This window comes from Staurois parvus, unplaced genomic scaffold (assembly GCF_062004578.1).
Source record: "Staurois parvus isolate SC_StPar_1 unplaced genomic scaffold, SC_StPar_1.0 ptg000087l, whole genome shotgun sequence".
In the NCBI taxonomy this organism is placed as follows: Eukaryota; Metazoa; Chordata; class Amphibia; order Anura; family Ranidae; genus Staurois; species Staurois parvus.
In genome coordinates this window covers 4,289,486-4,361,574 of record NW_028317883.1, presented here as the reverse complement: position 1 = coordinate 4,361,574, position 72,089 = coordinate 4,289,486, and positions in this window count along the sequence as shown.

The following is a 72,089-nucleotide window of genomic DNA, read 5'->3' as shown; positions in this document are numbered from 1 at the left end:
CACTTTGTCAAGCATGCATGGGGGTTGATTTACTAAACCTAGAGCGTGCAAAATCTGGTGCAGCGGTGCATGATGTCAGGCCTGGGCTCCTACTACTTAACAAGCAGCTCTTTTCTTTCAGTGCTCAGAAGCTTCTCAGCTGTCGGTTATTTACCAGCCATTCATTGTCTCCACAGTGACTCACCTATATACCATTACCTGCCTCATTAGTCCAGCCTACAGCCAACCCTTTTTGTTTTTTTAGCAGCTTAGCTCATTTCCTCCTTGCCCTTATGTGGGATATGATCTCCAGTGTGTTCCTGCCTATGTTCCTGTGTACAGCTTAGTCTGGCTGACTTCTCTTCTGATTTCTTTTCCTGGTTTTTGGCTCCTGACTGTGCTGACTTCTGGTTTCCTGACTCTGGCACATCTGATAAACTGCTCTGGCATCCAAACCTTGGATTCTGTTTTGACTACATTCCTGATATATGTTATATTTGCTGTTTCATTAAAGGTGTGACTTTAACTGCACTTTCTGTCTCTGCCTGGTTCATGGTTCCTAACAAATGGTAGCCAATCAGCTTCTAACTTCAGCTTGTTCAATTAAGCTTTGACAAATAAAAAAAATGGAAGCTGTTTGGTTTCTACGCAGAACTGCACCAGATTTTGCACTCTCCAGTTTTAATAAATCAACCTCAGAGTACTTGCTGAAGGGAATATACTGTAGTGTATATAATGGCCACAGAATGACTGGGCAGCACTGCAGTTCATAAACATGGTATGAATTACAGCAAAGGATAGAAAGGAAAGTACAAAAAGTGATCACATAAAATGACAATACAAAAAAGGTTAAATGAAAGTTTAAAAGAGGACCATGTAATTTAATGCTTCTATCTTAAATATGTCCTTCTGAAAAAGAATATAAGATTAAAAAGTGATAATAATACTACAAATATATCTTTAGAATATTCAAGGAATATGTACTATAAATTACACTAAATGTTCTCCATAGCCAATGAAGAAGAACACGTTTTATATACCCAATGATTTTAATCAAATGGTCTTCTTTTATGTATACTGTATACACTACTTTAATGTACTATTAATTTTAAGTATCTTCATGAAATGGCTTATTCTAAAGTATCTTTTATAAAATTGTTCATCTTGTATAACTCAGGAAGCTCAACTACTGTGCTTTGTTGTCAATGAATAACCCAGTTAATTCTTGCAAAAACGCCCATTTTATATTGGTTTTGTGGTAAAAATGTTCATTTATCCCCTTTTTGTAAATTCTCTGTACTAATTTCTTACTCTCTTTGTATCCCCTGGTTTTTTTATACAGCTCCAATGAATTGTGGTATAATGGCCATTGTATATATTCCTTTTAACAAGTAAGACTACAAGCAATCAGCAGCACTAACGCAACAAAAGATGAAAAAAAAGATGAATATGGTATTTTTATAACAAATGATCATTGGTTATTTTATTCAATGGTTTCAAAAATTAAAAGCTATGTACTTCAAAGCCCAACCCAAGCAATTAAAATAATAATAAATAAATGAGAGGGTCCCAGCCAGTGTACAGAATAAAAAAGCAGGTCAGGATGCAATACTCTTCTTAAATCTAGAGCTGTCCCCCACAGGACTTTTTTTTTGCCACAAAATACCCTCAGTCTTTGGGGTTGAATGATGACCAGTTTCATTAAACTCAGAATACTGAGGACATGCTATGAATGCAGCAACCCTGCCCACTGAGAGGGCATCAACATGGCTCCCTACATCCATAGTATGCTGATACAGAGTGGCAATGATGACATTCTGTCAGTACCACTGTCTGCATATCTGAGGACTGACCACTGCTTGTGCAGAAACCACTAAGCCCAGATTTGGGCAGTAAATTTTAAAGGTTTTTGTACAAACATACAGTATGTTATGCATGCTGATCACTACATTGATATCTAGGCAATGCCACAAGATAGTCTTCATAAATACCATTTTTTGTCTATCCACATGACTTCTCTGGCCAGTTTTCTGTTTTTCTTCCCAGCATTTTTGTGGTAAAAATGTTAATTTATCCCCTTTTTGTAAATTCTCTGTATTAATTTCTTACTCTCCTTTGTATCCCCTGGCTTTTTTTATAGAGCTCCAATGAATTGTGGTATAACGGTCATTGTATATATTCCTTTTAACAAGTAAGACTACAAGCAAGTAGACTTACAAGTTTTTCTTCCCAGCAGTGGGCGGGTGGTGAATACTATTGGGTGCCCTCGTGTCATTTGCCCCTCCAGTCCTGGGCAACATTTTCCAGCATGCAATGCCGAGCTTTACAAGGTGGCAACTCTGCTGGAATTTTAGCAGTGAGCTTGCAGTGTTGCCCTCTCCTAAAAATTATGTTAATTTGTGAAAGCTGTCAGAATCAACAGGTAAGGGAATTAAACAGATGCATAATTTATCATTTAAATTGCTGCAATAACAGAGCAAAGCACATTGTTTGCATAGAAAAAAAAAATTGAATAAGCTGTGATTTAATTCAGTAGGTGGTGAAAAGGTAATATGAAATAAGAGCTCAGGAGTAAAAAAAACAATAGTATAACAAATCGGAAATATAGAATATGTTCTAGTATCCAGCTATAGGCAGCAGACCACATGACTGTATAAATGCTTAGCAGCACAGGAGTTCAGGGCTGCCTAGCAGTAAATTAAGTTGTCAAGGCAGCACTAATGTTTGTCATAAAATATGTAACAAAATGACTGATATACAATTCAGGCACATCTATTAGATTAGAATGAATGCATCTAGTAAATTTGTAAAAGTGATGCTTATTTATAGTAGTTGTTTTAGAAAAACAAAGCTCAGATTATTGTGTTTTCTTCAATCTGTCATGATAAAAAAAAAACTACTGAAGGTATAAAGTGAAGGCACCTGCTAAATATGAATGAATTGGTTTATAAACAACTCAGTGATACATAGCCATTGGATAAAAAAAAAAAAACTGTTCCAATCTGTCCCAAGATATCTAGTTATTTCCCCCATTGGACATCGCCATCTTGCACAGCATAAAGAAGGTGAAGCCAGGCTGTCAATCACAGCCCACGTGTCAGAGCACCACCAACTTTTCCTGCAATAGTCACTTATCACAGCAAAAAGCAGTGATAAGTGCTTTTTAAAATACATCAGTTGTCAGGTGGAGTGTTGGGGATGGAGATAACAACTTAGCTGCTGACTTTTGACAAAAAACAACAACATTTACATATGAGTAACAGCAGTGTTTTGTACATTTGAAACAGATGATTAAAGTACCACTATGTTTACATGATCTGGGAAAAGAAGTTTACTTCAGAATACCAATAAATGTATCAAAATGTTTGCCTGTTTAAATTCTTATTAATAATTTTTTCAGATGTTCAGAGCTGAAGATTTTTGAGACAAAGTTGAAAGTTAATATTGATTAATATATTTTCCTATATCATATTTCAAATAAAGTAAAATGTTTTTTTAACTAATATTTTTTTTTTAAGTTTATGAGTTTCTAAACTATAAATACATTATAATATTTATTTTAAATATTTCTTTTACTGTTTGCATACAAGTATACGAGGCACACTACTGTCAAAACTGAAAATTAAATCCGAACACCAGCTAGATATAAAATATACAAAAAAAAGCTTCTTATTCATTAATACATACTTAAATGCATTTTAATGTAAGCAGTGCAAGCCCCTGAGTTTAGCATGGAATTAGTCTATTGCAGGTCCTGTACAGAAGAGCTCAGGCTGGGAAGAGATAAGCAGCGCAAAGAGTCAACCAGTTCTGCTGTGGTACAAGCAGCTGTGACACTTAGTCTGATGACCAGGTATGGTAATATAGGTAACAAATATTTCTTTCATCTACAGTATAGCAGCCCTTGTTCTTTTAAGGCAGGCAGGCCTACTGGAACTTGGTTTCCCCCAGGTCATGGTACACAATGCTACAGTTCCTGGTCAAACAACACTGGGACTGAGAGAAAGTAAAATAAATGAGTCTAGAAACTGATCAAGCAGAGTTCATGGTACAACAGGAGAACATCTGTGTGACAGTCCAAGGGCAGGGCAGGCTGCTGGCAAGTGTGATCCAGTAAGCAGTTTTGAGGTCAAGGCTGGCAGCAGATAAGCATAATCAAGTAAACATTTCAAGGTCAAAGCAGAATAGTGAATAATATGAGCAGGGGTCAGTAACATAGAATCCAAGGCACATAGATAGGTCAGAGACTAGCAGGAGTACAGGTAGGGATCCAGGAAACAGGAATACTATCACAAACCCATGAGCTTGTGATGCTTAAAAGGAGCACTGCAACAGCATAACCAGGTGGGAGGAGACAGGACAGCTATTCTTACTGGCTATGAAGCTGCTGAGAGTGATAGGCAAATGATAGGGAAAGACAGGTACCAACAAGAGAGCAGAATGCTTCCTGCAGTGATCCATATAACCATGTGCCCATTTCAGGAATAAGCAACCTGAAAGCTTGGACCTAGAGGATCTGGAATAGCACAGGTCTCACAGGCTGTAACAAAAGCATGGATGTCCCTGTCGAGGGTAGGTCACCAGAGGTTATGAGAAACTAAAGCAAGGGTTTAACTGATAAATATATGTACAGCCAACTTGGTGTCATGATTCTCATGAACCTTTGATAGCACCTCAAGCCTGCGGTGGAGGGGAACAAATAGTTTGCTTTAGGTGGGGTTTGTCACAAGGTTGTCTACAAAGGCAGATCCTGACTTTTCTAGATTCCTGCATTTCCAAGCTTGTAGGGGGCACTTGGTGGTACCACAGTACAAATAGAGTCCCAGGGACTTTCCTCTGTTTTTTTCCTTGGGAGACAACTGGGTGGCCCCAATTTTCATGGGTTCCTCCTGACACTGAGCAGGGGGTCCAGGCACCACCTGTGGAGGAGGGGCGTTAGGGCACTTAGAGGCTTAAATGTAATTTTCTGCTCTGAATGTCGTTCTCGCAAACACCTTTTTATCATAATAGCTAACTACATGGCCTCTTCCAAGGTCTTAAGTTCAGGATAGTAGACCAAGGAGCCCTTACTGGAATTAGCCAACAAAAACCCCAAATGACTCCTCAAGGCTCAGTCATTACATCCTGACTGTGGTGTCCACCTGTGGATTTATGATCTGCACTACCCCACAGTAGAGGAAAGAGGATTCGGCTGATTGAGTGTGATTGGGATCACCATAAAGGGGCCCAAGGGCTTTAAGAAAAGTTATTTACTGAGGTCAGAGAAGGGATTTCTGAAATAGGATCAAAGCCCAGGACTGAGGGTCTCTTTGCATAACGGAAATAGTTGTGTGTACCTGCTGGGCTTTAGAGTCAGTGGAGCGAGGCTTAAGCTTGAAGTATAATTTGCAACTGTGAAAATAACAAGTGACAATCTTTAGAAAAGCGGTCAGGCAGGGTCACCTTATGTTTACAATCTGGCAGTGCAGGTGGAGGAACCACAGCTTGTTCATGCAGGTTCAGGGATAACTCCTAGATTTGGCCAATCAATTTTCACTGCTGTTCAGCAAACAAACATTCCTGCAAATTAACCATGACTCCATTGGTGGTAAATTTAGGCTTGTGCTAACATGACAGCCTGATAATGTGACTAGCAACATAAGCTGTAGCTAGAAAGCATTTCTATCACCTATAGCAGCTCCCATGCCCTTAAAGAAAGCAGGCCAAATGGTTCTTGGCTGCCCCTGGGTGTTAGTACACAATGCAATAGTTCCTGGCCAAATGACACCAGGACTGAGTGAAGGTAAAGAAAAGAGGTACCTGTAGTCTAGAGGCTCGTCAGGCACAGCCCATGGTACTGAACGAGTGTGCCTGTTCGAGAGTCCAAGGTCAAGGCAAGCTGCTGGCAAGCATGATCCAGAAATCAGGTTCAAAGTAAGAGCTGGCAGCAGCCAAGCTGTTACAATACTATCACAAGCCCAGAGCCCTAGGACTGCAATTCTTAAAATAGAGTACAAGAGCAGCGTGGACAATTAGGAAGGAGGAGGCAAGGCAGCTTTTCTTAACCAACATTGGTCCATCTGGGAGAAGAAATCAGCCAGCCACAAAGGAGTGTGACTTATGCTCTGAGCACGTGTACAATCCAAACGCACACGTTCCACGTAAAAAATGACTGTGTGTATAAGTGGATGCTGCAGTGACCATCGGCTGGAACATAACAGAATCAGCAAGGGAGAATGTCACCAGCACACCGAGGATCACCAATATGGGTCCAAAAGTTTTAATGAACGATCACATAGTTACAGCAAGGCAATGTTTCAGAGTCTTGCAGGACCCCTTCTTCAGGCATGTGACAAAACCTGGAGAACTAATTAAGAAAACCCTCCACCAATCAGAGTGAAGTGAAATATGCCTGGCCCCGCCCCACGATGTTATGTTTCATCCAAAAATATATTCAAATCAATGTAAACCGAGACATTATAAAGTGCAAAAATAAATAAACCATAAAACAATAATCAGATGTGTATAAACTGCATTCCCGGGGTTATAAACATTGTGGTCACATGTGTATCATACTCCCCAGATTGTAATAAAGTGTCAGCTGAAAGCAATGCTATATTATGGAAACAACGACCAGCAGCATGTATATCCCTGACAGAAGCTAAAAGCTGTTGCCTAGAAATGTGGAGGGGGGGTGTCTCCTATTGTCAAGTGAGCTGCAATGAGGACAAACCTAAAGTGGTCCTATTGTTGCAGCAGCCGACAGTGTCATGGCGGCGCATGTCACCTGAACATTCACCATGCGAGTTTACTGAAGGGAAATGTATGTTCATCGCCCTCCATTTTCTCATCTTATATTGTTTAGATAATTAAATGTATAGTTGTGTGTCAGTTATGTGCTATAGGCCTGCACTCATGTATTCTTTTAAATCTAGTTCTGCTCAAGGCATGAAAACTAACCAATTATTTTTTTGTACTAACAGCACCTGTTTCTGCTATGATATAGTTAAAAGTCAAATACTTCTGTCCCATGGGAAAATAACTGTTGGTTACTTGTAACTGATTTCAAGGTCTGAGAAATCTCACGTTCACAGCCTTGACAAGTATCCAGCGAAATCCTACTGTATGGTTTTCTTTGTTACAATATAAAAAGAAGAATCTACAAATAAAGATTTAGATTGTCTTCTGGAAACCTGTGTGTGCATGCTAATTTCTTCCTTCCAGAACACAGTCTCTTAGGCCTAATGGGGAACCGGAACCTACCAGTGATCATTAGAAGCACAAATCCCTTTCAGTTTGGGGGCTCATCCCAGGATCGGAGAGTCATCCTATCCGGTAAGTATTTGATTTATATTTTCTGATATTTACCATGACTAGGCTCTGGCTGAGTTCCGATGCCCACAATCTTTGGAAGTATGTTTTAATGAAAGGGTATAGTGTAAAAGATTGCCGGCCAGAATAAGTCTATATGTACTTTTGGAAAGTACTTTGAAGGACATTGGATGTCCAGAAAATAGACACATATATATGTATGTACTTTTGGTAAGTACTTTAAAGGACATTGGATGTCCAGAAAATACATATATGCATGTACTTTTGGAAAGTACTTAAAAGGACATTGGATGTCCAGGAAATATTGATATTGCCGGCAGATATATACTTTTGGAAAGTATTTAAAGGACATTGGATGTCCAGGGACATTGGATGTCCAGGAAATAAGAAAATATTGACACTGGTAGTTTTGGGCTGCCAAAATTCTGTTGCTTATCTTTCTGTCGCATAAAGTATAAGATAATTTGTTGTGTGACACCGATGTCCAGGTGGTAAGTGTATGGACCGGTAGTTACGGATTACATGTTTTGCAAATGATTTGTCCTGAATGTGTATGCGGACTATTTTTTAAGCATCGTATTCCTGGAGGTTACCTTGTGAATAAGGTAGAAAATGGATATAAATATAAGTTAGGAAAAAGACTTTCCTTTAATCAAGGTACTCCGAAGATACAGATAGAAATGGTAAATTTACATTGTCCAGTAGAATTTCAAGAGGGACTTACAGTGGAAAAAGTTAAAAGACAGGTTAGAGACAAAGGATATTATTATATAGAGTGTCCTCTGCAGGGTATAGAGTAGGAAAAGTTGTACATTCTTTCTCTGTCTCTCTATATTTTTTGTGATAAGAGTGATTGGTCACAGATCACTTGACCCGAGAAGGTATACAAGTGACTAGATTTATGTTTTAGGAAGACGCATCTGAGGGAAACTCAGTTGGCAGTCAAGCACTGTGAATCACTTTCACTTTCCTTTTTCCATTTTTTTTTCTTTTTTTTTTGAATCTATACATTTTTTCTGAATAGATAAAATAGAACAAAATAAGAGTAAAAATACACCTTGTCCGGAACAGGGGGAGTTATGTAAAGACTTCATAGCCCGGATTTGTGGGACTGATTATTACCTAATAAATCCGTGGATAGACAATCTAGCAGGGTGGACTGAAGCAATGGGAAGTTCAAGTCCGTTCCCGAGAACAAGGGATAATGACACTTTTCATATGAATATGATAAAAGGCCCTAGTCCCGGACCGGCAGATAGAACCAGACACAAGGTGGCGACAGAGACCAAGTAACAGTAGGGGACACATTGATAATTAAATGTTTAGAAGTAGAGGATATTGACCATATCACTAAACACTGTCCCAAGCCCACTATTACACCGGGAAAAATATTAGCAGATCTAAAGAAGGCATGTAAAGACAGGAATTTCACACAGGAAGACATTAGACTGATTATTGACTCACTGGTTGATACCACCCGGAGATGTCTGATATGCCATCTCTTCTTACAGCCATATCGTCTGATGCTGAATGTTTTTCAGTAATTGACTTAGCAAATGCATTTTTTAGTGTCCCTGTTGACGCAGAGACACAGCCCATTTTTGGTTTTTGTTTCCACGGCCGCCAGATGACCTGGTGTAAAATATCTCAGGGTTTTTTTGTGGATTTTTCTGTAGTCTACTCAATAGTCCTCCAGGCCACTCTGAGGAGGTGGAAACCGGCCCATGGGTCAGTCCTGACCATGGCATCTGTTTCTGCAGTTTCATTAAGGGGGCCGGCCTGAGGGATGGGGAGAGTTTGTTGAAATGTTTTTTTTTGAAGGTGGACACAAAGGCCCTGATTTACTATTGTGCCTGGGAGCATTTCCGTGGCCGAATGTCTAATTTTTATAAGTGACCGTCTACTTTTACCCTGCAACGAGATTTACTATTGAGCAGCGTCCATAAGTAGACGCCCAATCGAATTTACTAACGAGACACACGCCCAGAATCAGACTCACATGCTAAGAGGCATGTCTAACACCATGAAAACTCACTGCAGAGACATGTTCACTTTGAAATTTGCTTTGCCAAATATCAGGACTTCACTTTAAACCATATCTGCCATTTCAAAAAAAATTAAGAATGTGTTAAAAATAGTTTTTTTAAAGCAAATCAACACAGTAAAAAAGTAGACGCTCGTGCAGTGTCTTTGGCCGATATAAATGCGCATGTGCAGAACACATTTTAGACGTCCTCTGTGGGCGTTTGCTTTTTAGCCACTGCTCAATAGTAAATCTCAGTGTGGATTCCTCTGACAGCCGACACTCGGTCGCGTCTACTGTGTTTAACAAACAGCACTAAGCATATCTTTATGTAATCTAATTTGATTTCCTTAGTTCTAGTGATTTTATTTTTGTTTCTTATCCTTTATAATTATTTCTGTAATGATTTTACTTATTTCAAAGGTCTAGATCAGGGGTCTGCAACCTTTAAGACATAAAGAGCCACTTGGACCCGTTTCCGAGAGGGAAAAAAAGACTGGGAGCCGCAAAACCATTGCAACATTTAAAACAAATCCGACACTGCATATATTGCAAAAAGCGCTCTGGTCATGAAGGGGGTTTAAGGGCCCAGTAAGCAAAGGGTTAATCAGGGCCACAGTGTATCGTCATAATCACAATCATAGCCTTAGGTCAGTGGTGGGCAACCTTTTTTTTCAACTAAGCCAAATCTCGCCAAAACCACGATTGAAATTTATTTTGAGAGCCACATTTTTAAAACTGAAAATACATCCCCCATATAGTAATTCATCCCCCATAGTAATTCATCCCCCATATAGTAATTCATCCCCCATATAGTAATTCATCCCCCATATAGTAATTCATCCCCCATAGTAATTCATCCCCCATATAGTAATTAATCCCCCATAGTAATTCATCCCCCATATAGTAATTCATCCCCCCTATAGTAATTCACCCCCCATATTAATTCATCCCCCATATTAAGTCCCCAAGTCCCCCCTGTGTCAATTCACTTACCTTTGCTCCATGCGTTCCTCTCGCCGTGTTCCCGCGCCGTTCCGGTGTAGCATGAAAATCTGTCTCCTATGAGGATCTGTCCCCCTCGACGTATCTGCGCATGTGCCAGTTTCAGGCATTAGCAGCCGATCGGCGATCTCCGGCACATGCGCAGATACGTCGAGGGGGACAGATCCTCATAGGAGACAGATTTTCATGCTACACCGGTCTTCAGGGCGGACTGTGAGAGGAGCCTAGCGGGAGCCTAGCTCCGCGGGCCGGATTAAAAGGTCCGCCGGGCCGTAGTTTGCCCATTGCTGCCCTATTGCCTGTCACCTGGTGGGCAGTGTGCTCCGGAGCCGCAGCCAAGGTGAAAAAGAGCCGCATGCGGCTCTGGAGACGCGGGTTGCCGACACACGGTCTAGATAATATTTATTTTGACAGTTGAATGTAAAAATAAAGGTCCGCAATAAAAAAACAAACAAACAGCATGTGTCCCCCTTGTCATCCATACCAAGCCCTTCAGGTCTGGTATTGATATTAAGGGGGAACTCCACGCTGAAATTAAAAAAAAAAAAAACCAGCGTGGGTCCCCCTCAATATCCATACCAGACCCTTATCTGAGCATGCAGCCCGGCAGGTCAGGAAAGGGGGGGGGCGAGCGAGCGCCCCCCCCCTCCTGAACCATACCAGGCCACATGCCCTCAACATGGGGGGATGCTTTGGGGCAGGGAGGGCTCCCCCCCCAAAGCACCTTGTCCCCATGTCGATGGGGACAAGGGCCTCTTCCCCACAACCATGGCCGGTGGTTGTGGGGGTCTGCGGGCGGGGGGCTTATCAGAATCTGGAAACCCCCTTTAACAAGGGGGCCCCCCCCCCACGTGAATGAGTCTGCGGTACATGGTACCGCGACTCATTCACAAAAAAACAGTGTGGTGTAAAAAAAACACAGTACAGGGTCTTTGACAAGTCCTTTATTAAAACAATGTCCCCCAAAGTAGATCCAACATCAATCACGGCGGCGGCAGAGCGGCGACCCAAAAAAGAAAAAAAAAAGTTTCGCTCCCGTCGGAGGCTTCCAGCCTTGTGAAAAAAAGGCTAGCTGACAGTTCTTAAATAGGTTAGGGGCGGGGCCAGCTGGGGACATCATCCCCGCCCCCTTACCTATTTAAGAACTGTCACCCTGTCTCTCCACTGAGGCTAACTAGCTGAATGCAGGAGACAGTCTGACAGTTCTTATATAGGTATGGGGCAGGGCCAGGTAGGGAACATCATCCGAGTGACCCCGCCCCATGTCACATGCTTGCTGTTCCCACCCCTTACCTATATAAGAACTGTCAGACTGTAGGGATCAGAACACTTGTCAGTCTTTATTGCTGTCTGTGTTCCCGTTAAGGAGATTCACCCTCTCTATTTGTCCTGTTTACCATTATCATTGAGAATGAAAGTAAAAAAAAAATTCCAAATTTCGGGTTGTCCCCAGAAAAGTAATAGAGGGGAAATCTTCCAATGGGGACACTAGTTCTGGTGACCTGGGGGTCCCCAAGGAATTTCCTTAATTTGCAGGCATTTCCTGTTCGGCTATGGGACAGAAAGTGAAGAGAAATTTCAGCAATGGGACATAAATTGCGGGAAAAAAATCTTACAGGGATTATAACCTTCCCTTACTCTATCCAAAATACGCATTTTTCCTATAGTTCTACTATAACATGTTTCTGCCTGCTATCTGAACTGACCTTATGCCTGTTTCTTGACCATGTCTCTTCCTGGTGCCTATACTGACCCTTCTGCACATCCCACTGACCATGTTTCTGCTTAAGCACCGGTCCTAGACATCTTCTGTGGGAATCTGTACTCTAGCACCACAGGGATCTTTTACCCAGTATCCTGTGCTTCCTGTACAGTGAGCATAGCATTGTATGTATGTCCTGGGGAAACCAAATATCAGTAAACCTGCCTTAAGGGAATGGGGGCTGCTATAGGTGAAGCTACAATACATTAGCTTTATTCCCTGACCACACATTCATGGTCAAGAATTACAGCAATCAGCATGCACCTTGTACTTTAAAATAACACTTCATAGTTTTCAATATGAAATTTTGAATAATCACATGCAGTTGAGTATTTTAGTTGTTATCATGGCACTTAATACACATTAAGAAGGGAAGTAATTTTACACCTATATTACTCATCAAAAGACGTTGTTACAGTTTCTATACATTCAATATTAGGCTATTGTGTCAAAAGGAATTGTTATAAATTTTTGCAAGTTTGCTTTAATGTGCAAGAAACACTGATAGCCCTCAGTTAGGGATTCTTTCAGGTGTCCACAAGAGAACAAGTCCACTGCCAGAGTATAAAATAATAAATAAGAGACAGTTGGCAGAACCGGTGAAATGCTTCCGCATTTTGGGCTTCAACTCAAAGATTAACAAAGCCTTAGATAAACACAACTGCTGAGCTCTTGGCAAAGACCAGAAACCAAACAGAATTACAGCTCATCAGGACACAGGAGAGAGATCAGAGGGACAGGATGGAATCGTCAATGGATAATCTTACAGGGGGCAGTGACTGGGGGGTCCCGGTGCCACTTGGCAATTACAACTTCAAGATCTTCTTACATAGAGTAAACAGAGGACAGCAGGATAGGGGTATGAAAGGATTCCAGGAATAGTGTAATATCACACAGAAGTGGCATACAAGTGATAAAGAATGTATGTGGATTTAAACAACCATAGAAGGGACAATGAGCTATAAAAAAGACAACTTGATTCTAAATCTCCAGGGAAAGTAAAGAGGCCTTGTTTGTACTGGCTTGCTGGAAGACAGCTTTCATTCTATTAACAATAGGGTCAGTCAGGTGCTGTGTGCTCACAAGAATCTTGAATAGGTCAGACCACAGATGGTATTAGACTTACCAGGTCAATTAGCAAGGATGATTTTATCTAATCTGATATATACGTATGGCATTAATATGTTCTGTGGAGAAATGCTCTCTCCCCTCTCCCTGCTCTTCTATCTCTCCCAGCTAAATATGATTCCCTTTTCTGGCTCCCTACCTATCCCTAGATAAAATGACAGTCCTGGTTTTGGTTTCTGACCAAGAGGTGTCAAATCAATGCCCTGCCAGTGCAAGTTCTTCAAATATTTTGGGACAGAGACACATAGTAGCAAAGGGAATTATTTACTTAGGCTATTTCCACTGTCCTATCTTCATTTCTACCTGGCACGCCATGTCCAGAAGCTGTGATGTCCGATTTCCCTTTGTTCCAACTACTGAAAGTGGAGAGTGTGAAGATCTACAAGATAGCTATATAGGAACATTTCCGGGTTCCTGTGTCACTTTGATCTTGGGAAGAAAATCTACTAGTTCAAGAGTTTAGTGTTGCTTATTAGATTGCTACCAGAGGTCCACATCTACATAAGCAAGGTGGTGGTGATCAGTCCAACAAGAAAGATGCTTATCATTATGTGCAGCGGCAGCATCTGGGTAGTGAAGAGTGGCAAGAGTACTCGATCCCTACTTCTATCTTCAATATTACAGACTGTTGCTACACAGTGTGCACAGTACAAAGTGTTCAAGTATTGCTGTATTTGTATAGTATAATGGACGTGGCTTAATGATTTATTAAAGTCTGGGTTTACTTTCATCATGGGTGCTCGAACTGTGGCCCTCCAGCTGCTGTGTAACTACAAGTCTCATTAGACATTGCAAGGTTGACAGTCAAAAGCATGACTCCCAATGGCAGAGGCATGATGGGACTTTTATTTTCGTGACAGTTGGAGGGCCACAGGTTGAGCACCCATGACTTACATAGCATAGAATGAGGCAGCGATGAATAGGGAATGTACAGCACAGGACTTGTAGAGGCACATTGGAGGGGCCAGGGCCCAACATTAGAAGTTCACCAGAGCACCAGTTCAGGGGTTAATAGTAAGTGACATACTCTTGACCCCTGACCTCTGTCACTTATTACTGACCTCTGAACTCTGCATGATTTACTATTGACCTTTGAGTCATTGCTGACCTCTGAACTCTACGTCACTTGCTACTAACCCCTGAAATCTGCATCACTTACTACTGACTGCTCCCCCCCCACCCCCCTCACCTCTTAGGACCTATAAAATCTGTGGAAGGGTCAAGCAGATGTTCTTTACCATGGTTTCACAAACCAGAACCCATGCTGAGACCAGACTGTATCTGTGGATTTAAAGGAACAGCTTGCCATAAGTACTGAGATTTGTAGTGCCATCCCTTTTGTACAATGCTAAAGACTGCTGATACCTATATTTCCTTTCTTGTCATGTTCTGATGAGGACTGCTAAGACTTGTAGATCATCCCTCTGTGGGCTGCCCCTGCTGTACTTTACTACTACTGTGATTCTGTTGAACTGTCCCTGACAGCACCTCAGATTGCTACAACTGGACCTAACAGTTTTGGAGTACCATACCTCTACACTATAAACCTTTCTGTGTGCATTGTTGTACCCTAGAATTGCTACCACTGGATTTAACCCTTTTGCTGTTCCAAATTCTTCCCTATGATCATTGCGGATTGTCCCTGACCATACCATATTGCTGTTTTGCATCTTTCTGAACCTAACCCTGGCTCCTGTGCATTGCCTTTTAGTACCAGCGCATCCTCAATAAGCACCCTGCACATTATGTCCCATGCAATTGTACTCTGTGTCCTCTCTGTCTTCGCTCCTAGTTTGTCACATATGTAAAATATAAGATAGTAATAAAATAGAAAACATATCATAGGACAACATATCACCAGTGCTAGCCACATAAGAATTGTATGTGGAAGATAAAAGCTCTGCACATACCAGTGTATTAGGAGTCTTCTTGCTGCTTGTTATATTCTATTTAATAGAATGCTTTTATTGTTTTACTCAAGTACTTTATTTTTCTAAATAGAGACAGCTTGTATAATATGTTGGCTTCTTCAGTCACTGAAACATCATGGTGTTAACAGATCAAGTGACACCTGCAGGCTACAGCAAGGTGTTTCATGTTATCATATCAAACTACATTTGCTTTACTATGTAGTGCTAGTCATACATGGCCAGGTCTTTGATCTGCTTTGACAGAAAACAGGATTTCTATCTGCATTTGTAACAATTACCAGCCACCCAAACCATCTCTAGGCAACATGTAGTGAGGCAGATAAGCTCTGTCAGGATTCCCTTTTTTGGAACAGCTAGTGGAGCTGTGCTGACAGTTTGTAGAAAGTTTGTTGTATACGCAATAATACACCAAATGTGAGGACAACCAAGTGAACTGTACTTGCAGAGAGGCTTTAGTGGAAAAAAAATAGCATTGTCAGCTTTATTTTAGCTTCCAAAAAATGGAGGAGAATGCTGTTGTATTAAGTTCCTTGGCAACCTTCCACACCCTGTCTAAAACTGAACCTGTAGACCAGAACATTTATGTACTGTATGTACATATCCTTAACAAACAGAGAATGATCTTTAACACAAACCTTAACTAAACTCAGTAGCTGCAAACACTGTGGATCAATTCATTCTCAACTTCACAGAAGAGGTACTGAAATTGTTTTGTTAGCAGCTCCTCCTACTTCTCAAAGTTGGGTTTTAAAATAGGGTTGCACCGATACCAATACTACCAATGCCACCGATACCACCGATACCAATGTGCCGATACTAAGCATTTGCAGGAGTACTTATACTCGTGCAAATGCTCCAATACCTGAAACCAATACCTTTGTGGTGCGATTTGAGCCAATACAAAATGCGATGCAATTCCTGTCCTAATCACATATGGTTTCCCTGAGGGTGTGGTGCAATTTGCAGTGCAATTTGGGCCATTTTGTATGTATGTAATCGGTGTAAGGGACAACTTGAGTACAAGTATTGGTACTCATACTCGCTAATGCAAAAAAATGGTATCAGTGCAACCCTACTTTAAAGTATCCATTTCCTTGGGCAATTGTTTACAGAACTTGCTGCAATATGTGAACTGATGAGCGTATTAAAAAAAAACCTCATCAATACATAATCAGTAAAAAAAAAGCTCTGTTAAAGTCTTTCTCCTGAGAACCACTTTTCCCTCACTGGGCAATCAAAATTTTGTCTCCCACAATACAAAGAGGATGGGGAATCTGGAATGTCAAAATGCCTCAGCAGTTATCTGCATATGTCAGTAGCCAGGTGGAGCAAAGTAAAAGATTCATATGAGGTGTTTGCTGCTGACTTCTGACAAAAAGTTAAAATTTGCATATTAAAAATAGTGCTATTTAGTCTGTTTAGACTGTGCAAGTTGCAGAATGGAAGAGAAAATGCTTGGAAAATGGAAAGGTTAACTTTAATAGCACAATCTACAGTTACACAGATAAACGACTTGCTAGAAAACAAAAGTTTGAAAACAAAAGAACAATAAAGCTGAGAAATATTGCTATAGGGACTCCATAAGAATGTACTGTATAATTAATATGTTTTGAGAGGTCACAATCACCCTTCCAACTAGCTTTGTCATGAAACCTGATTCTATATGCTGAATAAATGATAGGCTAGAAATTCAGTAACAAGTAAAAATTGATTTATCAAATGTGGTAAAATTAAAGCATGTAGGAAATCAACCAATCTCTACGCAGTTCTATTGTGTCATTGTGCTTCCCAATTATCCCTCTGAATTTACCTACAAAACAGCCCCCTCCAACTGCAGTGGCCAATCAGGGGTGACATGAATTAACACCTCCTAAAAAAGGGTTTGAGAACAGAAATGTCTGCCATCTTAAGTGTTGCAGAGAGGAAACCAAGCAAAAACAATGCAAAATTTTTTAGGTTCAAAATGTATATACAAATAGAATGACTGTTAAGAAACCGCTTTGTTAATATCCCTAAAGTTCACTTTCCTGACATACTCCATGACAGCATACTTATGGGTTTAGCCCCAGCTCCTCTCCTACCCTATAGGACTGCACTCCTATAAATTTTGGCTCAGTCCCAGAGGCCACATTCCTTTTTGTCCTTCTCCTAGGACCAAAGATTGAGCCTTACCTTGTTCCTTTGCTCAGGCAATATTGTCTGTGACCAAAGCCTAATGGCTTAGCATGCAAGCTATTTTCCCGGTGCTGTGAGGAGATGCTTCCTTCATCAGTTCCAGCAGTTCCCAACTATGAATGGGGTGGAAAAACAGCAGAAGGATGCAGTGCCATGAAGAGCTAAGGCCCAGCCATTGGTTGGCAAGCGGCAGTATGGCGCTTTCTTTTTTACATTCACCATTCTGGAACAAGCCACAATCCAGTGAGAGGCAGCCACAAGTGTAAGGGACTTTCACCATCCTTCTGTATAAAGATACATCATCAGCTGTGTTACCCATTACACCTATTGTTTATACCTACCAGCTGTATCTTTATGATTTTTGCATAATTTAAATTTTTATGGTCAAACAATATTGTTTGATTTATTTCAATCTACATATGATGATTTTTGCATTTAATCCATGGTTATAATGCTACTTTTGGATTGTTATTAGGTTGTGCCTATTCCTCTTGTGTATTTCTGAGTATGGACAGATAGCCCTGCTATTAGCGGGTGGCCATATAACGCCCTGAACAGATGCAGTAGAGTCTCCTTGCTCCTGGCAGGTCACGGGAGTGCCGTTACCATGGTGACTTATATGTCCTCCTTTTTTCATGGCAGCAGTTTATGTGTGTGACCTTTTTATTGTAATATTGTATTTTCTTTCCCTGGCTCCAGTGGTATTGGCCTCTCATGGTGGCAGGAGTGCATCTGCATTCCAGGCCGTAGCTTTCTTCTCCAGCTGGTGCCTACTGGCAGTGCTGGCCATCCGTGAGCCTCAGCTGGGATCGAGGCTTGGCTTTGCGCATGCTCGGTTGGCTCTGGGGGTTTGGCGCATGCACGCTGCAGTAGTGGTGACATCAGCACAAGCAGAGAATTTAAACAGCTGCAAAGCTGTTACAATTGGGATTCCCTGTGGGCTATGATGCAGCTATGGTTATCTGCTTGCCATTAACCCCCTGTGTGCCGCCTGCTGTGTCCTGGTGCATGCTATTTATGCCTGTGGCTCTGTTCCCCTACACTTCATTTGCCTGTCCTCACTATGGATGTGTTACTGCCCCCTTGTGGCCAGCCCTTGCGCAGCAGGTATGAGTGGGTGTTTTTAACCCTTTATCTTCCTTGCTCCCCTGGGCATCCCCCTTTCTTTAACTCATTTTTCCTTTTCTGCTTTTGTTCTCGTTAGCCCTACCAGGTCTCATCGACAATACTTGGCACGCAAAGACGTAGATCCTTCTAGGTCGCAACAACGTCACTCCTCTTCTAGATCCAGACGCCATAGGTCACCATCTAGATCCAGGCATAACAGTAGAAGTTCTGAATCTTCCTCTAGCCACTGCACTAACCACCATGATAGTCACTCAGAGGGAAAAGCCTGCTGGGGATGCAGGACACAGGTCTTAGAGGGCAAGTAACTTTGTGCTATGCCCAGGAGGTTGGTTAAAAAAAAGAGTGGCAACCAGCAGGTGGAGTCTCTGGTTAGACAGGTGGTTCAAGAGTCCCTTAAATTGCGGTGTTCTACCCACACCCATAGCCCAACAGCTAGTTTGGTGTGCTCCCCTCTGAATGACAGCTATGTTGTGCAGGAACCTTCCCAGCCAAGCCATCCATTGGTTAGGGCCTCAGACAGTGAGGTTAAGGGAGGGGATCCCAATGTGGGCTTTTACTTTGCCCAGGTGCTACCTTTGGTGAAGGTGATCAAGGAGGCCTTGAAGTGGGAATAGCCGGTAGAGTCTCCCTCTAAGCAGAGAAAATTCTTCAAGCATCTCAAGAGAGAGCGTTCGAATTTCCCATTCCTGGAGGAACTAAAGGATATCATTACAGAGAAATAGAGCTGTGTTGAGAGAAAGACCTCCTTCCTAAGCAAGATGGCTAAGCTCTCTCCATTCAAAGATGAGGATGTGAAGCATTTAGAGTCGACCCCTCTAGTCGCTGTGGCCCTTATGAAGCTAGTAAAATATGTCACTCTTCCTCTGAAAGATGCAATATTCTTTAAAGATGACTCTGAAAGGTGAATTGACACTGATCTTAAACAGATTTACGTGATGGCATGTATGGCCTGTATGCCAGCTCTAGCCCTTATAGGCATATCCAAAGCAATAGAGTTTTGAAGAGAGTTTCATTAGAGGTGGCCAGAGGTTTGGCCGTTCAGGAGTTAAAGCTGGCCCAATTGACATCATCCACTTGGTGGCACAGGTCATGCTCTCCTCAGTTATGGCTAAGCATGTGTTGCAGCTTCAGCCATGGCTGGCTGATCCCATTTCTAAGCTGGCGTGGTGTAAAATCCTTTTTGAGGAATCCTCACTTTTCGGCAACAAACCGGCGCTATAGCCCGAGCCTTGGGTGGTAAGTCAGGCTTCTTGCCCCAGGACCGGTGTATGCTAGTCCAGAAGAGGGCATAGCCCAGAAGACCAAATATGAAACATGCAAGAGATGTATGCCATTCCAGACCAGGTCAAGAATTCAAGAGATGGAGGAGAAGCCAATCATCCTTTCGGAAGTCATCTAAAAGCTCAACTTCAGGTGGCCGGGAGGCTATGAAGTACTTTTGAGATTGGGCTCACTCAGGTAGGCCACGTGGGGGCATGTCTGCTCCACTTCCAGCATGTCTGAGTGGCCTCAATCCAGGACTATTGGACCATCAAAATGGTCTCCTTGGGACACGCTTGGTCATTCAGAAGCTCTCAGAATAACCTATCCGATATATCAGAGATTTACATTCCCAGAGTCCAGAATGTTCAAGCTGACTTCTATTCAGAGTCCAACTAGACAACAACGAGGGGTGTCTCCATGTGGGCGTTTTCAATTGGATTTTGACCCTGGAAGTCAGCCCAGAAGTCAATCTTTTTGCCTCCCAGTACAACAACAAACTAGAAAAGTATTACATGAGGGGTTATTATCCCCAGGCCTTCGGGATAGATGTTGTGATGGTTCAGTGGAGGTTTCACAGGGCCTTTGCATTTCCTTCAGTTCCAGTCAACCTCAGGTTTTAATGAAGACTCAGGGAAGAAGATGTGGAAATAGTAGTGGTAATTTTATACGGACCAAACAGGCCATGGTTCCCCTTGCTGTGCAGCTTAGCTTTCGGGATCCAGTTCCTCTGCTTCTCAGGCCGTACCTTCTATCGCAGTGGGCAACTCTACACCCATGCCCGGCTAAGCTACATCTGATGGTCTGGTTCTTGAGAGGGGGAGAGTGGAGGCCCTCAGCTGTCCTGTTGGAGTCTTCTCTACTCTGATGAAAGCCAGGAGAATGAGTATGAACAAAGTCTATGGGAGAATCTGGCCGAAGTTCATTGACTACATGTCCACTACTGGTGGGTCATACTGTGATCCAAGAATTCAGGATATCCTGAGTTTCCTGCAAACAGGCTTAGAACTTGCCTTATCGGTTAGCTTCTTCAGCGTGCAGGTGTTAGCCTTATTGAACTTCACTGGGGTGTCCTGGGCCAGACACTCTCTTGTTCGTCAGTTTTTTCGGAGGAGCTATGAGACTAAGACTTCAGAGAAAGCTAAAATTCCCCAAGTGAGACCTTACTCTTTTCCTTTATTTTCTCTTGTAATTTCGGATGGAATATGCAAGGCCGATCTCAATTAGAGAGCTTTCCCTCAAGTCTGCCTTTCTTGTGGCCATCATGTCGATAAGAGGAATCTCAAAAATTGGAGCCCTAGGTTACAAGAATCGCTCTTAACATTCTTCAAGTGGTACTCACACTTATGCTTGACTCAAATCCTAAGGTAACATCAGTCTTTCTTTCATATGAACCAGTATTGTTCTGCCAACCTCTGGGAGTACCAAATGACTGGAAGTACCAACATACATCCGCTGGATGTGGGAGAATGTCTAAGGTTGCATCTGTTTGTTCTCTTTCATGGGAAGAGATTGTGCCTCATACCGTAATGATTGCAGCGTGGATTGCTCAGTCCATCCAACTGGCCTACAGAGCTAAGGGCTTGGCACCTCTGGAGGCGGTGACCACACACTGAACCAGGAGTGTGTCCACTTCATGGGCGCCTTAGCAGTATGTTGCCCCTGTGATGATTTGTAGAGTGGCCTCATGGTCCTCAATTTTATTTTAACACTTTTATAGCTTGTTACTGTGTTGAGCCTGCTTATCTCAGTTTAGTTAAGTTTGGTTTGAGAGTCCCGTTTTGCTGACAATGCAAATTAAAACTTTTTGTTCAGCAATTGCCCACCCATGTGTGATGGCTAGTTATTTCCCATACGGATGGAGAATGGAAAATTTCCTATCAAACACTTACCATAATTTACCTTTCCTGATGGACTCTATGGCAACAGGAGTACCCTCCGAATATCTCAAGTAGTAATGGAATGTGGCCTAAGCCAAAATGTACAGGAGTGGGGTCCTATAGGGTAGGAGAGGAGGTAGGGCTAAGCCCATACATATGCTGCCATGGAGACCATCAGGAATGGAAAATTACGGTAAATTTCAGTTGTTTTTTTTTAAATAAACATATACATGCACATCTTTTTGCAGATAAAAGAATGTGCATTTATTTATTTTACTAGGAGCCTGTAAAGCATTGTACCCATGATCAGCAGATTGGAGGTGTAATGCAAGGCTCCTGCAGACTGTCAGTGTAGCTGTCCACCTGTACCCCATATGGGCAGGCAGTTACTGTATGACAGGGTGAATCAATGAACTGCCTACTTCTCTCATTCACCCCTATAGATTGAATTGGATAAATGTATTGATTCCCTGATGCACACTGGATGGAGCAATCTGCCCTGCTGGCTATTTTTTTTTTGTTGACAGTTGGCACCCACAGCTGTCAGAATACCCAAACAGTAGCTTCATCTGATTGGATGAGGTCATTGTTTGGCTAACAGTTTTCTATCTAGCACCTTCAATTTTCTGTTCAAAGGATCTCAGGTGGGAGGATGCCAACAGGGCCATCCAAGATTCCAATTTTGGTAACTTCATCAATAACCGGCCGAAATTTGCTCCATGCATGCCCAGCCATTTGAATAGCCATTACTTTGCTGCCTAAGCCTTTATTTCCCTGTCTGCATCTGTATGCACCTTCCTGCATTATCATCAGTGTCTATATTCCCCCAGTTCCACCTTTCCCAGTGTCTCCTTACCATTACTATCTCTATCATTACTTATGGATCTATCATTAACTTTAAAAAGGTTATCTTTAAAATGGAACTAAACCCATTGATTTAACGGTTTCAAAAAATAGTTATATTCTCTGCATGCTGAGAATGCTAACTGTCATGTTTGCTTGTGTTCTCAACCAAACTGTCAAACTTACAAACGGAGTTGTAACTAATCACATTTGCAGCACCATGGCAGTTGCAGATCAAACAGAGGCTAAGGTGGTATCTTCCTTGGGTACAAAAGACAGGAGGGTTTAGTTTTGATTTAAGGTAATTTATAGTGCATTTTTATTGAGCTGTTTTGAAGTGAATTTCCATGTGAATGAAATTTACATTTTCTCATTAAGTGTTCTTGCATGGCAAGACCACTTACTGTTATCTCACATATACAGTTGCAAGAAAAAGTATGTGAACCCCTTGGGATTACGTGGAGTTTTGCATGAATTGGGAATAAAATGTGCTCTGAACGTCATCTAAGTCACAACAATAGAAGAACACAGTCTGCTGAACATAATACTACACAAACATTAGATGTTGCCATGGTTTAATTGCACATAACATGTAAACATTCACAGTGCAGGGAGGAAAAAGTATGTGAACCTTTGGACTTAATACCCGGTTGACCCTCCTTTGGCAGCAATAACCTCAACCAACCATTTCCTGTAGTTGCAGATCAGACCTGCACAACGATCTGGAGTAATTTTGGACCACTCCTCTTCACAAAACTGTTTCAGTGTAGAAATATTCTTGGGATGTCTGGTGTGAATCGCTCTCTTAAGGTCATGCCACAGCATTTCAATCGGGTTGAGGTCAGGACTCTGACTGGGCCACTCCAGAAGGCGTATTCTGTGCTGTTGCAGCCATTGTTTTGTTGAATTACTTGTATGCTTTGAGTCATTGTCCTGTTGCATCACCCATCCTCTGCAGAGCTTCAGTTGGCGGACAGATGGTCGTACGTTTTCCTGCAAAATGTCTTGATAAACTCTGGAATTCATTTTCCCATCAATGACAACAATTCGTCCAGGCCCTGAGGCAGCAAAGTAGCCCCAAACCATGATGCTCCCTCCGCCATGTTTTACAGTGGGGATGAGGTTTTGATGTTGGTGTGCTGTGCCTTTTTTTCTCCACACATAGTGTTGTGTGTTCTTCCCAAACAACTCAATCTTGGTTTCATCTGTCCACACTGTATTTTGCCAGTAGTGCTGTGGAACATCCAGGTGCTCTATTGCAAACTTCAAACGTGCTGCAATATTCTTTTTTGACAGCAATGGCTTCCTCCGTGGTGTCCTCCCATGTACTCCATTCCTGTTTAATGTTTTCCTTATTGTAGATGTGTCAACAAAAATGTTAGCATGTGCCAGAGATTTCTGTAGGTCTTTAGCTGACACTCTGGGATTCTTCTTTACCTCATGCAGCATTCTGCGCTGTGCTCTTGCAGTCATTTTTACAGGACGACCGCGCCTAGGGAGAGTAGCAACAGTGCTAAACTTTCTCCATTTGTAGACAGTCTGTCTTACCGTGGACACATGAACATCAAGGCTTTTGGAGATACTTTTGTAACCCTTTCCAGCTTCATGCAAGTCAACAATTCTTGATCGTAGGTTTTCTGAGAGCTCTTTTCTGCAAGGCATGGTTCACATCAGACAGTGCTTCTTGAAACCAGTAAACCCAAAACAGGTGTGTGTTTTTTAAGGGCAGGACAGCTGTCAGCAACACATCCAATATCATCACACTGATTGGAGTCAAGGTTGGCTCACTCCTGGCTCCAATTAGCTCTGGGAGAAGTCATTAAGCTAGGGCCTCACATACTTTTTCCTCCCTGCACTGTGAATGTTTACATGTTATGTGCAATTAAACCATGGCAACATCTAATGTTTGTGTAGTATTATGTTCAGCAGACTGTGTTCTTCTATTGTTGTGACTTAGATAACGTTCAGAGCACATTTTATGCCCAATTCATGCAAAACGCCACGTAATCCCAAGGGGTTCACATACTTTTTCTTGCAACTGTATATTCTTATTATTATAGCCAAATTTACCACCCTAACTCCTCCCACAGTTTTTACACTACATAGACAGTAATATACCGAAACGTGCGGATTGTTCCTGATTGGTGTGCTATTACTTTGTGGAACGTTTCGCCGAATGGCTCACGAAATATCAGCGTTTTTGTGGTGAAATTGGTCCCATAGGAATGAATGGCGGAATGTTCAAAACTAGAGTGGGAGCTGACAAAAGCTAGAGTGTGAGCAGAAAAATCAGGACATGATTTCTAAACTGCCATCACTCCCTCATTTTCAAACCCACCTACACAAATCTTATATCAAAACGTTCAGCTATCCCTGCTGCCACTAAAAATGTCCATGTCTAAGCCATAGTTTTGATAGTTTTCACAATCTGATAATTTGTTTGCAACTCACGCCGCCCATTGACATTCATTGAAACTCCACTCTAGCCACCTCAAATTTGAAGGGCAATATCTAAACTGCGACTGTGCCTTCATTTTTAATATTTTAGAGACATACTATGCATAAAAATGTAGGTCTGGGTCTTGTGATTCTCACAATATAAAGCTCTTCAGTGTAGGATTTATAATTTTTAAACTACATCATTTGAAGATGGCAACCGCCAGTGAAGTGAGCAAGTTGGAGCCGTTTGTTTTTAGCCGCTCTTTTCTGCCCTTGCTGTAGAATGAGTTGCCATAGGAACCCAGGTGTGTGTGCAGGCAGCAGAGTGACAAGCCACTCCACCCAGTTACTCAGCCCATTCCAGTTGTAGACTACTGGTGGAGACAAGAACACTTCACTCAATTTCCCCAGAAATTGTAGCTTTTCTAGTTTTATTGATGCACCTTAAAAAATACAATTGCTACTTACATTTTACTTACATAAACTTACACACTTACATAAACAATCATAATTATCTGTACTGTGCTGGAAGACATCATTATCAGTTCAAAACTAGATTAACAAAGAGTTAACGATCTAGAAGCTGGGCTTCATTGTATGTTGAAGAGGGGAAACTCATCCTTGTCCTTCTTTGTCAGTGGGGAAAGATTGAGTTTTCTTTCAATTAATTGTGCAGTAGTGTGCAGACTACCCAAGGCTTGGTCCAAACACCTAGAAAGGTAGGAAATATTTTTTTAAAAAGTGATATTAACCACTTGCCTTCCTGAGGATTTACACTCCTTCCTGACCAGGCCTCTTTTTGTTATTCGGCGCTGCACTATTTCAACTGGTAATTGCAAAATCATGCAATGCTGTACCCAAACAAAATTTATGTCCTTTTTTTGTCACAAATAGAGCTTTCTTTTGGTGATATTTTATCACCTGTGTGTTTCTTCATTTTTGCGCTATAAACAAACAAAAAAAAAATTTTGAAGAAAAACTATATTTTTTACTTTGGGCTATAAAAAATATATAGTAAACTCAAAGTTAGTCATAAATTTCAGCCAAAATGTATTCTGCTACATATTTTTGGTAAACAAAATCCCAATAAGTGTATATTGATTGCTTTGTGTGAAAGTTATAGCGTCTACAAACTATGGTATAGATAATGGAATTTACACAGCTTTTACTTTCTGACTACCTATCACTTTTCTTGAGGTGCTAAAATGCCAGGGCAGTACAAACACCCCCAAATGACCCCTTTTCGGAACGTAGACACCCTAAGCTATCTGCTGAGAGGCATATTGAGTGCATGGAAGATTTATTTTTTTTCCACATGTTTTTGGAAAGTGACAATTTGTTTTTTTTTTTACACAAAGTTGTCACTTAAATGATATATCGTTCACACAAGCCATGGGTCTATGTGGAATTACACCCCAAAATACATTCTGCTATTTCTAACGAGTATGGGGATACCACATGTGTGAGACTTTTTGGGAGCCTCGCCACATACAGGAGCCTGAAATCCAATGACCACTTTGAAAGCCTGAAGGTGCGTAATGTCCTTATTTCACTGGGTTGGCGGCGATAAACTGTTGTGCATATAAATTGCTTTGATCCACAATCAATGCATACAGATCTTCTGTGAAAAACAGCTCAGAAAAATCAAGTTGAGTAGTTAAATTTGCCGTTTCCACCTGAGTTCCGGGTTGGGCAGTGAATGGGGGGGAAGTATGAGTGCTGCAGAATTTGTGGGCTGCCAATCTGGATTTTCAAGCACATTCGGAAGGATACTAGGGGCTCTATGGGCCTATGTGTGAATTCTTGGTGGTTGCAGGACACTACTTGTGCTCGCCACCGCACCAGCTTGTACTGCACTTATGGGACTCAACATGTCACCAAGTGAAACTGATATGTGAAAGACCAGCATGTACTAGGCCGCTGGTGCTCACCAGTTCACCAAAAGCTAGTACTGGCACTCTGCTGCATATGAGAGTCATCAAAATTTATTGACAGAAATCAGGCCTGATTCTGGGAACACTGCGGTTTTGTGTGCAATGTATCAAGTGACAGTGACCTACTGGCACTGCACTTGCTGCGGGAGAAGGGGGGGAAGCGTAGGGGCTAAACTCGTAGGGGCTGATCCCGCTAATGCTGCATTTTTGGGGACACTATACTAATATGAACACTGGTATAGTGCTGGTCTGATCAAAGATATTGATCCGTTCAGACACTATACTAGCAATGGAGGTTTATTGTGCATGTGAGCGTGTTCATGGCAATCAAGGGGTTAACTGTGATTACTGGTGTACTGAAGGGCAATCTGACGCTATCTGGGAGGGGTGCAAAAACCGTGGGAGTGTGAATCACGTATATATACGTGATTATACACACCCATGCCTCCCTGTAGCAATATTTCTACTATAGGGAGGCGCGGAAGAGGTTAAACATGTCCAGTGAAAAAAATTTAAAAATCAAATTTTGCAATAAATTTAGGCCAAAGTGTATTCTGCGACATGTCTTTGCTAAAAAAAAAAAAAATCCCAATTTGTGTAAATTATTTGGTTTACGTGAAAGTTATAGTGTTTACAAATGGCGGTATAGATACTGAATTTTTTTTTTTTAACTAATAATGGCGGCGACTGCCGTGGACATTCTGACACTAGGGGGAACTGACTTGGTGTGACTGACATCCCCAGTGACACCAATACAGTGATCAGTGCAAAAAAAGCGCTGACACTGTACTGATGGCACTGGGCAGGAAGGGGTTAACATGAAGGGTGATCAAAGGGTTAAATGTGTGCTGGGAGTGTTTTACTAGGGGGTGGGGGGTGTGATTTACTGTAAGCACACTGCTCTGGATGGATGTGCTCAGCCATCCAGAGCCGTGTGCCCGGGATGACAGGGAAGAGGGCTGTTAGTAAGCATAGCAGCCCTCCTCCCCGTCGGTGATTGTCGGTAATCACTAGGGGCCGGCGAGTAATCACCGACCGGGACCCAGTTATCGACAGCCGTGGCTGCGAATGGAGGCGCGGGTATGGCGTGTGCGCGGTTTGTGCATGCCCCCTACACCGAAATGCGCAATCATGTATATATATGTGATTTTGCGCACCCGGTATTTCTGCTATAGGGCGGTCGGGAAGTGGTTACGGAATGATGTGTATAATGGGAATACATAAACATATGGTGGATTTTTCTCAAATTAACAGTTAACAGATGTGGAAATCCACTTTAATTTATTAGCACAGTGTTTATGTTAAAGATGAACTCCAGTTAGGTAACAAATATTGATTAGGAAACAGAACTACTTTGTGGGGCTGGTTGTACGGGGGGAGAAAGACTGCGAGCGTGATGGAAAAGGTGAGCATTGCTCAGCTTTAAACCTCCCCTAGACTGAGTGAGCAATTAAGCCCAGTTATTTGGGCAAGGGGAGGGAAGTTAAAAATATGGTTAATTATTTTCCCTATATGGAATTCAGAAGACAGAAAATGCAGAGTTAGACGTTCGAGGCAGATCTTAATGCTGCCAACCAGGAGTTTCCCTGACTGAAATGTAAATGTAAATAAAGGGGCCAAGGATAGTGATGATATCCTTAACTAGATATGGCAATGACTAATCCACTGTTTGGCTGGAGCCTAATGGGGAACTGAAAGATTAGTTTCCCATCAGGTCAGTCTTACATTGGATGGATAGCAGATGGCAGTAGGTGAATTTGAAAGCTGGACTGAATAGCAACTATGTATCCTCCAACTGGAGGGGATTCAACTGGTGGCCCTCCAGCTGTTGCAAAACTACAAGTCCCATCATGCCTCTGCCTTTGGGAGTCATGTTTGTAACTTTCAATTTTGCAATGCCTCATGGAACTTGTAGTTTGGCAACAGCTGGAGGGCCGCCAGTTGAATCCCCTCCAGTTGGAGGATACATAGTTGCTATTCAGTCCAGCTTTCAAATTGATACCCGTGTTCTACTGTCATGTGCTGTCAATAAACAGCAAGTAAGTCTTGATGGGGAACCAGTCTCTAAGTTCCCAATCAGGCTCCACCCATCCCTACCATGGCCATGCTCTTGCCACTGTGGTGGGCACAGTATTTGGGGAGGGAAGGAGTGCTCTGAGGTATGGATGTCCAGTATAGGTATTCCAACCTTAGTGCAGGGCATCAACATATTCATGTTCCTGTCTCTGACAGGTATATGAACTGGGCACAAGCACCAACAATTTTAATGCTTCAGTGGGTGTTTAGACTAAGACACTCTTTCTGAATTACCACATTTCCTAACACATTACAACAGATTAATAACCTAAAATTAATCTATAACATACACAGGCTTGTACTTATACAGCATGACTTGCCAAAGCAAACCTAAGGGACCACTGCATGCTTGGCCTGAAAAAGGGCCTCACCTAATAGATTTTTTGAAACTCGCCCATGTTTTGTCCTTTTAAAGGAAAAGATAATCTTTCATAACATGTTACATGTTACAGCCATATTCAGGGTGTAACATATAACATGTTACAATCTGACTGGCCCCCCCATCCCCGCAGTTACAGCAACCGGGAGGGATTGTCTCCTCCTCACTAGCTGTCACAAGTTTTAAGAAACATGGGCGTGCCGGGCTCCAACCGCCCGGCCACGTCATTTATTCACAGCTTTCTGTGAATGGGAAAACTACAAGTGCTGGCTGCCTTTGTGGCCGTCAGCTAGCACTTATCAATGAACTACCACGAAGCGCCATGGTAGTTCATTGAGTCTCCTGTCAGTAGAATCTGGATGTACAGGCAAGCAGATATACTAACAGATCAGGGGGACACCTGCATGGCACCAGCGATCTACTTACCTGCAAACAAAATGTGCATTTGTTTATTTAATTTTTTAAAAGGTGAACTTGTCCTTTAACCCCTTTACGCCGGTCGCACACAAATGTGCGACCTCCCGGCATCTGGGCCTAGCTGCCGAGCGCCCGCACATTTGCGTTCAGGTTAGAAAAAACATATCTGCTGAGAGCACGCGCCGTGCGCTCTCCCAGCACACATGTCCGGTACTCACGGAAAGGTCCCGGTCTGCTCTTTCAATCGGAACCTTTCCCGATCATGTGACCACTGTGACGACGCGTCACGGTGGTCACATGATCCCTAAACCACGCCCCACCCCACCTCCCGGCTTCTGAAACTCTTAAAGGGTTGGGAGGCGCCGGAGGGAAGGGGTGAAGAGTTCAACTTTCAATGTTTTTGAACGCTACAAATACCCTTACAGTTTTAGCTTTTAAAGTGTTTGAATGTATTTTATTTTTAAAATATTTTCAGACGTGCAAATGAGGCTTTCAGTGTAATCTGTATCAGTGTCATAAGCAGGGGCGGACTGACAACTCATGGGGCCCCCAGGCAATAGGGGATCATGGGGCCCCTGTGTCCTTGCCCAAACTCAAAAAAGTCTATGAAAAAGGTACCAGGGGCATCTCATGGGGCCCCCTACTGACCCCGGGCCCTCGGGCAGTGCCCGAGTTCCCAAATGGTCAGTCCACCCTTGGTCATAAGAGCACCTTTTCCCTTGCTAGGTTCTCCTCCTCCTACCAATATAGGATGGGAAATTGTGTCTATTAAAGGATAAGTTCACCTTTTCAGGCAGCATTTCAATCTTTATAATAAATAAAAGCATTTTCCAATGCCATTTCTAGCCCAACTATCATCCCAATGTGCTTTTCTCTCCCTTACCTCATCCACAGGATGTTCCATTTTGTCAGTTTCTGTGAGATTTTGAACTGATTTTCAGATTGCATGATTTCCTGCCGATGGGCTCTCAGCATTCACTTCCTGTAGATAATTTCCCAGAAGCCTTTGCTTCTTTGTTGCATCACAGAAGAGGGTGTGATAGGGCGTGTTCACCACTATGGACCACACCTCCCTCATTACAATACTACTTTCCTCCCATCAGCTATGTAGTACAAGGGCCTGCCTTATTTGATACCAATTGAATAGATTGTTCAGGTGTGTCCTTCTATTCCATAGTTCTGGTAAATCTAAAAATAATGGTACAGAGATTGTATGATCAGATTGCATAGTGTATGGCCATCTTTATACAACTACATAGGAGGGAGTGGACAGAGACACTCAGTTGTCAGGCCACATTCACATCTCTGTGTAGTGAAGACTCATATTCCTGCATGTGTTTCTTTTGGGCGTTTTGGAGCGTTTTCACTTGTCACTCATAGGACAGCCCATTTACTTGAACAGGCTGCTATACACACAACAATCGCCCCAGAAAGGCGCCAGAACTTTTTTCAGAGTGGAGCATGGTGCGTTTCTGCAGTTTTTGGTGTGTTTGCAGCACTTTAACAAGATAATAACAAGAGAGTTGCACATTTTTTACTGTGCGTTTTGCTGCATTTCTCACCCGTGGCAAAACTTGTATCTGTGTCTGGTGTACCATTAACAATTCATTACACTGACAGCTCAACTAGGCAATTGTAGGTATATAACCACTTGCCCTCCAGAGGATTTACCCCCCTTAATGACCAGGCCTCTTTTTGCTCATCGGCACTGCACTAATTCAACTGATAATTGCGCGGTCATGCAATGCTGCACCCAAACAAAATTTACGTCCTTTTTTTCACACAAATAGAGCTTTCTTTCAGTGGTATTTGATCACCTGTACGCTTTTTATTTTTCACGCTATAAACAAAAAAAGACCAAAAACTTTGAAGAAAAACAATATTTTTTACTTTCCGCTATAAAAAATATACAGTATAGTAAACTCAAAGTTAGTTATAAATTTAGGCCAAAATGTATTCTGCTACATGTTTTTGGTTAAAAAATCCCAATAAGTGTATATTGATTGCTTTGTGTGACAGTTATAGCGTCTACAAACTATGGTATAGATACTGCAATTTACGCCATTTTTTTGCTATACAGCGCTGCGGTAGTTTAATGGACAATTGTGCTGTCATGCAATATGTTACATAAATGAAATTTATGTCCTTTTTTTCACACAAATAGAGCTTTCTTTCGGTGGTATTTGATTGCTTGTGCGTTTTTTATTTTTTGCGCTTAAAAAAAAAAGGCTGACAATTTTGAGAAAAAAAAACAATATTTTGGACTTTTTGCTATAAAACTTGTTCAGTATTAAAAATTAAATTTCATCATAAATTTCGGCCAAAATGCATTCTGCGACATGTCTTTGCTAAAAAAAAAAACCCCAATACGTGTAAATTAATTGGTTTACGTGAAAGGTACAGCGTTTACAAATAGCGGGAAAGATACTGGGATTTTAATTTTTTTTTTATACTAATAATGACTTATGGCGGCGATCAGTGACTTATGGTGGGACTGCGGGACTGCGGCGGACATTTTGACACTGGGGGGGGAACTGACTAGGGGTCACTGACATCCCCAGTGACACCAATGCAGTGATCAGTGCAAAAAAAAAAAACTGACACTGTACTAATGGCACTGGGGAGGAAGGGGTTAACTTTTTTATTTACTGAAAGGGTTAACTGTGTGAGGGGAGTGTTTTACTAGGGGGTGGGGGTGTGTACTGCACGGGAAACCACTGATCTGGAGAGATAAACTCTTCTCTCTGGCTCAGCATGTCAGGAGCTGACAGGGAACTGACAGAAAGCAGAGCTACTGCAGCCCTGCTCTCTCTCAGTGATTGCCGCTAATCGGCGGGACACAGCCGATAACGACCAGCTGTGACCCAGCGACTGATATCCGCGGCCGTGATCGGCGGGACAGGTAGGGTGGTGGCGGTGGTACCTGTTTTGCAAAACGTGGTTTTGCGCAGCGTGCCAACCTGCCACCGTATTTCTACAGTGGCTGGTCGGCTAGTGGTTAAAGGTGGCCATATACAATACAATCTGATTGTACAATCTCTGTACAATCTCCTTTAGATTTAGCAAAACTATATAATAGGAGGAGACAGCATCTATCCAATCACTCGACTTGACCCCATCTGTAAAGACGCTGGGGTAGCCAGGCAAATACACATGGGGATAGATCCTGGGGATGCTGTGAAAAATAGCTGGGTGAAGGGTGTGTACTAGTGAGGTCAGGTCAGGGCCAGTGCTTCCACTAGGCAAATTAGGCGGCTGCCTAGGGCGCACTGCCACCTAGGAGCGCTTGGGTACAGCACAGGCCGGGACTCTCTCTGTGTGCCACACCGCCACGTCATGAATGATCCTTCAGCTGAGAGGAGGAGTGGCATAGGGGAGGGAGAAAGGACTGAGGAAGATGCTGGGTGTCTGGGGCCAGTGTAGCAGCTGAACTTCCGATCCTTCCAGTGTTCCTCTCAGACTCAGTCCCTCACTGCAATCTGGCTGGCGGCTGCTGATCACTGTGGAGTTTTAGCCCTTCGCTTCCCATTCATTAGTGGAGGCGGAGATGCACCTGCAGAGGAAGATAATGTCTGACTCTGATGTCTCATGTCTGCGTGAATGTGACCTGGTTACATGTGCAATGTGTCAGTAAGTGATGACATCATCACGATCCCACAGCCTGCTCTTCAAGTACCTGCTGGGCCTGCTGATCTGTGTCAGTGTTGGTGGTGGTGTGTTGTGTCATATCTGACACTGGTTAGGATCGCTCTGTTCAGGTGTTGACAATGTGTGTGGGCTGGGCTGCATTTTACCTCCACCCATTGCCTGGGGAATTCCAGCCTGAAATCTGTCAGAGTGTCAATCAATCATCCCTCACTCACTGCAACTGTCACCCTGCCACTGCCAGCCACAAATACAGTCCATCCGTGATATTGATTTTGTCTGTAATATTGGTGCTGTTGGTATTCTATGGCTCTTATTTTTGCAAATTAAAAGAAATGTAGCAGTTTTTTATGTTTTCTTGATTTAATATTTTCTACTGTTTTTTTTAAAAAAAATATTTTTTTGGGGGGGTGGGGCACAAGTAACTGGTCTTGCCTAGGGTACAAAATAGTCTAGCATCGGCCCTGGGTCAAGGCAGGATGTGTGTGCTAATGAGAACAGCTGGTAATCAGCTTCCAGGGTCCTATTGGCTCCTCTGTCCTCTGTCTACATTCCAGGAATTGAAAAAGCTTTCTAAGAAATTTACCAAAGGCTAAGGTAAGGCCTTGCTCTCCAGATCAAAGAAAGCTTAAATATTTTTGCAACTGAGGTACATTAATGGTATATCGGTGCATAGTGGAGCTGGATTTTATAAACAAAAAAGTGAACCTAGCCTTTAACCACTTGCCTACTGGGCACTTATACCCCCTTCCTGTCCAGGCCAATTTTCAGCTTTCAGCGCTGTCGCATTTTAAATGACAATTGCGAGATCATGCAACACTGTACCCATATGAAATGTTTATAATTTTTTTCACACAAATAGAGCTTTCTTTTGGTGGTATTTAATCGCCACTGGGTGTTTTAATTTTTGTGCTATAAACAAAAAAAGCAAAAAAAATGTTTTCTTTGTTTCTATTATAACATTTTGCAAACAGGTAATTTTTCTCCTTCACTGATGTGCATTGATGAGGCTACACTGATAGGCAGCACTGATGGGCACTGATAGGCAGCACTGATGGGCACTGATGAGGTGGCACTGATGGACACTGATAGGAGGAACTGATAGGAGGCAATGATAGGCTGGTAGACATACGCGCTCTTGTACATCCCGCTCCCATGCCACCTTTCTCACCCTTCTTCTTCTAACTGCTGGGGACATCTCCCGGAACCCTGGTCCACCACCACGCCCACACACAAGGCACCCTCTTACTTCCACGAACTGTCGCAACCCCCTCAATCTAATACCTGTCCCTCTGCTCCCCAAAACCACCTTCCCGGTTTCATATGCACGCCCAATCGGTTTGCAACAAACTCACCGCCATTCACGCCCTCTTTGTCTCCCGCTCCCTTACCCTCCTAGCGATCACTGAAACCTGGATCCAAGCCACTGATTCTACCTCCCCTGCGGCACTCTCCTATGGAGGTCTCATCTGGACCCACTCACCCATACCCAGCGGTCGAAAAGGTGGTGGGGTTGGTATGCTCCTGTCACCTCAGAGCACCTTCCAATTCCTCCCAAACCCTCCCTCTCTATCCTTCGAGGCCCACTGCATCCAGCTATTCTCTCCAATCTCTCTGAGGATTGCAGTAATCTATCAGCCTCCTGGACCCGTGACCCGCTTTCTCAACGACTTCTCTCTCTGGCTACCCTTCTTTCTCTCCTCCGAGATACCCACCATCATCCTTGGAAACGTCAACATCCCTAACAACATCAATAACCTGGCTTCATCCCAACTCCTCCACTTAGCCTCTTCTTTTGCACTCGTACAGTGTATACAGTCCACCACCCAATCCGACAGGAACACCCTAGACCTTGTCTTCTCCCAACTCTGCACTCCCCACAACCTCATAAACACCCCCTTTCCTCTCTCTGACCACAACCTCATTACTTTCTCCATCTCCTCGTCCTCAAACACCTATCCCTCTAAACGTCAAACTATCACCAGCAGAAACCTCCGCAACTTGAACCCTGCCCCTCACACTAAAACCCCCACAACACTCCACTCCTTCGACTTCACTACCACTGAAGAGGTCACTAAGGTCTTCTCTGAAGCCCGCCTCACCACCTGCCCCCTTGACCCTGTCCCCTCACAACTCCTACGATCACCCTCTTCCTCTATCCTACGCTCCCTCACTCACATCTATAATCTTTCCTTCTCTTCTGGCACATTCCCTTCCCCTCTAAAGAACACGCACATCACTTCCATACTTAAAAAACCCTCCCTGGATCCCACCTACCTGAACAACCTTAGACCCATCTCCCTGCTGCCATTTACATCCAAACTCTGAGAGCACTTAGTCTATAATCGCCTGAGTTCCCACCTCACCGACAACAATCTCCTTGAACCCCTGCAGTCTGTCTTCTGCCCCCTACACTCCACCGAAACTGCCCTACTCAAACTCACCATTGACCTTCTAACCGCCAAAGCTAATGGCCACTATTCAGTGCTCCTACTCCTCGACCTCTCTGCGGCTTTCGACACGGTTGACCACCCCCTCCTCCTCAAAAAACTACACTCTCTTGGCCTCAGAGACTCTTCCCTCTCCTGGCTCTCTTCCTATCTATCACAGCGCTCCTTCAGTGTTACCTATAACATTGCCACCTCCTCTTCACTCCCCCTCTCTGTTGGGGTCCCTCAAGGTTGTGTCCTCGGGCCCCTTCTCTTCTCCATCTACACCTCCTCCCTTGGCCAATTGATACACTCTCACGGCTTCAACTACCATCTCTATGACAACGACACGCAAATCTATCTCTCTACCCCTCACCTCAACCCTTCAGTCTCCGCCCGTATCACAAGCCTACTGAGCGACATATCGGATTGGATGTCACTCCACTTCCTCAAACTAAATCTCTCCAAAACAGGGCTCCTAGTTTTCCCCCCAGCCCGCTCCCCCTCCCCTAACTTCTCCATCAAGACCAACAACACCACCATCAGTCCCACCCCTCAAGCTAGAGTACTAGGTGTCATCCTAGACTACAATCTGTCCTTCCAGTCCCAGGTCCAGTGGTGACAAATTCGTGTAGACTTCACCTCCACAACATCTCCAAAATATGTCCGTTCCTAACCCCGGAAACCACTAAACAACTCATTCACTCCCTTATTATTTCACGACTTGACTACTGTAACTCCCTCCTCATCGGCTTACCTCACCGCAGACTATCCCCGCTTCAGTCTATCTTGAATGCTGCGGCCAGACTCATCCATCTTACTAACCGCTCCGTATCCGCCACCCCCCTCTGCCAATCCCTCCACTGGCTTATGATTGCCCAACGGATAAAATTCAAAATGCTAACATTGACGTATAAAGCTGTTCATAATACTGCCCCAAACTACATCACTGATCTGGTATCCAAATACCACCCAAAACATACTCTCCGCTCCTCACAAGACCTCCTACTCTCTAGTTCCCTGGTCTCCTCCTCCCATGCCCGTCTTCAAGACTTGTCCAGGGCTTCCCCCATCCTTTGGAACTCCCTACCCCAATCCATCAGACTGTCACCTACTCTCCTCACCTTTAGGCGCACCCTGAAAACCTATCTCTTCAGGGAAGCCTACCCCGCCCTCCACTAATTACTGAACTCCTCCACTCTTCCTACCACTCCATCCCCCACAGCTATTTCCTCCTGTACCACTATCCCCTCCCTCCTAGATTGTAAGCAGGACCCTCGAACCCCTCGTGTACTGAATCGTATTGTTACTGTACTGTCTCGTGTACTGTCTCCCATTATAATGTACAGCACTGAGCAAACTATTGGCGCTATATAAATCCTGTATAATAGTAATAGGCGGCATTGATAGGCGGCACTGATGAGCTGGCACTGATGATGCTGCACTGATAGGCGCTACTGGGTACTGGTCATAAGGGCACTGATCATCAATCCATCAATCCGATCATTTACTGTGACAGTGGGAGAAAAGTGTAGCTGATAACTGGCAACAGTATGTACCCGGTGATCTACTGTGTCATTGGACACAGCTGATCACGTGGTAAAAAGCCTCTGTGGGGGGCGTGGCTAAGCTGCGAGCAGAGATGGCTGCTTAACACCAGAGCTCCCGCCGGCCGGATCCTGCCTTAACCCCGCACTAAGCAGATGGGTGAGACATCTTCCCATGGTCATGGGGAAATCTGACAGGACATCCTCCGGAGCGGTCTCCGCTGGGTCAGAATCAGCAGGGGAAGCACATAAAGGAGCTCTTCCGCTCCCAGCAGAGAGATGGGCCGCAGCCCTCTCCATCTTCATCCCCCTCTCCCCCTCCCTCTGCAGCCACAGACACAAGCAGCTCTCCCTGCTCTGCCGCATATGCTGCCCTGGACACAGTGCCTCAGCACGATTTTTCATCTGCCACACAATCCCTATCACTGAGGGATTTCCAGGCTGTGGCTGCTGATATTAAATCTACTTTAATTACCACATTAACTACTGCCCTTAACGATCTGAGGGAAGATATCCGGTCAATGGGCTCAAGAGTGGAGCAGGTGGAGTTGGCTACCAGGCATAATAAGGCCGCCATTACAGAAATACAACAACAGTCAGCGCTGTATGCATCGACTATCTGAGAATTTTATAGGCATATTAAGGACAATCGTGGATGCAAACACAATATTAGAATTGGTGGAACCTAGTGATGTCCCTAAGGCGGTAGTGGCCATCTTTAACGACCTTCTTGGTCGCCCACCCTCAACCGTGATTGATATTGAACGTGTGCACAGGGCGACCCGTCCCTCCCAGAGACATAATTTGCTGCCTTGTAAGTTTCCCGCTCAAAGAGGATATCCTTAAATGTGCCAGGGGGAGAAGACATCTTTCCTATGAAGGGGCAGAGATACAGTTATACCAGGACTTATCTAATTTGACCTTACGGCAAAGGCGGGCATTACGCCCTTTACTGGACACTCTCCGCACACGCAATATTCCTTACAGATGGAGGTTCCCCTTCTTCCTTTCTGCACAAGAGAATGGCTATACCTTCAACTTCCGAATCCCTGAAGAATTGCCACTTTTTTGCACCGCTTTAGATATTCCTCTGATTGATCTACCTGATTTCTTATGGGTCCTTGAGATTGCCGCTTGCCCAGGATACGAGAGCTGAGGACAGCGCTACAGATGGGCTAGGCCTTTCTCACCGTAGGCACTGGACGATCCCTTCAACTCCTCCACGACTCCCTACAGGGGGCGCCATGGCCACCTCCAGTCCGACGGCCTCCCCCGCGCACAGAAAGCCTCGGCACAAGATCTAACGGTCCGCTACACACGCAGACTTCAGACCTTTAAATATGCTGGTTCGTGGCTGGCCAGCTACCATTGCTCCTGGTTTGGTTTCTACTGCCCCGCTCTAACAGTTCCTGATGTTTATCCACAGTTGCTTAAGCATGCATTGGTCCTCCAAGTTTCTTTGCTATCTCCCCAGGTTATTTGTTTGGCAAAATATACCAAATAGTTCGGGAGAATTACCTATTGTCAGAGACCAGTGAACATCCGATTGGCCTCCAGCTTCTTTCTTGCCATATAAAGGGACGATCACTGACCACGTTACGGACATCTCTACCTGTCGCACTGATTAGCTATTTTCCTGCTTCACCTTGGCTACTGACAAAGAGCGGTCTTGCTTCCTTGACAGGTCTTTCTCTCTTATTTGGCGCTCATTCTACCTCCTTATCTGGACTTCCTCATGTTCCCGCCCGGCGAAAATTCTCAGGAAAGCCAGCTCCTTCAAGTTTGCTCTACCTTGCAACACCAGGCCATTATCCTGCTGCATTTGAGGACGTTCTGCTGCTTCTGAGGGTCTGTGCAGTTGAACGGGGCTGGGTTTTTTTACATGTTTCGATAACCTGCTCTCATTCGGAGCCCGAGGCAGTGCCTGGTGTCTATTCTGAATATTGTACTGTATCTGGGAATTTGATGGGGGGCCTCATGCTTCCTGTAGGGGGGGTTTGGGATGGTGTTTATCAAAATGTGGAAGCCTTTAGGGATTGACGGAGATATTACCTCACTTTAAACCAAGTTGAGTGAACGAGCATCACCTCTGCACACTCCGGGCGAGACCGCTCCGTTTGGAGTTGTTCGTCCCCTTGTGGCCTGCTCTCATTTAATGACATAAAGCGGAGGTTGATTTGAGGCTCTCTGCATCCCTCCATTCCTAATAGCCTGTCCCCTCAGCCTTTTTGTCCCTCTCTTTTTAGTCTCAGTCAAGCGAGAGGTAATGCTCGTCCCCTCTGATGTCCTAGGGGCCTTAGATACTCCGTTCCCTGCCATATAATATTTAGTTGAGCCCATTCTCACTGGGTAACAGGTCGTGTTCTGACTCTAGGGCTCTATGATGGTTAATGCATGCGGAATTGGGGTTTAATGTTTTTTCTTCCTGACCTTGGTGTTTGCACTGATTTTTATCTGTATGGAATTTGTTGATTTGTTATATCATTGCATCTTAAAACGGTAAGCCTGCAATATTCTTTATGGCCTTTCACAATCCCAGTTAGTAACATGTCTTCCTTATCTGAGCTGATCTCGTGCCGATGTAACTTGCTCCATTATCACACCGGTTTAGCTAGCACCCGGGTATTTTCTCCATATATCCAATGGATATACTCTAGGCCTGGAATCCCATAATTGATGTTCCACTCGTTTACTATTTTCTCCGCGGGCACCCACATACACCTCATGTCTTGTTACTTATCGGAGTTGTCCGGGAACTTTCCCTTCATATCCAGCCCCAAATTTTAACTGTATTACATGTCTCACTCAAACCCCTCCTTCTCATGACCTAATCCTTTTTTTTTTATCATGCATTATATGAGGTGACCGGCCGGCAGTTGCTCCATTTTCGGTTCCACGCTTGCTTCGTTCCCCACACAGTGGGCTCTGTGAGCTCTCACTGAACTCTCACATTCGGCTACTATCATTAGTTCTTCCTTTTCTATTCCCCCCCCCCTTTTTCTTTCTCTTGCTCCTCTCTTCTTTGTCTAGCTTTCCTCTCTTCTTCTATTGTCTTCCTCCCGCACGTGGACTAGCTGGTCTTCTCCTCAAACCTGTAGTAGTATTTTCTCTTTTTCTTCTTTCTTTATTTTCTCTCCCGGGAGTACCCCTACTCCCCCTTCCCTTTCCCTTTGCTTTTTCCCCCCTCCCCCCTTTTTTTCATATCCCCCCGACCTTTTGAACGATGTGACATCAGGTTCATATGATTCTGACCCACAGTCATGCCCTCTCCCACCTCCAGAGCGGGACTACTGTCCTTAAAAATTCTTTCCCTTAATGTCAAGGGTTTGAACACTCCCGAAAAGTGGTCCATGTTGCTCTCTTATGCGCATAAACAAAAGGCGGATACAGTCTTTCTCCAGGAGACGCACTTTCACCAAGATTTCATTCCCAAGCTTTTTAACTTCCGATATCCTACTGTTCTTCATGCCACCAATCCACTGGCTAAGTCGAAGGGGGTAGCTATCCTGTTAGCCAGACATCTCCCTTTTGTGGTACAGGACTCCCTTGCAGACCCCAATGGCAGATATCTGTTTATAAAGGGCTCTTTCTCTAATAGACCCATCACACTTGCCAACATTTATGCTTCCAATACTAAGCAGGTTTCGTTTATGCTTTTGCTCACTACAACCTTGGCTGATTTTCAATCAAATGTGTTGATACTGGGGGGACCTGAATGTTCCCTTAAGCCCATTGCTAGACTCCTCCTCAGGAAGTTCGTTTTTGCCTTTCAAGGCCCTTAAGCAAATACGCATGCTATTACAACACCTGCAATTACATGACTCTTGGCGCACACTCTACCCTACTTAAGGACTACACGTTTTTTTTCTCCGCCACACAATAAATACTCTAGGATAGATTATTTCTTCTTGTCGCAGTCAGACCTCCCACTCCTCCACGCTGCTTCCATAGAGCCGATGGTTCTCTCCGATCACCGGCTCCCTGAGAAATCTGCACGCTCTAAATTTTGGCGCCTAGAAGCTTCGCTTCTTGCAGATTGTGCTATCGAGCAAGAGATTCGCTCTCATCTGATTGAATATTTTTATTTGAATTGCTCTTCGGACACCTCTCCCCTCACGCAGTGGGAAGCCCATAAATGTGTTATCCGTGGTAGCCTCATAGCGGCGGCGACGAGGCGTAAAAAAGACAGAAACGCCTGAATCTTCTTACAGATAAGATACGCTTTTTGGAGTTATTACATAAACAGACTCTGGCTGCGTTGACTCTTTCAGAACTTACGAATACCCGTTTGCAACTTCTTACTGAGCTGGGCAAGGTGGTCAAGAAAAGATTCATTCTCTCCCAAAAGCTATACTATGAGTTTGCTAATAAAAGTGGGAAGTTTCTAGCTAGAGCCCTCCGCGAAAAACGATCAAACATGACTATACATAAAATACATAAAATAAGAGGTCCGGATGGTACGGTGGCCACGTCCAACCCCAATATCACCTCTCATTTTGAACATTTCTATAAATCCTTATACAATCTTCCGCCGCAACGCCCCCCACTGCACACCGACAGGTCTACAGCCTCCTTGATCTCTGAATTCCTCCATCTAGACGGTCTGAACGCTCTCCCTGAGGAGACGGTTTTCTCGCTGGAACAAGATTTGGCCCTGAGCGAGCTGCAGTGTGCAGTACAACAGATGAAACCTGGTAAAAGTCCGGGTCCTGACGGCTTCTCGGCAGCTTATTACAAATCCTTTCTAGACATCCTGGGTACTCCATTTCTTTCTGCTTTTAATACTCTTTCTCAGTCCCCCAGGCCTTATCATAGGCTTTTAGAAGCACATATTTCAGTTATCCCCAAAAGCGATAAAGACAATACTCTGGTTTCCAATTACAGACCCATCTCCCTGCTGAATGTGGATGTTAAGTTGTTTGCGAAGATACTTGCTAACCGACTTCTTTCTTTGCTCCCCTCCCTGATTAACTTGGATCAGGTGGGATTTATCCCTGGCAGAGAAGCTAGGGATAATACTATTAAGGCCCTTAATCTCCACCACTGGCTTTGTAAATCTAACCTTCCTGGTTTCTTCCTTTCTTTGGATGCAGAAAAGGCCTTTGACAGGATTGCATGGAATTACTTGCAGAGATCTTTGATGGCGTTAGGTCTGGGTGAGAAGATGCTGAACTTTATAATGACCCTATACTCGGGCCCTACAGCCCGAGTACGGGTTAATGGACATTTGTCAAACTCTTTCCACCTCGGAAATGGAACTCGTCAGGGTTGCCCCCTTTCCCGGCTCCTCTTTGTCATTTCCCTTGAGCCTCTTCTGAGAAAAATTTGCGCTAACCCAGATATTAAGGGGATCAAGGTGGCAGACAAAGAATATAAGCTCGCTGCTTATGCGGATGATATTCTCCTATTTTTGGCTGATCCTCGCACCACTCTGCCAAATTTGCTGAAAGACTTTGCTTTTTTCTGCTTCCTGTCGAATCTCAAAATCAATTTTTCCAAGTCAACATAACCCTTCCCACTGATCTAGTTTCTTTCTGTGAGTCCCATTTCCCATTTTAGTGGGAAAGAGTAGCCCTTCCTTATCTTGGTATACAGCTTACCCATAATATGGACAACCTTTATGCCAAAAATTTCCTTCCAGCTCTTCGAGCCATACAAGAAGATCTAAACAAGTGGCAGCACCCTTGCTTCTCATGGTTTGGAAGGGCTGCAATAATTAAAATGAACATACTTCCGCGCCTTCTCTATCTCTTTCAAACTTTGCCAATTCAGTTGCCTCTGGCATTTTTTGCCTCCTGTAAGAAAATATGTTCACTATTCTTATGGAACCTCAAGCGTCTGCGTGTTTCGCTTTATCAACTCACCCATACTAAACTTAGTGAGGGAATTGGGCTCCCTGACCTACACCGCTACTATTGGGCATGTCATCTTTCCCACATAGTCGACTGGCACATCCATACTGCCTCCAAAGATTGGGTCTATTTAGAAAATGCCTTCTCACCCTCACCCCTGACATCGATCCCTTGGCTATTGACGAAGCACACACCTCAAGTTCTCCTTTCCCACCCTCTGCTGGGGCCCACGTTAAGAATTTTCCGCTCGGCTTGTAAATCGGCGTCCATCTTGTACTCACCTAATCTCTTGACTTCCATTTGCCTTAATCCAGATTTTCCCCTGGGTTTGCACAACTATTTTTTATCTAAACACTGGCCGTATGACCAGATCCTAGTGAAACATTTCCTTCACAAAGGTAAGGTGAAATCATTGCAAGAGCTACTGGTTAGCCTGAATATCCCATCTGGGCCTATTTCAGATTAGACACTTCTTGCTTTTACATAAATCCCACCATAATTGGGCTCGTCCTCTTACTCCGTTTGAATCTTTATGCTCTAAAGCCGAGCCACGAACACACGTGATCTTAGAGATTTACCCTCTCCTAGGGGAGAGCAGGACTTACAATTTCTTTCCCTCCTGCCGTGAGTGGAATAGAGATCTAGAGACGGATTTATTGGACTCGGACTGCATATTTAGATGGTACCGTACTCCCTCCAGAATTCATCGGTTCAACCCTTCTGTCCCCAACATGTGCTGAAGATGTGGGGCACTAGATGGATCATTTTTCCACATTTTGGTGGTCTTGTCCACTTATTCAACCACTCTGGCAGGAGGTCCATTGGCTGGTGGTGTCAGTGACCACTTTGCCCATAGTTCTCTCTCCAGCTCAGCTCTTGCTCCACCATACCCCCATTCCTAAGAGTCAGTATTTCAAGTCCCTAGCTATGCATATGATCAACGCAGCCAGACTCTGTCTCCCCGTTCTATGGGGCTACACCCACCCCCCCAATACGCGATTTGCTCACTCGTGTGGGCAAAATGGCGGAAATGGAAGAATTGATTGCGACGGCACTTGTATGCCAACCAAATACTCTCATGTTTGGGCCTGCTGGACCCATTTTGTAACCACTCCTACATACCGATCCCTCATGGGTCAGGACACCTGATTTAACTCAGCCCCACTTCTGGTTATACTCCTTTTCCTTTCATGGACTGGATGGCAACAACCTTTGCTCGGTGCTTTATACCTGATTGCCTGACACTGGTGATAGTCTAGAATTTTGGCCCGTCCATTTATGACTTATTATATGGATGATGACACAAAATCCGCAGCTCCCGCCTCCTATTCCTCACCCCCTCCCACTGTTCCCCTTTCCTCTCTCTCTCCCCCCTCCTCCACTTCCCCCCTTTCCCTCCCCCTACCCTCCCCCCCCCCCTTTTTTTTTGCATTTTCCTGACTCCCATCTTTTTCTTTCTTCTCTTTTCTTCCTTCTTTGACAGGCTCCTATACATATATCTATTTTAATCACTCTTTACGGGAATACTTGGTATGTGAATAGCTTACCCCCTTTATGTTTGTCAGCGATACTCACGAAAATCATACTTACACTACAATCTCTTTATCGTTTCACGATTGTGTATTGACTTTGGTGTAGGCTCCGAATATATCACTCCTCCCTGTACAGATTAGCACATTGACACATATTTGATGGAGGTATGCCGCTTTAATCATCTATATTGCATAATAATGACACCTGAGTATTACAGGCCTATCTTTGTCGTGACCCGACGTGTTTAATTTACCCACAGTGATGCATTCCACCTTGTTTTTTCCCGTATCTTGTTCTATACTTTGTCCACTGCCTCATTGTTGACTTGTGTGCGTTTTTCTTGTATCCTGCTGTTTCTTATCAATAAACTTTTACGGAATAAAAAAAAAACTCTGTGATTGGCTATTTACCATATTGTGTGATCAGCTGTTTCCGTAGGACACAGCGATCACTTGTGGTGCCGGGTGCATGCCGCTGGGGGCGCACAGGGGGCGTGTTCTGGAATGGACATCATCCCAGAGCTAGACAACCACGTTGTAGCCGTCTTTCGGCTATAGCGTGTTAGGGAAGAGGTTGAGGTTTAACTTGATTGGAGATTTTGCTGAATCTTGATAGGTATATTGCATCTGAACCATTTTCACTAATGTGTTGAAATACTATATATGCAGATACTCTGATAGAAAATAACAGTTCAGGAAAAATGCTCATATTGAGAGAAAAACTGTAATATATTTGTAAAAATGTCTACAAACAGCAAAAAAACCCCCAAAAAACCCTACACAACTGCTTGCAAATAACAATTAGTTTTCTCTAGGAAAGGAGTGAGCCATTTTGAAGGCACAAATAGTACAAACATTGAATGGATGGAGGAAAACATTAAAGAAGGGGAGAATAGATGGAAGGTTAAATCTAAAAATCTCTAGTAAAATGGATGAAGTGAAGGAAGGAAAGAAGGCTTGTGCAATGTGTTGGTTCATGCATGCATTCCCTGTGTTGGCTGTAGCTACCACCAATTACATCTGGGCCATTCAGCTCCTGTCTGAACTAGTAATTAATCTGACCAGCTGGCCATTATTCAATGAATCACTGGCACCAAACCTGACTACCAATAGTGGCTAACTACATTCACAGCATCTGCTAACACTGCAATGCATTTTTTATTAAGTCACTTACTTTTTGAAACTGGGCCCAAAACCAGAATAATTCTCCTCTGTGGAGAATTAAAAACTGAACACAACCCAAGTAGCTAAATACACAGTTGAAATACATAGTACATGAAAACAAAAATGTAATATATTGCAGCTAACTGGTCGTTAGATGTGGTGGCTGCATTATTTTGACAATTAACACATTTCTTGTTCTAGGGTGACAATGCTCACTCTCAGTGCTGTATCTATGAAAAAGCAACGTCATCAATTAAGCTCGCCCTTGTGGCTGCAAAGTGCTCCCTGGGGAGATTTTGAAGAGTTTGGCATTATCTTCATGACAACACCACTTTTCACATGATTGGGAAAGTTTAAAAATGAAGACAATTTGAAAATATGCCACCCCTTATCATTTGTTGAAAAAACAACAAAACTTAGAGAGTAGAGAATACAGCCACATAGTGAAGTACTTGGATGCGCAATGCTGTGCAATCGCCTTACACCGAAGACCTGACAAGCAGAGCTAAAATTGCACAGTTGTGACTAAAGAAAACTTAACTCTTGACTGGAAATCGCACAGCAATGTTTTTTCTCTAGTTATATTGTCCTCCGCTGAAGCAAGTAGATGAAATAATTTCCTGGCAGCATCAGAACGGCCGAGTCCAGCCATCCTTATCACAGCTATCTGAACACCCTGCAGAGTTGCAGAGCAATTAGTGTATAAAAGGCTTTCTTTCTTTATTTATTTCCAGAAGACGCCAGCATAACAATAAAAAAGAAATGGAGAGAAATATAGTCTATGGCTGTTACGGATGAAAAGTCTGGTGTGATGGTCAATGGAAGTCAAAGGGATATTACCTGACCTGCAGACATAGTTCTCTGGGCGACCCAAGACCTAAGAGGCTTCCCTTTCCTTTACAGAAGTCATTGATCTACTACAGCATACTGTGACCTACAATTCTTAAGCACTGGCATTTCTTTTTCACCACCAATTGAAACAAATCTTTAAAAATGACAGTCTCCTTATGGTTAGTTCTACACTATTAACACCGATATTGAGTAAACCCCATTAATACAAATGGGACTATTAACCATTAAAGGATGACTCACTTGCTGCTACTGGTCTACACAATTAAATGTCAATGTCGACTTGGAAAATACATTTGTGCTTCAATGAGCATAGGAGTACCATCAGGACATACATCCTCCAGAGCTTTGCAGAGAAAACTGGACCTGGGGTGAGATAAGAAGAAATCTACAAAGATTCCTTTAGGTAAACAATTTTTACAGCCAGAAGAATAATGTCTGCTAGGTGGGTAGAATGGTAATGAAGGAGGTCATTGTCCCTTAAGGAGTTTCCTAGAAAAATATTACACTGGTACAAAATGTATTTGATATGCATATCGGGATCATGGGACCAGCAGGGAGAATCATTCATTTAGTTTAAGTATTTCTTAAAAGCTGCTGTGTATTAATCAATGTATTAGTTGATGATATGACACTCAGCTGATCATTTAGGATTTGTTATGTTTTCTCATTGACTCATTGTCAAATGAAAGAAACTTAAAAGAAAAATGTTTGGGTGCCATTGCTGACCTGGAATTAGTATGCAGCTAGTGAAGAATGCAGCCAGATTAGCTTTATATACTTATCTCCAAATATACCGAAGTCTAAAAATCATTATGACAAGGCAACTAGCTTTTTCAGATGGATATTAATGTTGACAACCTACATATTGTATTTATATCATGACAGTTTTCTTTCCAAATGAATGTTCTGTACAACCTTACTGAATGACACGTCTTTTGCTCTGTGCACTGTGTATCAAAATCTGCAGCTATTTTTTTATTAAATACAATTTGTTTTCACCTTTTTTATTGCATATCTTGCCTGCTGATTTCTTGCAGCCTCTTTGCATACTTTTATTCTTTATGTGCATTTCTGCAATGGTTGCATGGAATTTCTCGAGGCAAGTTTTTTGAAGGTGACAACAGTGAACCATTCTTGCAATATGTGTGTTGAAATGGCCATGTGTAGTCTCCATCAGAAGTCTATGTACAGGCACATTGCTTAGTGTAGCACACTTTACACACAGTAAACATTGTTAGGCACACAGTTAAGCCTTTGATTGCCCCTAAATGTTAACCCCTTCCTAACCAATGTCATTAGTACAGTGACATTGTATAGCATTAACAATGATCACTGTATTACTGCCATTGGTGATGTCAGTGACAGTTAGTTTCCACAAAGTGTCAGTTAGTGTCAGATTGCTCACCACACTATCACAGTCTCACTATAAGTTGCTGATCATCGTCATTACTAGTATAAAATAAATAAATACAAATTCCAGTAGATATACCATAGTTTATAGATACTCTAAATTTCACACAAACCAATTAATATGCACTTATCAGAATTTGTATTTAAAATACATTTTGGCATACATTTATGAAGAAATTTTATTTTTAATTTTTTTAATTAAATAGTTTATATAGCAGAAAGAAAAAAACATGTTTTTCAAAATTTTCCAGTCTTTGTTTATTTATATAATAAAAATTAAAAAGCCCAGTGGGGATTAAATCCCACCAAAATAAAGCTCTATTTGTGTGAAAACATTATATCAATTTAATTTGGGTACAGTAATGCATGATGCCGCAATTGCCAGTAGAAATGACGCAGTGCTGAATAGCAAAAAATGCCCTGGCCATGAAATGGGTAAAATCTTTTGGAGCTTAAAGTGATATTAAAGTCTTGTTTTGTTTTTTTTTTCCTAAAAATAACAAACGCGTCCTACTTGCCTGTTCTGTGCAGTGATTTTTCACAAAGCATCCTGGATCCTCCTCTTCTCGGGTCCCCTGCCAGCACTCCTGACCCTTCCCTCCTGTAGGGTGCTGCGACAGCAAGAACCTTGCTATGGAGGCATCCAAGCAGTTGCGCCCCTGAGCCGTGGCTCTATGTGTCTATTCATACACAGAACTGTGGCTCAGCTTTGCCCTCTCCCTCTCCTGACTGACTCACTGGCTGTAATTGCCAATGGCTCCCACTGCTGCCTCAGCCAATCCGGAATGGGAGTCCCCAGAGAACCACGGCTCTTGTGGATATCACTGGATCAAGAGGGAGCTCAGGTAAGTGTTAGGAGGGGCTAGAGGGGCTACTACAAACAGAAGTTTTTGTATATAGTTACATAGTTAGTCTGGCTGAAAAAAAGACAAAAGTCCATCCAGTTCAACCATTAAAAAAAAAGTTATAATCCTATACTCACAGTTGATCCAGAGAAAGGCAAAAAACCCAGCAAAGCATGATCCAGTTTGCTCCTGCTGGGAAAAAAAATCCTTCCTGATCACCCGAGAGGTAATCGGATATTCCTTGGATCAACTTTACCTATAAATGTTAGTATCCAGTTGTATTCTGTTTATCTAGGAAACAATCTAGGCCCTTTTCAAAGCAATCCACTGAGCTGGCCAGAACCAATTCTTCACGGAGTCTATTTCACATTTTCACAGCTCTCACTGTGAAGAAACCTTTCCATGTTTGGAAATTAAATTTCTTTTCCTCCAGACGTAAAGAGAGCCCCCTTGTCCTCTGTGTGGACCTCAGGGTGAATAGCTATACACCGAGTTCATAGAATGCATGAAGGTAAAAAACCTTTAGACTTTAGAACCACTTTAAGTGGTTGTACTTCATGCTGACACAATGCCAGTTTGTTCAGTGCATCAGAGGTATGGATAGGATGTTCAATACTGTAGAAAAAGGATTAGGTGCTGCTACCCATACAGACTTCCATCAACAGAACTCACGGGTGCTTGACCTCCAGTAGCACAACCGAGAGTAATAATCCATATACGCGATATGCACAACTACAGAGTAAGAGTTACAGTAACAGTCATCTGACGCATTTCAGCCTACATGTCTTTAGTCATAACTAGATGGATATGATTGATCGGTGGCTGGAATGGGCTGTTGTAACACAATGCACATTAACGCACAACATACCACACATCAAAGCTGGCCTTACATCTGTATAACACCTGTAATAGCCTTAGAAAATTGTGTTCAGAACATTCATTTGATTAAGATTTAAAGGAAAACATTTGACAATTACAACCAAGAGCGAGCTAAAAAAAATAAAGAAAATTGAAGGGCAAGGATGGAAAATTTTTGTTGAACCTAATAGGAATGAATTTGTAATTGTTGAATTTTCTCCCGGCAGAGAGGAACTATAATTAGTCTTATGTGCATGCATTTTTTTTGTCAAGGATAATTCTGAAGCAGAATATTTATTCTATGAAAATCAAGATCTTGACATGGTACTCAAATGAAAAGTAATTTGAGATCAGTTGAGCCCATGGAGGCTCCATTGAATAGTCGGACAAGTGACTTTTATACTTTCTTTTCTAAATGTTAAAACTAAATTCTTCAAGTGTAAGGACTTGCAAGGACTGCTGCTCCTGTGAAAAGCGATCCGCATGCCTTGACAGGTAATGAGGAAGCAATAGGGTGGATTTACTAAAAGCTTTGCAAGTGTGGTTGCGCTCATTTTTTCCCCTAAAGCTTAGTAAATGTGGCAAAGCGCTACTGATTTTCATCATCCAATCATGTACAAGTAAAAATGCTGGGTTTTTTAAATTTATTTCCCTTGCACCTGGTTGGCTATTCTTTAAAAAGTAAAGCTTTACCACATTTACTAAGCACTGGGGAAAATGAGTGCAAATGCACTTGCAAAGTGCTCAGTGTATTTGAATTTAGTAAGTACACCCCAACATATCACCTCCTCAGCCTGTTTTAACAACCTAAATGCTGCAACCGCATGCATTGTATGCAGATGTGGGAAAGTTACAGTGTGGTCCTGTTCACTTAAGTGGGTAGCATTCAGCGGGTGGTAGTGCTGAACACAACAGATAGCATGTGTACATCCCGGCCATTGCTTTTTCAGATAAAAGGGGGGCTGTTGGGGGGGAAATAAAGCCATGGCCCAATCATGTGGTTTTACCACACCCCAACTGCAAGTGTAAACAAGCACTTACACACTTGTTGTGACACACCACAATAAACCAGAAAAATGTGAAGGGGCCCTAAAATCCAAAACCAAGCAATTAAACTAGAGACAAGGATGGGGATAGTTCTCTCCTCTGACTCATTTGGCTATGTGGGCTCTAAATAGAGCGGAACAGCGGAGGTACAAATAAACTCTCATTACAACACAAAAGTACAGAAATCATACATTCCTCCATCTCCCAGTATAACATGGTAGATATGAAATATTAATCAGTAACATTTCATATTTACCTGAATAAAAGGGAATGCAAAAAGCACACTTTTTGATCTGTAGTATCTGTAGTCTAATGAATAAATAAAGAAAATATATACCGTACATTCCCTCTGATGTCACATGAACTGCTGTGTGAATCCTATAGCAAACTCTGAGAAATAGAAGACAGGAAAATATTGTACTGCATATGTAATGAGTAAAAAAAATAAAATAATAATAATAATATGGCAGTTTATGGTAATGACACGTTTCTATGTGAAAAAAAAAAATCCTGTTCATCCCTCACATCACCCAAAAGTACAAAGTTACAATCTAAATTTAGAATGCAATAACTTTAGGGCTTTAAATGTTCTGTTTGATCATTGTCAGATTGGAACTTGTGTGAAGTATGAAGTATCACGTCAAAGTTCATTTTGGCTTTGAGATCCTAGTTTTAACTTAGGATATAGATTTTTTTTCCACTTTTGCACAGGGAATATAATCAGATATACAGATAAAGTTGGGGTCTTGATGTTCTCAGCCTTTCTTATTGAGATCGGTACATTGTTGACTGAGTACCTTTGGTGACCTTACTGAACTTATCTGACATTTCAGACTAAAAGTGGTTCAGTTGTTCTGCTCTCCTGAAATCTGCAGCCGGTGAGGGGCTTATCCCAGGAAAGAGGATGTCACCAGGGTGATAATAAGCTGTCACACTGACACTGTCATAGTACTGGCAAGTGACACACTGACAGCTTATTACAGTGTCTCTTATCTGCACAGCAATGTCTTCCCTAAGGCATTGAAAGGTGGATTAACCCTTTGCTGTTTATATGGCACCTGGGTATAGCCACAGCTTTTACTCGGCATGGGAATATTTATGAATTGTTTGCATTCCATGAGGAACGTTTGGGGCAGCTAAGCTGCATTTTCCCTATATTAGGATGTCTGCTTATTGCACAAGTATACATGGCCGGCTCAATTAAACACAGATGTTTATATACTAGTTGACTGGTAAAGAGATGTTTTATCAGCTATGTAATGCATACATGATCTGACCTTTATCGCATGTCTCTGGCCAACTTTAATTTGAATGACATTTAGTTTGTTAAAGCAAAACTGACATTTAAAGAAAGAAAATACTTGTTTTCACCTTTTTTTCCATCTACTGTTGCATCTCTGTACTACTGATCTCCTGCAGCCTCCTTGCAGCTTCTTCCTGTCTACACGCAGGAACCTCAAGGATGGCTGCATGGTATCTCTCATTGTGGGTTTCCTGATAATGACACGAGCATACATACAATTGGAAAAAAGGGTACAAGTGTGATCACTGTATATGAGAAAGTGCTTAACAGGGACCTTTGTAGCAAAACCATCAACTCCACTTCCTGCCCAGGCCAATTTTCACATTTCAGCACTGTCACACTTTGAATAACAATTGTGCAGTCATGCAACACTGTACTTAAATTAAACATTTTTTTTACCATTTTTGGAGACAGATAAAGCTTTCTTTTGATAGTATTTAATCACCACTGGGTTTTTGTTTTCCTAAATAAACAAATAAAGGCCTCAAATTAAAAAAAAATGTATTGATGTTTGTTAAAAAATGTTGCAAATAAGTAATTTTTCTTCTTCACTGATGTGCGTTGCTAAGGCAGCACTGATGGGGCTGCACTGATTGGCACTGATGAGGCTGCACTGATGGGCACTGATGAAGAAGCACTGATGGGCACTGATAAGCTGCACTAATGGGCACTGATACGCTGAGCTAATGATCAGAGCACTGTGTATCAGTGTAAATGCTGTACTCACTGTGCCCCTCACAGATTGGTTCTCCTTTCCTCACGTGCTGTTTCTATGTGAGGAAGGAGAGCTGATAACTGGTAAAGAATTTCAGTCTGTTTACATCTGTGACAACTGTGATTGGATACAGCTGATTATATGGTAAAGGGTTTCTGTGATTGGCCCTTTACCCTGATCTGTGATCTACTGTGTCCAAGGCACAGAGCATTCACAGAGCATGCCTGATCAGCTCCCCAGGGAGTGCACGGGAGGTGCGCACATGAGAGGACATTCAGGGACGTCCTCCCAGAACTGGACAGCCACACTGTAGCCGTTTATCAGTTATAGCTTAGTGTTAAAGTGGTTAATTTAAGGTGCAAATTTAAAAAGATTAAAAATTACTTTAATCTAATTGAATGTTTTAAAAACTTATGAGAGTTTAGTGATAGGGTTTACATGAATATTAAAGTCTACTGTTGTTGACTTTTACCTTTTCTTGTTTTATGAAAAACAGCACATGAATTTTAATATATTCCCACATTCCTCCAGTGCTAAGTGTCACAATCACTTGATCAGGCTCAATTTTGAAATGTTGAAATAACAAAAATAAGATAAGAAAAATTCTTTGTAAACCAGCAGGCCTGGGATTCTGGGTTGTCTCATTGGCCAAATATTATCGTGACTATGTTTCATCAATGATGTCAGCCAGAATCCCCTGCCCTTTTGTTTACATATAAAAGTCAACCAAAGATACTGTATGTAATTTTCAATGGGGAACATCTTTATATGTAGTGGGTCATTGTGTCCAATGTCATTCACATAGCCCAATGATGTAGGTCCACATCAGGAACGATAAATACTACCTAATTCATCTTTCCCATCACTAGATGTTCTCAGTATTTTACACTGACTGATGGTCAACATCATTGAACACACTTCTGAGCTCATTTTGTCATGGGCCCACCCCTAGCCTGTAATGGGACAGTGAAGGAGAAACAGAACACTGATAAGCTAATCTATTTGTCACTCAACTTTCTTCTCCTGTTAGTATGGTGCTTGTCAACGCATGAACTGATTGGATTCTTGTGCTGCTTATTCCTCTCCAACTCTTCTGAGATCTGCATTACAAGACCTCAAATTGCTGATACCAAGTCAAATTTGGATGTTTACACTGCTTGTATTTAAAAAAATTAATTTAACAATGCATCAATGAATACAGAGCTTCAATTGTTTATGTATTTTATATCTGCCTAGATTTCAGCTTTAAGCACTAAAAGAAAACATTTTACAAATCTGGAGTTCTAATTTTTTTTTTACTTCACAAGCTGCATGCTTCTGTAGTACTACCCCCGCAGGAGCTGCTTGGTATGATGGGTCTTCTGTTCTCTGACACAACTCTGTGAGAGGGGTAACCCTGAGAATGGCTGTAAAGTACCTGATGCCTTAATTATCATTTTTAAGTTGGCAAAAATTGGGGCCCATCTTCATGGCGGTGCACATGTTACTGGCTCTTTAAACTGTATGCAGTGGAGGACTGTAGGGCTGCTAAGTAAGGGTCATTCTCTGATGACATTTATTGCAGTCATTAATGAGATAAGCACAGTTGGTTCTGCTTACCACAAAGGTACACAAAGGACCCAGAATGCTTGGCGGTGTGTTGTCCCATTGACTCAGTCCTCAGGATCAATTCCCCATAAGGCTCTGGTCTTACTGGCGTAGGCACTCACACAGCAACAGGTCTCCCTAGCTCTGGTCCCAGCACAGTGAAAGACCATTTGGTGGTTCAGTCCTTAGGCTCCCAAGTTCAGTCTCTCTAAATGTGGGCACAAACAGGTAGGAGTGGCAGGTCTGTACACCACAGTCTGTAACACAAGAGGCTATAAGGCTGCATTCACACTTGAGTGTTTTGTAGCTTGAAGCTTAAAGCTACAAAAACGCTCAAACTTATAAAATCAATTATTTTCTATGGCGCCTGTTTGCGCGATCAGGTGTGAACATGCACTGCAGAGAACAATTGATTTTTTAAGTTTGAGATTTTTAGAGCTTCAAACTTCAAGCTACAAAACACTCAAGTGTGAATGCAGCCTAAATGGCTCAGTCCTTATCACTCAGGCCCTCAGCAGGCTCTATCCCAGGGCAGACCCACACAGCAACAGGTCAGCAATCTTTGGCTTCCTGCACTGATCATCCCAGACCAGGTCCTCAGAAAACTCCATTGCTCATCTTCTTCTCTTGTAACCAGGAATGCTGGGTGAAGGAGTCCACAGCCAGCATTATCTCTATAGAGCAGCAGTTCCATAATCTATAGTGGCGCATCATCCAGGAGGTGGGGAAGGAGCACTGTGCTCTATATTCTCTCCCCTGTGTATCACCGGTGCTTCTGGGAGGGAGAGGGGAGGATAGAGAGACACGCACGCTGCCCACTGTGCAGTGGCAGGAGCAAGAGAAAGAGAGTAGGCACTGGAGGTCAGCCCATTCTCCAACAATACAGCCACTGGGGGAGAGGGGGAACCTACTAAGACCAGCAGCACCCTGCTACACTTCTTCTGAGCTACAGACTCCAAAAGTACTGAAGCCAGAAACAACAAGGTAACTAACACTTTTAAAATGAGGTCAGCAATGGTATCCCAAATTTTTCTTTCAGTACAAGTTTCCATTAAAATGTCTGTAGAAAGGGAAATGTCCCTGTGGCTGTGAATATGTGTAAATAAAAAAAGTATAAAAATTGGTTAAAAAGTTGAAACATTTTACTATATGACTATAGTAGTCATTAAACTAGGCAGATCTCTCCTCTCTTGCTGAAATAATTGAGAGATCTGCCCATGTATGGCTTAGCTTAAATCTTGATTCTGCTGCACAAACTTACTGATGTGCAGGGAAATGATTTATATGGGGCACAGCGAATAGACAGCAGGAGGTACAGACACCTCTGGCTATTCTGTGCTTATTTGATTTCTCCTCAGTGACAAGAACCTGTAAGAGATAAAACTGAAACATATGGGCTGAAACTCATATTGACTGCCAGGAAACAGGATTTCTTTCTTCCTGGAGGTGGTGGAAGTTGGATGCATCTTTATTTTCTGCCTGGTGTGAAGCAGAGAACATTCAGTAAATAAAGTCACGCTCAACCCGCACCCGGAATGACTGTGTCTCATTAAAAAATAATCTGGACATTTGTACGAGTCAGAAAATAGGAGGCTATTATTGTATTACATTTGAGAGCATAGACTACAGTGTGAAATACAGAGCAATAAAGATGGTATTAATCATCCACACACTACCTGTTCCCAGGAGCTTGCAGTCTTATTATCTAGGACTTTTTTATGATGGATAATGACTGTTAAATTGCTGTCCATTTTGCTTAAAGCTGAATTTCTCATCTATCTCAAATATCCATGTCTTTCTCTCAGGACAACATGAGTAAAAGCCTCAGACTAAAGGATAAAAGACTAAATTGCAAGTGTTTGTATATAGCTTTTCTCATGTATCTTCACAGTACTAGCACAATGAAAAAGTGCTTTATGTCTTTCTGTATTTTGCTGCATGATGTTTTCATATCAGTTAAGAGCAGAGATGAGCAAATCAATTAAATTCGTTGATTCACGCAAGTAGGGTCGATAACTCACTCAGATGACTAATATCTGGCCCACAAATCTGCAAATAACTAAAACAAGGTTTTGTTGCATTTTCAGGAATTATGTGTGTGCAGAGAAAGAGGGAGGGTTGCTTCTGGCAAAGATTAGATGGTATAAAAAGAAATCATCTGTATAACCCATCCAACAATCTCAGATTTTGCAGGACTGTCCCAGATTTTGACACACATCCCACAGTTCCATGGACCTGAGCAATTTCCTACAACATCCTACTGCCCAACATCGCTATTCTTCATAGTGGGTACAAGGCAGAAGAAATGACAGCCAACATTAATTAAACAGCTACCTGTCTATGATTGTCATGTGACAGTGCCAGACCTTTCCTGATTGTCTGCAATTCCAAAACTTCTGAAGGGCCACAAGTTTGATTGACAGAGTATAACTGCAGACCGGCTGCGGTTGCACACAGTTGTGATTTATTGTAGTAAGGAAGCCTGCTTTAGGGGGGCATGTGTAGGCTTGCTCACAAGTCGGTCAGTGTGCATCCGTAGACACACACAGCGTGGCTCAACCCTACTCCCTGATTTCTCCTCAAAGGATTTGATTGACAGCAGCAGCTGTCAATGGCTCCTGCTGCTGACTCTATCTGGTGAATGCAGGGAGAGAGGAGAAAGCTGCTACAGACAGGCCCAGCACTGGGTCAAGTGAGCACTCAGCTAAGTATATAGAGGTATATAGAGAGACACAAATCCTGGGGTGTTTTCAGCCTAATGCAGGGAAAGCATTGGGGTAAAAAATGTCTTGCCTTTACAACCACTTTAAGTTCCAAAGCTGAAAGGTGCATCTGTACAACAAACTAGGCCAGATTAGGATGCCACTTCAGTCTGCAGACCCAGACCTTGAGTCTCTCAGTTATGAATAGGGCAGTCAGGAGAGACACATCAACTATAAGGCCTCAAGAAGCTGGCAGCAAGGTTCTGTGTAAAATGTTGTCTGTATGTACATTTCTGTAATGTTTACATACTCAAAGTATACAATGAAAATATACACTATTGGTTGCTAGGACGCTAGGCACCTTCCTTCTAGCACCAAAGGAAGCATGTTGGCCCTGGAACAGTCATTAATTGGTGGCCTTCAATCATTTATGAATTCGGGGCTGACATTTAAACATTAATAGTGTGTGACCGGCAACAGCAGCACCCGACTGATTACACACGATTATTTACATGATGGTCTGGAGCAGCTGCTGCTGCCAATAGTGCCTCTTGCCTCCTAGCAATAAAGGACGTTAGGAGGCTCGAGCCACCTGCCTCCTAGCTCTTGCTGTCTAGCATACTTCATTGCTAGGAGGATGACAGCTCCCATAGAGTGCATTTATGATGCATGCCATATTCATGTAAAAGTTGGCACAAATGCAAACATGCATAAAATATGCAAATACATTCGGAATTTGGGCATTTTTCTTGGATATGAATGCTGCTCTAGGTCATGCATCTAAAAGTCATGCACATGAAGTCATTGACTATAACAGAGCTGCACTCAGATCTCTTAAAAAAAGAACACTGTAAAATTCTAAGCACTGAGTTTTCATTTCATACTTGCTCGCTTGTTGTCAGTTAAATATACCATTGATCATATTTTAATAAAGTATTTTCTTATATCTGTATCATAAGTACAGAAAACAACCGGTGCTCTAATCAGAAATTCAAAACCTGTCCTGTGTTCTGTGTTCTCTGCCTGTGCTAGCTCAAAGTGGACCTCCCTGTTCTTACCTTTAACTATAAGTTCATTAAGGCCCATACACACGATAAAAAAATTGTATGAACATGCCTGTACGAGGAACAACAGGTCATTTATCTGATCATTAGTATAATGCTTCCCACAGCCGATTCTGACGGTTCTGACGACAAAGGTGCAAGCTAGAAATTTTATCACACGTGAACACAAAATTCGGTTTTCGTTCAATGTGTTTAGTAATCACGCAGAAATAATCGAATAGGAAAAAATGCGAATGCCCGGAAGCAAAGAACTACCCAACACTTTTTCTTCTACTATGCTAGTAGGTAGCTATGTTTGCTAACGTTTGCCTTTGTCAGTCAAGAGTTTTCGTACATGTTAATACCATTGACGGTTACATCATGATATGTAGCTTTGTGGAAAGTCAGATGATCCTATGTCTGATTTTCACACAGAGTGTACTAGGCATTAGTCCCTATGCTGTGTATAGGAAGACAGGTGAATTTGTGGAATAGTTTAGCAAAAGACAATGGGCAGGACTGACACCACTCAGTCCACAAAAATGCTGTTTCTCTATTTTGCTTTGACATACACACACTTTAACCTCTTTTCAGGGAAGGCCATAAGGTGGATAATGGAAAACAATTCAAGTCAGGTTTCCAGTTTCTAAAAAGAACTGCTAAAAAGTGGTTCATACCTGGACAGAGCAGCAAGCAAGAAATACAATGCTGGAAAAAGAGAACTGACGCTATTGCAGTGGGGTTAGCAAAGTGGGACATACAAAGAGAAAGAAGTGAGCCAGCGCTTCAATGCATAAATAAAACAAATGGCATTTTCCAGAGTAATTCATTAAATGGGTCATATCAAGACAGAGCAGCAGGCAAGAGACACATTTCGGTAAGCCTGCTTTTAAAAAGTAATATGCATTTGATAATCGGTATACGTTGCAACACATCACTTCCAACAAGCTTAGGGAGCGTGACTGTATGTTGAAAATATAAGGCCTCAGTACATTGGTAGTCATTGATGTCCCATGCCCCACTGATAATGCCCTTTAATTATATTTGGTGGTTAGCCTGATACATACTTTGATGGGATCAGTGAGCTCTTACAAGTGTTGAATACAAAAAGACCATTTTGACATACATGCAGAACACTTCCTACCGGAGGAGATTTAGGAAATTTTGAACAGTGACATGAGAGCTTTTAAGGTTTTGTCTGACGATCATATCAATGAGGGATATGCAGTCTGTACTTTTCTGACAATGAATTCCATTACAGAGGAGTTGTAAAACAGAAAACCTCTATTATTTTAAGTGTGCAGTATGCAGATTATGGGAACACTTCAGTGAACTCCAGTTCCAAAATCCATAGACATCCCCAGAAGCTGTGTTCTATTCTTGTAATGAGTGTTCACTGTTCTTTAAACTGATCTAAAACACAGCCTCTGCTTCCAACACCAAAGACTTTTAGATGCCTTTTCTAAACGCACAAGTGCCTTCTAGATAGACTGTGACTTTGTAAAGCTGCATAATGGTAAATGGGATGAACTTTTCAGGGAAGCACAGTGGCATCAGGACTGGTTGACAAAAACTGTATTTCTGTTCTACAGAAATGTTAATAGTTACATATGTATTTTTTAAGCCAATGTTAGTAGGAGCCAATGATATTGTGGGTTGCAAATCTAACAATAATCACTTTAGGACTGCCCCATAGATGATATACTGCTACAGGGTGGCCCTCTTGTGCAAAATCATGTATATAAACATGATTGTGCACTTCCACCTTGGAAATGCACACCACCAGCGGGCCGTTTCTGCTGTGAATACTCACAGCAGAAACCGATCAATAGGTGCTGGCCAACAGATGTCCGCCAGCACCTGCCGATCATCAGGTAGAGACAAGGCAGAGCTCTGTTCTGACAGGGGAGAAATGATGGATTTTGTGTGCCTGCAAAGCAGGCAATAAAATCCATCACTTCCCTTGGTAAAAGCAGCACACAGTGTACATGAGCACAAAGCTAGGCACATAGTTAATCCTTTGATTGCCATAGATGTTTAACCCCTTCTCAGCCAGTGTCATTAGTACAGTGCATGCATATTTTTAGCACTGATCACTGTATTAGTGTTACTGGTTCCCACAAAGTGTCAGTTAGTGTACAAATGTACATCGCAATATCGCAGTCCTGCTATAAATCACTGATCACTGCCATTACTAGTATAAAAAAAATCCCAGTCTTTAGTTTGTAGACGCTATAATTTTTGGGCAAACCAATCAATATTTGCTTTTTGGGATTTTTTACCAAATATAAGTAGCAGAATACTTATTGGCCTAAATTTTCTGAAGAATTTGGATTTTTTTAAGTTTTTTTATTGGTTATGTTTTATAGCAGAAAACAAAAAAATATTGTTTTCCTCTCCCCGTCTTTCAGGACAGCACCCTTGAGAGACCACCTGAGGAAACACCACCTCCACCCAGATAATAGTGCGGCCTCCCAAATCAGTCCTTAGTAATGGTGTTTCCTCTGGTAGGGAAACATGTTTTTGGGAAGCCCTTCCAGGGTGGCCAGGGGGCCGCGCTGTGCCTGGAGGAGGACCGGGTACGGTCCAAGTTTGTTCCTCCCAGTGGTGGGAAAAGTGGGTTGGAAGGGACCTGTTCAGTCCTCTGGGTGCAGAGGGGGAGTGTCCTTTACCTTCTGTTCTCTGGCTTGGCTTTCACTGAGCAGGGGGACCCAGGGGAGAGGTACCGCTGCTCAGTGTCTGATGCCAGCAGTGGAGCTTTTTGCCAGGCCGGATGATGGGGGATGTCTCTTCCAGTTGAGGGGCAGGACTTCCTCCTGGGATGACATTCCCTTCTTAAGAAATCCTGGGACTCCACACTATCCAACCTAAAGCATGCCATGGCCACTACAATGGTGGCTCGGAATATGGAATACTTGCTCACACAGCTATAGGCCCATATTGTTGCAGGTTCTCCAAAAGATAAGATACTAACCTTATTACAGGGAGGTTGGTTATATTGCAGATGCCTCCACAGAGTCAGTGAGGATGACGGCAAGGTCAGCAGCCCTGACTAACTCGGTCCTTAGAGCCCTGTGGCTTAAAATCTGGCAGGGGGATGCTGCCTCCAAAGTTAAACTTTGTGGCATCCCGTTCACAGGGGATCTCCTTCTTGGGCCCAGTCTTGAAACAGTGCTGGACCACACTGCTGACAAGAAAAAGGCATTTCCACTTAAGAAAAAACCCAAGGTGCAGGGTAGGGTGAAATTTCACTCCCAGAAGAGGGTACAGGTCAATAGGCCGAAGGAGCAGAAGAAACCTTTGGGGAGAAGGGAAAAGTCAGGGGAGGAGCAATTTTCCGTTCTTGTGAGCAGCCCCAAAAGTCTCAATGACGATGTTCCCCCGGTGGGAGGAAGATTGGGGGTCTTCCTCCCACAGTGGGAAACAGTGTCCTCCAGCCCTTTTATCCTAGGTATAGTGAAAAGGGGGTACCGCCTAGAATTAAAGGTGCAGAGGCTGTTAGTGACAGAACTCCCAAAATGTGCATCAGCTTTGCTCTCTTCTTTGCAGAAATTGGAGGAGCAAAGGGTCATTTTCAGGGTTCCCTCCACAGAGATTGGAGAGGGCTTTTATTCCCATGTCTTTGTGGTCAGGAAGCCCTCAGGGAAGTACAGGCTCATTCTGAACCTCAGACCCTTGAACTAGTCCATAAAATACGAGAGGTTCCGGATAGATTACATATTCTCAGTCAGGTCTCTTCTTCCCCCCTGCTTCCTGACTTCAATAGATCTAAGGGACACCTACTTATATCTCCCAATTGCGGAGCTGGCCTGCTGGCGATGCAGTGGGCAGAGCTGCATTTTTGGCCCCTCCAGCTGTTCATTTTGGACATCTGGGATCGCCGTCAGGAGACTCTGGACTCCTTAGTATGGGTATCTCCCTGGGTGAAAAGAACACTCTGGTGGTGGAGGAGGTCAAACAATTTAGCCCAGGGGCTGTTATGGGTCTTTCCCAAGTTACAACGGACACAAGTGCAAGAGGTTGGGAAGCACACCTAGAGGGGTCCATGGCACAGGGCTCTTGGCTACCAGAAGAGAGGGGAAGATCTTCAAACTATAAGGAACTGAAAGCTGTGTCAGATGCACTTGTGGCCTTCCAGGAGCAGCTGTGGGATAACACGTGCAGGTGCTCTCGGACAACTCCTTGGTCATGGCATACATCAACAGACAGGGAGGGACACAAAGCAGAACTCTGTAGTCCCTGGCCTCAGAACTGCTCACCTGGGGCAAGGCCAATGTAGCCTCCCTATCCACCATTCACCTGAGAGGGGATTTGAATCAAGTGGCAGACTTTCTCAGCAGAAGGCAACTGAAGGAATCAGAGTGGATGCTCAGTTACCAGATTATCACAGGGAAGTGGGGGTCTCTGTCCATAGACCTTTTTGAATCAGGCCTGAATGCCAAGGTCCTGGTATTTTTCTCCTTAATTAGTTGGGACGGGGCATTGGCGGTGGATGCACTAATGCAACGGTGGGACTTCCCCTGCGTTACGCCTTCCCCCCCCCCCCAGTGTCTTTGATGCAGGCAGTTCTGAAAGAATTCAGGTCCAAGCAAACTTCCCTGATCCTGATAGCCTTGCACTGGCCCAGGTGAGCCTGGTTTTTGACCCTCGTGGTCCTGGATACTTATCCTCCTTGGATGTTGCCGTGCCAAGAGGACCTTCTCTCACAGGGTCCAGTCCTACTGTATGCCCCAGGTAGGCAGGTGGAATCTAGCAGTCTGGTTTCTGAAGAACAGCTGCTGAGGAGGAAAGGGTTTTCTGCTAGGATAGTATCCACCCTCTTAAATAGTAGAAAGGAAGAGACCAGTTCAATCTACCTTAAGGACTGGAAACTTTTTAACAGATGGTGTGCTCAGACTTCCTCGTAAGTGCATAGTCTAGTATCAGTCCTGGAATTCCTGCAGGCTGGGGCCAACAAGAGGCTAGCAGTGAGTACGCTAAGAGGCCAGATCTTGGCCCTTAGCATATTCCTTGAGTCACCCTTAGCCAGGGATGAGCTTGTGGTGAGGTTTATTAAGTCCTTGATCAGACGAAAGCCAGTAAGGGAGCTGCTATTTCCAAAGTGGGACCTGACAACAGTGCTCAATCCACTGTCAATCTCCCCATGTTAATCTTTGGATTCAGGTTCCCTGAAAATGTTGACCTTCAAGACATTATTCCTGGTAGCTATTACCACAGCAAAGAGAGTAAGTGAGTTGGAAGCCCTTTAATTCAGGGCCCCCTTCCTCCAGATTTTTGTAGATAGGGTAATATTTAGAACAGACCCGGTCTTCTTACCCAAGATAGCCTCAAGATTTCATCGAAGCCTAGAAATTACCGTCATTTTGTTCTAATCCTTCTTGTGACCAAGAAAAGAAATTTCACAAGTTAGATGTTAAAATATGTATTCTTCATTATTTAGACAGGACTAAAGATATCAGGAAGTCAGATTCTTTTTTTGTATTATTTTCAGGAGCAATGAAGGGTTGTAAAGCTTCTATGAGCACCTTGGATGGCTTGATGGCTGAAACTGGCAATTAGACAGGCATATCTAGCTGAGTGTCTAGAAGTCCCAGAAGGCATCGTGGCTCACTTTACTCGGACTATGGCAACCACGTATGCCGAGTTGGCTGGTGCAACTGTGGGACAGATATGCAAGGCAGCTACCTGGTCCAATCACAACACCTTTGTTAAGTATTACAGGCTTGACCTGGTCTCAGTAAAGGAGCAGGCCTTCGGATGCAATGTCTTGCAAGTGGTGGTCCTGCCCTAAGGGTAGGTGCTTGCTTATCCTCTCAAGGGTGCTGTCCTGAAAGACAGGGAGGGGAAAATGCAAAGTTACACTTTTGGTAATGCCTTTTCCAGACATCTTTCAGGAGAGCGCCAGTTACCCACCCTTTATATCGGTTTATATGGTGCTTCTTTTGTGTCTTGTTTTGTGTCTCCCCAGGTGACCGGAGGTGATAAGTCATGAACAGAGGTCCGAGTGAGGAGGCCACACTTTTTTCTGGGTGGAGTTGGTGTTTCCTCAGGTGGAGAGGAGCCGAGGTCTCTCAAGGGTGCTGTCCTGAAAACTCCTGGAAAAGCCTTTACCTTAAGTGTAACGTTGCATTTTTGTTTTTCAAAATTGTCAGTATTTTTTTTGTTTACAGAGAAAAAAAATTAAAAATGCAGTGGTCATTGAATACCACCAAAAGAAATTTCTGTTTGTGGTACAAAATTAAATAAATTTAATTTATGTACAGCGTTGCATGACCGCGCAATTGTCAGTTAAAGTAATGCAGTGCCAAATCGCAAAAATGGGCTGGTCAGGAAAGAAGGGTAACTCTTCCGGAGGTCAAGCGGATAATAATGGTGTGCAATGGATATACCTATAGTTAACTAAACAAGGTTAACATCTTGGCTTATGCCACCAGTAATGGGTTTCCAGAGGAATAGACATGGGCCAGTTTACTCTCCTTCAGACTTTAGGGGGCCGGACTTTGCCCAATGGAAATAGAAAATGCCTTGATGACAGTAGCTGTAACCAATGCCTTGTCATTAGTATTATTGGGAGGACAGGTGCCCCATCATTGGTATCAATGGGAGCAATAAGGTCCCATCGCTAGAGTTTGTGAAAGGAAGAGTGCCAAATCACTGGTGTCAGTTTGAGGAATGGTGCCTCATGTCAGTAGGAGAAATAGTGCAGCATTGTTTGTGTCAGTGGAAGGAAGAATGTCCCATAATTTGAGTTAGTGGAAGGAAGAATGTCCCATTGTTGGTGTCAGTGGAAGAGAGAATACCCTATAATTGGTGTCAGTGGTAAGAAAAACTGCCCCAAGGGCTGGGTAAAGGCAAGCAAAGGGCCAGATTTGGCCTTTGGATCACAGTATGGAGACCACTGGTCTAGGGAGTAATAGTTAGTCTTGTCTGCTAGAAATTAAAAAATAGGTGAGTCACCCAATCCAGTCAGATTGCAGCTCAGGGCTATGCTTTCATCTTGTAATAAGCATTCACTGATCTTCAAACTACCTGAAGCTAATGAGCCTGCTGGGAGTTTCCAGTGCTATCTGGGAGTTTGCAGCCAAATCTATAAAGACTACTATCAAGCAGCAAAAAATCTAAAATCATTTGTTATGGATAAATAAATCTTCAGGACATTTGTAAAATTAAATTGAACAGCACCATTTGTTCCTGCTGCTGCTCTTCTGGTCATCAGCACTGGGAGCATCAGCTTCCCTTCTACCATGGTCTCTTGTACTTTGGGTGGATGGAGTATTGGATTTCTTTGGTATTCGTAAAGCCATTTTTCTCACTGATTCTTGGAAGTTCAGTAATTGCCCTTTGACACATCACAAAAGTGCACATATGGGTTTTTGCTTGTCTAAATAGAATTTGAGTACAGTACTTATAATTCTATCATTATCGTTTCTCAGTCCCTGTAGCCTAAATGCATAAGACAATAAACCAGATTTAGTGTTCACTTTACCCAGCACACCTCAGTGAATGTAGCAAATGTGAATATGTTCTACTCCTTTAGCAAATAAAGCACTATAACAATTAAGTATAGAATTTACCATTTAAAGTGTTACTAAACAATACAACCCACAACAGTAAAATCAGTCTATATATGCAGTAAAGCATGCTTATTAAACTCACTGTGGAGCCTAAGGGGTTAATCCTCCACATAGAAACATAGAAGAGTGCTGGCGTGTGTGTGTGTGTGTGTGTGTGTTTGGTTAGTTGTCTGTAGTTTATGTCTAGGTATACATCTATGTTTGTCCCCAGCATGTTTGAATCCACTTACTGTTGACTGACTTACTACCTCTGCTATTCCACATTAAGGGATAAATACAAAGGAAATAAATACTCAACACAATCATATCCAACATGAGGATTTCACACTGACACTTTACAATTACAAAGCTTTACCGTTCAGAAAGATCAGTTCGTGTCAGTGCATTCCTATGGTACTTTTACACATTCCTTTATGTCATTGTGAAAGTTGAGGGTGCTCTTGAAAATACTCATATGCCAAAAAGTGCTTACACTCAAAAGGAAAAGTGTCTTGATGCCGAAACAGCAAGAAAAACTAGCACCATACAGTAAGTGACTACTAGCAGTAACAAGCTGTAAAAGCCTTCTAGAAAAAAATGTAACACTTCTTTTGGTTAAAATGGAATTTCAGTCTCAATCAGTACTGACAATTAACATTTGTATGCTGTTAGCATTAGTAAGTAGAAAGGAAGGTATATTATTTTTTTTTGGTTACATTTGTTCAGTTACTTTCTAGATTCCAGGCCTAGGAAAATTATGTCATACATCCCAGGAGTCTTCAGGAGGGGTTTTCTCAGCAAAGTATACTCCCCTGCCTGCATGCCTGAGCTAAGTGCAGGTGGATCCCAATAAGTAAATGCTACATGAATCATCTGCCCCTACTTAAGATGGCCATGGCTAGAAATGCTAAGGAGGCATTTTTAAAAGTGATTTCTAAGCAAAATAAATAATGAAGACATAGATAGAAGGGCACGTTTGCTTTTGAAAATGATAAATTAACTACATTTTTGGTTTGTTGCTTAGATGCTGTGTAGTTCTGCTTTAACTTAAAAAATGGATATAAAATCAAGATTAATTTAATAACTAGTATTTAAGTTGCATGTCAATAGGAACTTAATTAAGTACTATACAAGAAAAAAAGCAACTTCTCAATGTGGACACAAGCTTAAAGACATTTTTGACTATCTTATTTGTAGTGATTAGAAAAGCCCACTGCTTCTACCCAACAGTAACATAGGTTAACAGGAGAGCATGTAGCCTGTCTCCATGTGTCTTTAGTTTCAACTCTAGGGCCTGACTTGTTTGGCTTGAAATTGTATGTGGATACATTTTATCCAGAGGGGTTATCCGGAGTCAGTCCTGCAATAAGCTGTAGGCATTACCAGGCCTAAGACTAGAGGCAATTTACTGAACGATGTAGACAAAAATATAAGCTGTAGAGGTGTTCCTGTTTTTTCAACCACACATAATACAGAATTTAAAGTGGAACTTAGATAGTAAGTAAAAATGGATGAACAGGCAGGATTTTAAATGCAGAAGAGACAAGCTTTGCCTGTTCTGCATTTAAATTACCTACATGCCTGTTTGCCCCTGTACAGTGATCTGCACAACGGTAGATTGCTGTACAAATTCAGCAATGCCAAAGCCCATGGAACTCCTGTGCATATGGGGGAGTGACGTCATCCCCGTCCAGCCAATGAAAGAGGCCGGCATTTGATTCATGGAAACCAGCAGCTTGATGATGCCAGTAACCAGTGAGGAGTTCCAGGACATTGCATTGCTGGAGGCAAGATTAGCATAGTTTCGCATTACCAAGGTAAAGTCCATTGTAAAAAGCTTTCTGCCAGTTATATTAAGTCCCCAGTCACACCGATCCGACTTTGAAATCGTGCGACCTCCAGTGAAGTTGCACGATTTCTTAGTTGGATGTCATTCTGACTTGAGGTGTGACTTGCAAGACATCTGCGGCTTGCAAGACACAGATGTCTATGCAAGTTGCACCTGAAGTAGTGCTTGCACTACTTTTAAAAATCGGTGCGGCTCCAATGAAGTCGGATTCGCACTGATATTATTATTATTATACAGTATTTATATAGCGCCGACAGTTTACAAAATGAAGGTAGACATTACAGTTACAATACAATTTGGTACAAGAGGAAACAGAGGGCCCTGCTCATTAGAGCTTACAGTCTAGGAGACCACTTTAATTGCGAACAATAGGGTGCAGTTTCCCATGGGATGATTCGCATGGCATGGCAAATCACATGGCAAGTCGCACCCGGTGTGACAGGGCACTAAATGATGATGTGCATTCTCAAATCTTGTTGCTACTGTAATTTGTGTTTATAGACATATTGCTTTTAAGTTTTAAGTTTTGACATTATACATATATATAGTGCAGCGCTAAAATATAATAAAATTAATATAAATTCATAGAGTCTTTCTTGTGACAATAAAACCAAATATGTGCAGGTCTTCTCCTCATTAGGTGACTGGAAAATAGCAAAAATGCGCACTCACCGACCGCACATTTTAAATGCGCCTGTGTATAATATAATCCAAAAGACCAGCCAGGTATGCAGCTCCAGAGACCACACGGATCCTCCCTCTCCACCACTAACATCCGCCTTGGGTGTAGCTATATCTCCAGATCCAGAGGCCCTCTCGCCTCAGGTAGATAGACAGGGATCCCCCTTCTGGTTCCAGACACCCCAAGAATGGAAGATGTATATCTGCACCCTCCAACAGGAGAGTCAAGAAAAAAGGGGGAACGCCAATAGTGTGGTAGTTTCAAAACTTTATTGGAGCAATAATGCCTGGGTCATGTGCACATACACATCCATACACCATTAGCCAATAACGGACAGGTAGGTATGAAAAAAGAAATTGTACTAACCCGGCAATGGTATAAAACAAAGACCACTGGACCTCCTCGTGGTCTCAGTGGTCAGGAAGTCACACTTGCTAATTGGCTCCTCCTGAGGCCTTTCGTGCAAAAAGCACTTCTTCAGAGGATGGACGCCACTAGCAGTGTGACAGCCAGACTTCCATTTAAACGCGGTTTGCGCATGCGCGAAAATCCCGCTCTATCGATCAAAAGCGGAACTGCGCATGCGCGAATAGCCGCCATTTTGCTGTGGATCGCGGCTGTGCAGTATCAAACTGCGCATGCGCCCCCGATCGCCGCCATATTGCCATGGATCATAAGCAGCAGGAAATAAACAGCTGCTGCTGAAGATCTACAAAATAGAGAAAGGAATAAGAAAACAGATACACACTTAGGTGCTGGTTCCTCATATATAGATGGATACAGATACCTTCCCACCCCAGAAGGGAAAAAGATGAAAGGCCCGACCTAGAGCCATTTATCAAAGATATATATAGGGGAGTGCACAAATAGGTGCCGCAAAAGCCCTCTTCTTAATTACTATCTCCATGGCATAGGGGCTATATTTCATCATTCATAGATGGAATAGTAAAACTGAACCTTAAAACTATTTCACAATAATAAAGAATTATATAAACACAATACCATATACATATAAAAACTTCTAAACGCCCCAAAATTAAATATAGGCATCGTGTGTATCTGTTTTCTTATTCTTTTCTCTATTTTGTAGATCTTCAGCAGCAGCTGTTTATTTCCTGCTGCTTATGATCCATGGCAATATGGCGGCGATCGGGGGCGCATGCGCAGTTTGATACTGCACAGCCGCGATCCACGGCAAATTGGCGGCTATTCGCGCATGCGCAGTTCCGCTTTTGATCGATAGAGCGGGATTTTCGCGCATGCGCAAACCGCGTTTAAATGGAAGTCTGGCTGTCACACTGCTAGTGGCGTCCATCCTCTGAAGAAGTGCTTTTTGCACGAAAGGCCTCAGGAGGAGCCAATTAGCAAGTGTGACTTCCTGACCACTGAGACCAAGAGGAGGTCCAGTGGTCTTTGTTTTATACCATTGCCGGGTTAGTACAATTTCTTTTTTCATACCTACCTGTCCGTTATTGGCTAATGGTGTATGGATGTGTATGTGCACATGACCCAGGCATTATTGCTCCAATAAAGTTTTGAAACTACCACACTATTGGCGTTCCCCCTTTTTTCTTGACTCTCCTGTTGGAGGGTGCAGATATACATCTTCCATTCTTGGGGTGTCTGGAACCAGAAGGGGGATCCCTGTCTATCTACCTGAGGCGAGAGGGCCTCTGGATCTGGAGATATAGCTACACCCAAGGCGAATGTTAGTGGTGGAGAGGGAGGATCCGTGTGGTCTCTGGAGCTGCATACCTGGCTGGTCTTTTGGATTATATTATACACAGGCGCATTTAAAATGTGCGGTCGGTGAGTGCGCATTTTTGCTATTTTCTAGTCACCTAATGAGGAGAAGACCTGCACATATTTGGTTTTATTGTCACAAGAAAGACTCTATGAATTTATATTAATTTTATTATATTTTAGCGCTGCACTATATATATGTATAATGTCTCTGTTATGAGGTCTAGTGATCCCTTGAAGTGTTCCAGCGGCTGGTTTTTCTGAGCGCTCGCTATATTCACAATTCATTTAAGTTTTGACATGTTTATGTAGCACTACTCCCCTAAGGATTGCTTAGTAATTTTGGGGTTCCCTGTCAATCTGAACTTTTTTTTGAAAGCCCAACCTCTGCTGACACCACCGTGCTTTTGTGACCAAAATAAATCACAACTCTTAAATGGACTCACACACAAGTTAGGATAAACCAATATGAAGTTTATATTGGAATTAAAGATAACTTGGTCAAACAGAACAAAATGACACTGATATATGTAGCAAATATAATCACTGTCAGAATTTGAGAGCAAAAGTAACGTCATTCACAGTAAAGCAACAATAACTGTTAGCAGGCCTGCTTTCAGAAATAATCAACTGCCTCCAATCTCAGGGGACTACTGAATCCCCAGTGAGCAGAAAACAACTGTCCAGTAACAGGTAAGCTCACTGTGGATAATCAGAACTAGATGATAAGGCTTAGATGTGAAGACATTTGAAATTGAGTACTGTCCCTTTAAGAACACTGCAATGTCTTCTGTGCACTCATTGGGACCCAGTTGGTATAAAGTGTGGAATATAGTTCCTTGGGATGGTAACACAAAATATAGTGAAGAAGCAAGGGAGATTTAACACTTTGCCTCTTGTTGGTAGTGAATTAGGGCATTGTCCCCTTTAAAACACTAAACATGGGGCAGGCTAGAAGTAATGAAAAGCAACCATTGGCATAAATGTCTATAGGCAAAGACAGTTCTTTATGTACATCAGAGGCAAAAACAAACAGTAATGTGAATCCTGCTTTGTTGAAGACGGGAAACTTGTTGTTTCAGTTGGCACTGCTGTATCCTGGCCTGCAACTGTATGTCCTGCGACCAGCTTGTACAATAAACTGTAATGTATCTCAACGATAGCAGCTGTAAGAACTAGGCTGCAAACTCATGCAACTATATGTAATGTTCACAACTATATGTAGGTAGATAGCTGGGGTGGCAAACTGTCAGTATTCACTTGCTTAGTGGGTGCATGAGTCTCTCTCACCCGATCAAAGTAGTCCAGCAGATCATAGAAGTCTGTCTTTCTCTGCAAAGACCCATCTGGTCTCCTGCTGTCAGATTAGCCTGCTGGGCAGCGTAGTGGACCCGGTGGTCAGTAGGCTCTTTCTGCTCTTCCTCTTTCTCCAACCTGGCTCCATGGCCTAGTTCAGCACTTCAACCATTAGCACACTTCCTTCTCCTTCAGTTTCTCTCCTCACTCTCCTGGCCAATCTCCTGGGCTTTGATATTTATATGCCCCTGTCCACATGCTACCTCTCTTGGGAAATGGAGTCTCTGACTGCCCTGCTCATCAGCTGAGTCCTGCTATACGGTATACAAGTTCCAGAGGGTTGTTCTGTCCATGAAAGTGATTCTGAATGGCAGGCCACTGCCATCTAATGTCCATTTTAATGAATTGTAAGTAATCTCAATGGGTTACATGTAACCATTTTTTGGCAACAGTTTTTGTTGCTTATGTTTCTGTGTAAAGTTGGAGTTCTGTTGCTAATTGTGCCTGTCCATTCACACCTGTGTGGCGGTGTTTCCCTTCATGTATATATGTGATGGGGGAACACTTTGGCAGGCTACAGTATGATTAGGAACTGGCGAAGCATGAAATGTGCTAGCCCCTTGTCCAGCTCCTCTTCGCTGTACCTATTGCCTGTTTTATGGAATTAGACAGTAAAGGTGGTTCTCAGGATGTGCGGCTGTCCAGGTCTCCTTCCCATCCCTTCAGCTGTTATATGAGCCATCACTCCTACTTATGGTCAGCCGT